This window comes from Meleagris gallopavo, chromosome 1 (assembly GCF_000146605.3).
Source record: "Meleagris gallopavo isolate NT-WF06-2002-E0010 breed Aviagen turkey brand Nicholas breeding stock chromosome 1, Turkey_5.1, whole genome shotgun sequence".
Lineage (NCBI taxonomy): Eukaryota > Metazoa > Chordata > Aves > Galliformes > Phasianidae > Meleagris > Meleagris gallopavo.
In genome coordinates this window covers 86,341,141-86,413,229 of record NC_015011.2, presented here as the reverse complement: position 1 = coordinate 86,413,229, position 72,089 = coordinate 86,341,141, and positions in this window count along the sequence as shown.

Sequence of the window (72,089 nt, the reverse complement as noted above, 5' to 3'; positions counted from 1 at the left end):
TACCAGAAATAATCCCTTTCACTTCCACGATACAGCTCCAGATACACATACAGATGTAGAGGACCTCTTCTCTCTTTCATAGTGTTACTATTGCCTCAAGGTGTTAGGAAAAAAAAAAAAAAAAAAAAAAAAAAAGTCAAAATTTCTAAGTTATACTAAAAAGTATGCCTTGGACTTAAAAATAATAAATCTTGGCTCTTTTTATTTGTCCATCCTCTTTCACATTAAGGAAAGTTCACATATTTAAGATTTTTTTCTAAAGCCACAGAGGCCAAAAATGCATTTCTTTTCCAAAAAAAATTGATATTCTCGAGTGAAGAGTAGATTGCAGTCCATATAGTGGAATTCATGGGGCTGGAGGACCCAGCAGTGGTGAGGCAGCAGACCAGTCAGATGAGAGCAAAACGTGGGTGGTCAGCCAGAGTTAGAAGGGCTGTTTCTTCCTAAAAGCCAGACAAACTGATCTGAACTAGATCCAGGGGTTTGCTGTGCAGTAAAAGGTGCCCAGGCATCCCACCACACAGGGAGAACTGCTGCTACTATCACCCAGTATGTGCCTCAGCCTGCTCCAGCATACAATATTGCTCTCTCCTGGATTAATGTGCCCTGTTTTTTGTGTCCATAGTCCTCCCAGAGCCTGCCACCTACCCCTCATGTAATGCTGCCTTCATGGAAATAGGATCAGAGTTACTATTTGGGGCCCCAATGACCCAGCAACAACTGATCCCACACCTGAAGCTTACAAACACCAAGGCCAGGCCTTGCACTTCTGTTTACCCCAGGCTTAGAAACAACTCTTCAGGGCAAAATGAGAGTCAAGGGATCCAAACTATCTCTGAGAAGGTGTCTTCAAGAAAAGACTCTTATATGTATGTGAGATATTAGGCTGCGGATCAATAAAATGAGCACATCTGTTTCTGTTTCCTCAACAAAGTGGAGCATCCTTGGGTTTATGGCACAGTCTTCAGAGATGTCCTCAATATTTCTCTTACAGTTTATAATTTTTCTCTAAATCGTGGAGTCAGTCAGACATTCTGTCTGTTTGTCTCCCTCCTGTCCTAGCTAATTTCCTTTGATCTTGTCTGGTCATGCAGTTAAATTGAAAGCAAGTTCCTCAGCAAATCCTTCCTGAGGTACTTTTTTTCCTTCAAAAAAAAAAAAAGAAAAAACAACAGAAGGCTTTACTTCTACAGACATTTGTGATTTTTCATTTCTATTACTTGAAAGGGAAGAGGGTTACACTCTCCACCTGCCCACTTCTTGAAGAAGCTATGAGAATCAGTTCTCAAAGCTTCAGCCATTTTCTTGTCTTCCACTCATTCTTTCAGCTACGTATGAGACCAGTAACACTCATTGGTCATCATTCCTATCTTCTCATTTGGGAATCAGACCAAGAATAAAGTGTTTTAGCAATAGCAGGAGTCATGCTTAAAAACCAGTCATATTTTATGAGAGTCAAAAAAAAACCCTCTATAACTGGCGAAAAATGAAGCAAGGGTTTTTCTTTGTACCATAACAGTCTCTTCCAACTACCAGCTCTCAACTCTTTTTAATAGCACCATTCAGAAAAGCTCACACACCTGTCTTAGCTTATTCATCCTTACAGTATTCCCAGAAGCAGTGAAGAATAACCTTAAATGAATGGGAAACTGAGGTACAGAGAGAAGGAGTAGCACAGCAAAGGTCACATGGGACATCTGTAGAGTGGCAGAACAGGCTCTTGAAGGCCACACATAAGTGCCTTAACCACAGACCACTCTTTCACTCAACTTTGGAGCCCAGAAATAATGTCTGAACATTCATTTAATAAAAGACAAAACAAGCTAAAGCTTTTGGATACAGACCCAAGACTCAAGCCTTAATTTTCTGCAGAAGAAGTCTGCAGTTTGCTCCAATTCCAAAGCAGTAATGACTAAGAAAACATTTTGGGCCACATCTCATACTGATTTAGCCCTGCCAAAGTCACTGAAATGAAGGCAGCTTCATGAAAATGTTGCTTGCACATCTTACTTATGTTTTATTTGCTTCTCACTTCTTAGATATAGCCCTCACCCAGATCAGACTTAAACATGTTAAGCTCTAAAAGGCTATGCTGGTTATGGAAAAGGGAGAAAGAGGGTAAAAGATTAGCTGCATTTTTCTTCCCTTTTTCCAGAAAATCTTTCCTTTGCTAGTGTATTACTATCAAATGAAGATCCAATGGGCAATTTAGGATGAAGTTTTTATTCGACCTCCACCTGTAGTCAGTAGCTCAGTTGATTCTCCAATGCAGACAGTATGTTAACACTCATACTTGTCACTATAAGGAAAAGTGCACCAAAGACAATGGGGAATTCAGAGTTGAGGCTGAATGACATGTATTTAATAGCTTTCCAATTCAATGAGGCATTTAAGATTTTCATTAGCAGTAATTACGCAAGAAGTAGAGGTCAACACCAGAAATTTTACAGAGATTAAAGAAGCAAAATGGATTTAAAGCTAGAAAATTAGATTAACACAAGAGACAGAGACATGGAAATATTGCTACTGTGCATCTACTGCCTTTGAAAACAATCGCCTCTTTGTTTAAAATATTCTGTTGATTTTTGCAAGTTTTGACTACTAGAGCACAAAAATTTTAAGTGTCAGGTGCTATGTTAGGGCTCAGTGAAATAAAAGAAACATCTTGGTATCTGGCATCTAATTTCATTTATTAATTTTCAGAAATGGAAAAACAGTAATCCTGTCTTTTGGCAAACAAGATCGATTCCTCATTGTTCCAGCCTACAACTTCAGGCCATACCAATCCAGAGAGGGCTAGAGATTTGATTTGAAAATGTAGAAATCAAAGTTTTCTACTTTGTACCAGAGGTACTTTTATATAGTCATTTTCTGAGCTGTGACAATATAGGATCACAGTCTTTGCGTAAGATGCTGCCTTTCTCTCCAGTAATATACCAGGAGAGGCAACAGAATATCTCAACACAGCTGGAGGCCCTTGGAAACCACAGTGATTTACTGAAGTGGTGGCATGCAGCACTATGAAACTGACCCTTGTGCTCCTTGAAGAATCAACCTGCACTTATAAAACTCATCTTTCATTTTCACACTGCATGAATCAGAACCCCTGAGGGACCATGGACATTCAAACTGCAATTCAGGTGCTCTTCGAAGGGTTGTGATGTACAAAGCTAGGCTCAGTGCTCAGTTGGAGTGCTCATGCCGGTGGCTTTCCACCCAGCATGCCTTCCCACTCCAAGGCAGGTATAGGCTCATTAAGAACAAATGCTGACGGTGCTCATGAGCAAACTTTGAGCAGAAGGATGAAGGTAAGCAACGACTTCTTCAGCCTCTGCCCCCTGGCCTGCATGACCGTAGAGGTTTTTGCTGCCCAAGTCAAATTCTCAAGAGGTATTTGAACTTTCACATCACCAACGTTTCACAGAGAGACATAAATTGATGCTCTATTAAGCTGTAGGTAGGACACAGATGGGAAACAGACTTCCTGAAACATGGAATCATAATTCTCCAGAAGTACACTCACAAGCTGTTTGCCTTTATAAGCATACAACTTCTCTAGAGAGCAGTCAAGTTACTCATGATGGGCTTGTTCACCTAAATGCCCCTACTGCCCATCCAGAAGAACTTCAAATATTGGCAATATGATTATTCTAGATTGGCAGTGCTGAGGTACAACCTGGCATGTTAGTTTGTTTCACTCATTTTTTATTCAGGAATTGAGAGTTTTAAATGGCCAAGCAACTCAGAAACACATATTTGAAACTGTCAAGTGAAGAGTTACAAAATCACGTAGCTGAATGCACAGTTTCTTCCTTTGCAGGAACGAGAAGAGGCCAAGTCTTCAGCAAACTCTTCTAACAAATGAAACTCATTTGGTTTTGAGAGCAATGTATTAGTAGCTGCCAAACTGTCCCAAACGGCTTTAAAATACACTGTAAGATAATGGAAGGAAATTCATAAGATAATCTTAAAGAGCTGTAGAAACAGTAATTTCATGTTCAAGCTGCAAGAGTCTGGAATTCTTTAGAAGTGGATGCAAGTTCACTTCATGATCATGGTAGTAAAAGACGTCTGTGATTATACTGCACAGAAGAACAAACACTCTGTAACCATACAAGAAATAAACTTTCCTTACCTCAATAAAAGAGGGCTTGAATGTTTCCACTTGGACTACAAGCTCTGGTGGCACAAGTTAAAGCAGAGTGTGAGTTAATTCATTCAGGGGTGCTGCTGGATAAATAATAGATAATAGAGGCAAACGACACTTCACAAAATCCATGCATTGAGTTAAATAATGTGGATTTCTCAACTACAGAGAAATTCCTGTTCATATGAAATCCTTAGTTTTGATTAATCATTTGGAATCTACTCAAATGGAAGGAAGAAATCTGCGTGCTGCCAATGACTATTTTCCTATTTTTAACTGCTGACCAGTTAATTAGCACTCTTCTGATTGAGGAACAAATTGATATTACTGAAATAACATGAAAGCATTTAAAGATTGAAACTGACTGCACATGCACATGCACTAAAAAGTGGGTTAAGTAGCAAGCAATTAGCTGTATATAAGTGATGAATCAGTCTGTTTTGATGATACAACTGTAATTTCAGCTTTTGCCTTTTCAAGTACATTTCACAAATACAATAGGCAGGCTTATACTGAAATGTGAGCAAATCATTACTCTTCTTTTAAATTAGTACACATTTTTCCCCCTCTTTATTTCTCTCTAGAAATTAGAAGGAATGTTCAGGTAGTACCATAAACCCTTTATGTAGTTATGTTTGTATCATATGCTTTCAGGAAAAACAAAAACAAAAAAAACCAAAACAAAACAAAAACACAAAAATCCTCAAAATATAAGGAAAAGATTCACATTAAAGATTGAGAGTCCCATCGGGAAATGAAAAACATCACTATAGGATCAGCAGATCAGACTTTCTGTGTGGTGCCATGCTTTAAAGCTCAACATGATCATCCAGGAAACATTGCTGAGCATTAGCCAGATGATTTCTTCTAGACTTCTTCTTTTGTTATTGTACCAAAATAAATACTTAAATCTTTCTGAATTCACAGAGTAGAATGATTATTGATGTTTGAAAAGGATACTAGAGGTAAAACAAAAGTTCAAGAAGCGCAAAAAGAGGAATGCATTGTAGAATGTGGGGAATGCAAGAAAAAAAAACAACAATCAAACACTCTTCAGACTCATCTTAGAGTTTCTAACATGCACTATTTTAATTGGAACCATTTTATGGTTCAACTCACTTGCACTCTTTGAATTGAAAGACAGTGTCAGAGGCTTTGCTATGTGTCTATGCTTTGAATAGTAATGTAAAATCTGATCAAACACACTGGGTCACACAGGGATCAGCATTAAAAGAAAGTTAAATGAGAAGAGGGCATGGCCATGGCTGTTTTAACTACTAACCACAACATTAGGTTAATTTGAACAATCATTTCACAAGGATTAATACATTTTTTTGTACATTATGACTAGTATTTTTTGGACTTTCCCCCACATTTTCTTCTCACAGAATTTTAGGTTAAAAAGTGTCTACCATTTTGCTGGAGGGATAGATGGACGAATAGAAGGAGAGGCAAGAAACAATTTTTGGAGGTAACAAAGTTTATGTTCAAAGCTGTAACCTTTACCTCTGCTTCAGCCTCTCAAACATCCTTGGCTAATTTTTGAACTCTGCCTTCCTTTTGCTCCAACTCCACTAAATAACGATGCACTTTCAAAACACTAATGATTATTTATACTCCAGTACAGTTTTGAGTCTGCCATTAGCAAGATCTAACAAACAGACCATGGCATTTCAGCACATTAGCCATGGTTAGGCTGAGCCCAAACTGAAAATGAGAACTCAAATTCTCATGCAGCATAGTTGTGGCCCTAACTCATGCTACAGACCTGAGTTGTGTTTTCAGAATGCAGTGCAAAAACTGTCTTATTTTTTTTACACAAAATCAGTGTAACTAGAATATGAATAAACCATGAAAGAGGTTAAGCTTCTCAGCAAACATATAAATTGGGACTGGTGGACAGGAATGCTTTTTCTTTTATTCATGCATTTCCTTCTGTTTATTGAACTTTGGGACAGCAATACCAACCATAAAGAACTATAAAGATGTATTAATACCTTAGTGGGTAAGGGGTAAACAGCTGGTTAAGAGAGCAAGAATGCCTGAAGCAAAAACTAAAATGAAGAACTGGCTGCAGTTGATATCAAACTGCTATATATTAGTAACATGTTTTGGCCAATTTTATCTTCTGTCTTAAGGATAGTTTTCTGTGCCTCACTCAACTAAAAGGTCAGATCACTTAGTGAGTGGATAGATACAGTGATTCCTGATCTCTTCCTAAGAGTTTTTGTCTGCATGTTTGGATCATGAGATGTGGAGCAAAATAAATGATCCATCTTGAGCCTATCTTCTCTCTAGTCATGATTATACAATACCTGAACCTATATTGCCCAGAATTTGTTTTTAAAGTTGATTTTATCATATGTGAAACTGAGTTAAGCTTGAGTGAGTGCTGGAACACACTCTGATAGTCAGAAGGAGCCAGAAGCATTTGGGAGCTGGCCTTTTTCCTTATCACATGTAACCACAGACAAATTAGCTACCAGGAAAATAAAACAGAAATTTAGTACATACATTCTGTTTTGTCATTGGAAAACTGATCTTACCTTAATACCATTTTAAAGAATAATTTACAGAAGAAACAGAAAAGATACAGCTAGTTTTGGGGTATTTTTATTGTAGAAGAGCCTTATGAAGGATAACAGGATTTAAACATAATACTACAGACATTTACTACAGTTGGCTAGAAGCAAAGGCTCAAAAAGGAGGTGTCTCGGGTGAAAACAGCCATCAGAGCACTCTTACCTCCAATGGAGATAGATCAGCTGAGAGGCTGACCGCATAATGAAGTCATTTCTCTTTTTAACCACCCTATAGACTCCTGTGCATGTGATGTAATTCTCTGTTCAATTCCATAGAGAAGTTATCATTTCCTATTAGAATCCATCGGGTGTTTCTATGTGGGTTTCCTTTCACAGTCTCCTTAGCATGGCCAGAAAATTCATTTTCTCTGTGTAAACTAAGTGGTGTAGCAATTTTTCCTCTTAAGTCATATGATGTCTGTCACCACAAAAGCAGCCTACATGCAGCTGTATCTCGTTTTGGAGCATATACTCTTGCATATGGCTTCTAGATGGAGGCAAATATCACTGCAACAGAGTTATTTAAATAATACATTGTCACAAAATGATTAATTTCTGTTTTATTTTCAGCATGAAAGTCTGTGGCATAGACCCCCATATGGTAAAATAATAGGCTGAAAGATTAGCCACCGTCACCATCTGTTACCCATCCCTGATTTCACTCCCTCTTTCAGGAGCTGATTGCAGTTTCAAAATCTTTCATTCAGAGTCTATTTTCTTTCAAGTTATTACCTAGATGACTTCAGTTATTCTGTATAGCTGGGGCCTGAAAAAGAAATGCTGAGAGCAGTAAATGCACATGAAACATTTGCATAGTGCAGTAGAATGGAGGGTGCTGTGACAGGAAATTCACAGGCTGGTGTCTCACTTCACCCATCAGTGTTACAGCAGTGTACAACCATTGCCTGCTTTGGAATCACCCTAGAGGGCTATGCTACTGCAAGAGAGAAATTAGGTGTTCAGTGGCCCATTTCTTACTGATGTCATTCACTCCATGCAGCAAGTGAACAATAATAAAACACTTCTTTTTATATGACTATTGAAAGTTATTTTCTTTAGATGATTAGTCATATCTATAGAGGTAAACTACATTTTTTATGGTGTCCCAAGTAAGTACAAGAAAGTAAAACAGAGATGGGAGGAAGGAATGATAAGGAAAACCAAACAAATATGAACAAATATATTTGAGGTAAGCATGCAGGAGAAATAAACAATAAGAGTATTTTGCAATCAAGATCCCTGCTAATTTATGTGACAGACAGATTCCAAGTCTAATCTAATATGCAAAACACCTTCACTATGTATTCCTTCAAATGCAAATCAATCAGAAGCACCTTTGAATGCCTGGCATCCATCAGAGAGGATATGGTTTACACTGAGCTGCCCAGTGCTTCATGGTAGGGAACATCTTAAGAGTCTGACTTGCATTTGCTTTGCAGACTGACTCAAATCATAAGTGACCTGAGATACTGAGTTGTGGGTGTATCACAACTATGAAATCGCACTCTTTGCCTTAGCCTGCTCTCAGGTCCCATTGCCTGCTCCATCAGCTTCACTTTCTAGATTAAATTTCAGGCACATGAAAATGACTACCCTGCTTGTTCAGTGCCTGGTGTATCATCAAGAAACAATAATAACAATAAAAAATAATCAAAGAGGTTCTTCATGCAGATGGTGTCAGCTTTATTTTCCAGATCCATCATTTCCATTGTTCACTGTGGGATATGAGGCCAGATTCTTAGTGGAAGTAAATCTGCACTGCTTTGCTGTGCATGACAGAACTGCCTCAAAATGGAGCTACCAATGTTTATGTGCAGGAACAGTCTAAATGTCACTCTTATGTCTGGCCCATGATTCAGAAGACCATAACTGTTTGACATAGCCCCTATATTTGTTATTTTAGGAGGCTGGTTGGAAGGAGATGGCAAAGGTTTAGGAGTCAATGATCTCCATCAGCTCTACAAACAAGGCAAGACTGCTGGGCTTTGTTTTCTTTTGGGAACTTTCCAAGCATCAGTACTTTACAAGTTACCCCCATAGGCAACTTAGTGTCTGTTTCAAGTTAATGTGCTTTGTTTTTCAGGCCACAAATAAAATCAGAACAAAGTAAAAGTTCAGATTTGTTTGAAAACAACCCAAATTGTGTACCGTGTGAAAAGAAAGGTAAAAAGAGGGTCAGAGAAACTGAGAGTAGAGAGGGCATGGGATAGGGAAAATCTCTCCAGAGGAGAGAAAGTGATTTTTATGGCACAGATAAAGAATAAACTGCAGAGAGAAGAAAAAGATGATAGTCAAAAAATCTGTGAAAGTCACTTCAAAATGCTGTAGCTCTCTTTCTTCTCATGAAATCTTTATCTCACTCTTAAGAGGGTCAAAAGGACTGAAACTGCTAGCTCTCATATTGCCTTTGTATTAGAGCTATAAGAAGACGATAGCAACATACTCAAGATACCAGGCCAAATTCTGCCCTTCATTATGATCATTCAACTAATCTGGGAATCTTGCTTGACACAATATTTTAATTCTTTGATTCTTTGAAAAAAAAAAACTATAGCAAAAAGAGAGGATTTGCATTCATCAAGTATCAAACACACACATCATTAGTTAAACAAACATAACCATAGAAGGATTTAGAGGGATATATATATATATTTCATACTAATTTCTGTATACTCAACTTGTGACTATTCCTCATTGCTTTCTGGAGAGTGTTAATGTGATTTTTGAACATTCAGACTTAGAACTGTTCTGACTGAGGGCTGTGGAAATGTCTGCTCATTTCAGAGATAGGGAAACAGAGAGAACATGCTGCTAAGGGAGGTATCTTCATTTCTAAATCTGTGAACATGTTGCTATGTTAGTAGATTTTTTCTGTACCTTTTATCCTTTCTTTCATCTCACATATCTATTCTCAAGGATGGCACTAGATTTAAACTGCTAACTTGGTATTTGGAAGATCCAGTTTTAAAATTCTCCATCCCTTTACAAATATGGGACGAATCTGAGGACAGCAGTGGCCATCTGTTAAATAGAAGTTACAGCATTTTCCCTACAACACAGAAAAAGGAAAATAAAGTGTGCTCTTCAGTGATTTTCTCTCTCCTTTTCTGTTCTGTGAAATCAGCCTCAAAAATTTCCATTGACTACCATGGAAACTGCATTGGGCCAGTAGAAGTCACAGGGATGACAGATGGTAAGAAGTTATGTATATGACCACCATATAAATTGCTCACTGAATGCTGAATTTGGATTAGGGCATTGGCACCTCAAGTGATTAGAGTTGTGCTCAAAGGCAGATAGGGCACCACTGGCCAGAACAATAACAAGTTAAATATATGCAAACACTTCATGAGACATTAAAGCAGGGGTGAAAAACATATTCAGAGTTACAACATCTCATCAACCATCAATGGATTACTTTCTTGTCTTGCTTCACTGTGTAGGTTCATCAGTCCATAAGGATATGCAAGCAAAAGAAAGGAAAAAATGAAAAAAGCCAATTTGACTAAGATGATTGTCAGAGAAAGGAACTGGCTGGCTCAAGGAACTGGAAATAAAAGATGAAACTTTTGAAATCTATGTCACCACCTCAAGACTGGCTCAGATCTGCACTGACCCATAGCTATTATTGTAACTGGGTGAGATTTTGGTACCCCCCATGTAATGGGATTGGGCTCTTAATCCAGTTAAGAACAGATGTTCACATCAAGCAGCTCAAAACCCAAACCCACTCTGTCACTCAGTTGGAAGAAATGTGAAAAGAAAATCTCATTTGTGACATGGAAGAAATTGTCCCCTTGTTAAAAGTTGAAAATTAAGGGAGACAATACTTCCTTCCTACCTTGCTCTGTTTAACAGTAAACTGCAGTCCCTGGATATTACAAGACATTCTAGGCAGGTGAATTTGTCATCTGCACAAGCAACTTAGGCCTCTCTGGGCAGGGGAAAATTCACAATGTCCAATTCTTATTTTGCCCAAGCATTTTATCTTCCTTTGCAAGTGATACAAAAATAAGTCAATCTTTCAAAAGGCCTCTTGCTACCAACAATGAAAAGATGCAACTGAAAATGAAAACAGCGCTTCATATAGCTTCCTTTCATTATAAACTCTCGAAATTTTCTCATGTAGCTAAGAAGCAGAGGTATGTAAGGTGAAAAGCATGCAAAACTCTCATCTGGATGATTAAATAATAATAGAAAAAGCCATTTCAGTAAAGCTGCAATGAGAAAAAAGAAAGCTTTACATTGAACAGATACAGCTAGAGGAGCAGTCAACAAGATGTGAGCAATAACAGACTGGAAATGTTTCTCCGCACACAAATTGAATAGATGAGGCAATATATTTTCACCATTGCTCTTAAAATTAGCATGAATGATCTTCCCAGATGAGTTAGGCACCCAACCAATGTCCAAATTTATTTCCACAAGAAGAGACACTGACAAAACGGTAAATGTGTGCTACACAAATTACACTCAACCACTGATTTTTTAAGTTCAGCAGCCCATCTTGTGCGACTGCTTATAGTGGCAGACAGACAGACCACACCGGCTGCAGCAGTAAACTGAACTCATATCTTGCACTGACTCGAAGATGCAGTTTGACACGTGCTGCCTAAACAAACCTGAGCACGTCAGTTACTTTCAGATGATTTACTTGTTACAGTGGCTCACAACATAAAAGCCAGCAATCAGTCATTAGCACGCAGCAGAGGAAATTTTCCCAGGGTATTATGTATCGTATTTGGACAGCCAGAACTCACTGCTATTATTTATTCACACCACTATAAATTATTCTTCTCAAAATGAACCCGAGTCACGTAAATGCTGACTTGGAAAGCACCAGAGCCCTCTCTTTTCCTGCTGCATGTATTTTTCCTTTTTAATAAACTTCCTGCCTACAAGTGAAAAAAACAAAGTCTGGCGGGGTTTATGTGTTTCAAATCAACACCACAGAAGCAAGGGAGAAACCAGTTTGGTTAACGCTTGCTATGTCCCTTTTAAGGCTGTATATTCACTGTGGGCTTAAATTGTTCCAGCTCTGCAAAGCTGCTAAACATTGTACTGATGAAACATATCAATACCTTATTGGTATGAGAATCAGATTATTAGCTACAGGCTTTTCTTTCCTCTTTTTTAAATACATATTTTTGTCCTATCAAAGGATATCCAACCAGGCACACTAAATACATGGTAATTTTGAATAGTCGTATGTGGGGTAATTTAAAGCAAGGAAATTAGCAGCAATTGATGAGATTGAGTTCACACTGTAAAAAGGCTTTTAGGACACAAATGCTGCTCATATTCCCCATATGATGAGGCCTAGTAAAAATGGTGTTGTGACACCAGTTCATTTTACAAAAGCTTCCCGATAGGTAGTGTCTTGTAGACACTGTTAACAAGCGTTAACCAGGGAAACCAGGACTGAAAAGCTCCTTGGGAGTCGTCATAACCAGCCAGACACTGGTACCAAATCATTAAATTGAAGCACTTCAGGATGACTCTGGGGTGGTTCATTCCAACCACAGATACTTCTACAAAAAAATTGATGAACAAAAGGTTTTGCCCATTAAAGTGCAAGCAAACAATGACTTCTCCTGCTCTGTTTTATGATGCTCATAATTTTGAAGGGCAGCTAACTAGAGGTGTAGAGTATGAGCACAGAAGAGGAACTGAGCTATGCTCATAGATCCAAGGGCTCTTCAAGGGCTCACCCTTTTCCCACTGAAACAAATGAGTAACAAAAAAGCCCTCTAAAGTTATCTACATTACTGCAAAGTCTAAGGCCAAGGTTTTTCAACTGGTAGCCCTTAAGCATAGTCCTTTTATCTCCTTCAGCTTCCTCAATAGCTGTTGCTGTACTCCAGTGTGCTGTGGGGAATGACTATACTACAGAGTCTGTCCCTAACCATGAACAACTTGGATATTTTCAGCAGAGAGTTATACTTCTCACTGTGTTCAGTACTTCCCTTACACTGCAAGGAAATAAGACATTAGAAAAGCATTGCTCAACTACAGCTGACCACCTCAGCTCTCAGAGATGCTTGTACTACAAGTTCTACATCTGATTTATGCAAACACATAGGTCAGAACTGCTGCATTCTGGGGCCAACTGGCTGCTCGAGTCTATGACAGCTTTATTGCCATACAATTGGAGAAGTAGATATCTCCTTCAGAAATAGCTTGAGAATGACTTTTTGTTGCTGTTATTTTAGGCGTTGCTGATGTTTCTTTGGGATTTTCTGTCTGCAGCTCTACCAGACATTGCTGAGAGAAGCAATTCTGTTGACAAGTTGCCCCAGAGCATGCTGTAAATGGGATATAGTACCTCACTTGTGGGTTCTGGAGATACCTCCTTGTGCCATTTTTTGGTCAAATGTTATCTCTCAGATGCAGAAAACATGCATGTTGAAAAAATTATTGTTATTCGACTCTCACAAACACAGCTGAAGCTGCTGTCAAACAAAAGAGTTAGCTTCCACTGTCAAATAAGAGTTAGCCTTAACTGATTTCTGCTGCAATAAAATACCTCTGGAGATACGTTTCTCTGGAGCCTTTGGTGATACGAGACAAGTAATTTTGATTTAATCTTAAGTATATATATATTTAAATTTTTTGACAATTTCTTCTACACTTAGACACATCTTTATCCTTTTTGTTTCCAGACGACTAAAACCAGCTGGCCATTTTTCAATTGTTATTTTATCTGCCATTGGAGCTTGAAGAGACTGAAGTTCTTACAGACTAAAATCAATTTACGTCAGTTTCTGCAAGCTCAAGAAGATCAAATAATTTGAACAAGCATTGAGAGACAGATCTTTGATGTACATAGGTTGTAACCAATGGTGTATGCCAATTAAGGGCATGGCCTTGGGCTTTGGTATTTCTTCTGCGGGATTTTAGCTTTGAACTTCTGAGGTCCCTTGTTACCAATTTCCTTGCAGAGCATGTTTCCCACTTAAACAAACATTCCCAGGGCTCTTTGCATAGGACAGGATGTCCAAGATTCTGATTCACTCATGATCTTGCTGAAATGAATCATATATTATTTCAATTAATTACTCAGCTAAATGTATACGTTTGGTATCATTCTACAGGATTTTTGTCTCTTTTTTTCCATTTCAAGATGTGTTCCTTGAGGGAGCAACCAGGACAGCTGCTAAGGAATGATGTCACTCATTAGCTTCACAATGGAAAAGTAAATATGTTAGCTAGCAAATGTCTTACACATCTATGTTTATTTGTGAGAAATAACTAGTTTGGAGAATGTCTACAGCTGTGACTGAAACACAATAAAATAAGACAAGACAAATGTCAACACCTTGGTTGCAAACACAAAGCAAAGCAAATGGTTTTATCCTAAACTGAAAGTCCCTTTTTGCATGCATGAGAATGCTTGTGGTTCCACTTACTGCAGAGGAAAGCCAGAAGCACAGTAACCGATGAGATCTCCAGCCACATCTCAGAGCTACAGTTTGTCCTCCCATCACCGACCTGGGTGGGATGCAGCTGCCAAGATATTTGTTTATGAAACTCCCAAGCTTTATTCATCAAGCTACGCTGCTTGAGCTAACAGCCAAACCTCCTCCCCTTTGGACCCATTCGAGTGACTCGGGGAGCCCATGGGGAGCCAGCAGAGGGAAGGCTTTTTTCCCCTATGTTAAATAACAGCTCAATTTTCAACACATCATTAAGTATTGCAGCTGCAGCAGAATCAAGTTAAGTAGAGAAAAGAATGAAAACAACAACAATCCCCCAAACTGAATTATAGGCTCTATGAGGTGGTTTAATCAGTGGCTCAACTCTATTCTCCCTGCTGAAGAGCTCTCAAGGGTACAAGGATACACGTGAGACTGCACAGAGCTCAGCTCCAGTGCTGGCTCTGGCTGTGAGGAAAGTCTCCCTGGCCATAGTGTGTTGCAGAGAAGCAAAAGGTACTTGGCAAAGTCCCTTAAAGAGACGTAGGCAGCACTCTGAGCTTTAAAGAACTGGCAGACACAGATATCATTCCGTAAGACCAAGGCCATCTGAAATGCGTTTACTTGCAGGACAGACTTGTCAATACTGCATCAGTTGCCACATTTGTCCCTAGGGACAAAGTGGTTCTTCGTGCCATTTTCAAAACTCTTAAAAACACCATTTTCATCCCCCTATTTATAGCTAGCAGACACACCAGACTCAGCAAGACATCTCTTAACCTCATCTCTTCAAGTTTCTGGACCAAATCTGTCACTGCGATCTGGATTTCTTGAAAATTCTAAATTCAGACTGTACCACAGCCTCCTGCACTCTGCTCGCCCCACTGGCACGCTTCCCATAATCAAAATCAGACTATGCTCTTGACGGACCTGCTAGCATATCTGGTTTCCTTCTCATCTGGTTTTGAATTCTCCCTAATCCCCTAGACCTTAGGCCATAAAATAACTCTGATCGTTACAGACAAAGGCAGCACAAATGTGCACACTGCTCTCATGCTCTCCTTCAAAGGCAGCTCACCTCTAACCTGTGAGAATCGTCTTCACTGGATGCAGTAAATCAGACAGCAGCCCTATCTATACCGCTGTTCTGGCCCTGGCTCCTCCATTAGTACTGCCAATGGGTTATTAATTTGGAGTTTTAATAACAGCGTTTTGCAATTTCCTGGCTACTCTGCAGCTGAGGTAAATGGGACATGTGAGTGCATAATAGCTTTAAAAAAAAAAAAGTGAAAGAGAAAGAAAAAGATCAAGTGACATCAATCAGGTAGGATGGTCTGAACATGAACCATAATTGGGTTGCTGCTTCTCAGGGTAATGCAGCTAAAGGGGCCTGCCTCAGAGCAGGCAGTTACCTGATGAGCACACAGAAACTGAGCGCAGATCTCTGAATTTTCATACTTCAACTAAATAGCGAACAAACTGAGTTTTTCTGCAAGGTTATTTTTGTATTGTTATCTTAAGAGTCATTGCTCAGATTGCTCAATTTGTATTGGTAAATTAATGATGTGCACTAGTTGAGAGTCATAATGTGAATGTATGCTTTGACTAGAATGCAGGATGTACTGGATTAGGAAAAAATTAAATCACACAGCATCTCCACTGCTTCTTTCAGCATATTTGCTGCAAAAGGACTTTTTTTGCCCTAACAATAAATCCAGCTGAGATTCTCTGAATGTGTCCTTTGAGCTGTTTTAATTATTACATAATAAGAATAAAAATCTCATACACTTTTATTGAATACTAACCTGAGGACTTCCCTCTCACTTGCAAACATACGTTTTTAAGCTGCTGTTTAAGCACTCCCCAGAATTTCAGCAACATGTGGTGCTGGGGTTGGAAATGGGCAGGGCCAGTGTTTTGCATGTTGCCATTGCCAGATACCAGCAGCACTGGTGATAACAAAAGAAAACCACTTTCAGGAAGTCTTAATTCTCTGCTCAATTCTGAGTGATGCAAGTACGTAACTGCAGTTGCATATATGAGTACGTGCCAAACTGAAGAAATGAACTCTTCTTACAGTGGGCTGTGATACTCAGTGGATCCACCATGATGAAAGATGTAGATGGTGGTGATAGGGAAATGTACAAAGCCAGATGAAACGTATACTGAAGTGGACCCAAGTGGAACAACCCATTAGCTATATTAAGTTGTGGAAGTACCCCTTTAAATGACAACTAAATGAGATTAGAAAGGATATTTATGGATATTTATTGTTATTCACTCAAAGGAAAAAAAAAAAGAAAAAAGAAAAAATACAACAAAAGCAAATCCAGCTGCGCTTCTTTCTATTAACTTCTTTTGGAAGCCCAGCTTTCTTTGTTTCAGTTTGAGTTTCACTACAAGAACCCAACTGGCAGTTGTCAGAAGGTGAGCATCCCACTACCCAGGCAGTAGCCACCTCTTCTACATTGACCTAGGGGAAATCTCATGAAGGAAGTGGGTTGAACGCAGTATCACACGAACACCATATTTGTGCAGCTGAACTGCACGTCATTCCCTGCACCCTGTGTTTTTGCAGCTGGAATATCTAATTTGTCCTATTACCCACACTGTATAGAATCTCATGCAAAATGCTATTGTGAGTCTATCAGAGCAGTAGAGATGTACATAAGCTATTACAGCAGATTTTAGCCACATTCCTTTGTTGTCATGCGGAAAAATATTGCCTCATTCTATCTGCTACAGAGCAGGAATTCCTCTATAACAGGTGTGCTCCTGCTGCAGTGCCCTGGCCAGCCTAACCACCTTACCAAATAACTGGGCCAGTTATGCAAGACTTCAGTGCACACGTTAACCTGGTGTTATGAATGCCAACAGCTCAACGATGGGCTCTAAGCATGCAACTCCTCTTGCAGCTAAGAAGCAGCAGGAATGTGGACAGCTGGCAGAGAAGAACCTGTCTCAGGGATCATTAAGTGCCAGTGCTTTAGGAGAAACACTGGACAAGACTTCTTCCCTCACTGAAATTCTAGATGCGCAGTGGAAGTGTGGCTCAGAGGAGAGGATGACTCGCTTCCACAGTACAGAATGCAAGCTTTTGCATCATTAATACTCCATCTGCAGAAGCAACCAAACGTTAATCAGGGTTTTCCTATTCTAAAGGAGTACATGTCGATGTGGGCACTGAACAAGCATGCTGTAAACTACACTATTTAAACGTAACATTACACAAAAACATTGGCTCACCTAGCAACACACAGCACTCCTTGCTCACCCCAAATCTCTGGGTTGAAGAGCATCCAAAACAGTTTCACAGCCAGATTTATCTGCACAGGTATTGCCAGGCATCTTTCAAGTGAGGATTACAGCCTGTTCCTCAAAATGTACTTTAGGAAGCGAAAAAAAAACAACAACAACAAAAAAAACCCACCCACATTACAAATATCTACCTTGCTTTCAGCTTATCTTCACTTATGTCAGCTTCTCTTCACTCAGATTCTCATCTTGTTTAAGTCACTATGGAAACCACAGAGTTTTAATTTGCAAAGGGAAGACTGTAACACTAAATGCTAATTGAATAGTGACAGCCTGGGAGCCTCCCAAATGCCTTTTTACAGACTCATATAAATGTTTACTAGGAATGGGAAGAGACTGAAACCTGTGGAAAACAGAGGGAAAAGAAATTACCTTCCTCTGGCTTCTATTAGAGGAAATGAAATAAATCTTAATCTACAAATAACTTGTTTGAGAAGCATAATCACGTTTGAGGTTTTTTTCCCTTCTACTCTTTTCCAGATTTTCCCACTAAGGTAAGACCCTCATGGACATAGTGAAAAAACACCCTCAGAATGGGGTAGGAGAGATGTTTTTCTTTGCTCCTCTTTGACAGTGAGTTTCTCTAAGGACTTCTATGCTCAGCCTCACTCTCCTATCCCTCAGCTGCTCTGATATGCCTCTGCCTGATGTGAATTCAGAAGCTGCATCTGGCTGTAGATGGAAGAGACTATCTGGCAGAAAGTGGTATAAAAAGGAACAAATCAGGCTCCTTCAGCTCATGAAGGTGTTAGGACAGATCTTACACAATCCAATGGAAGACTGAAAACACAAACAAATCAGGAGATGTAACAGGTTTTCATTTTCTATACTGCCCTTATTAATCTCTGTAATAGAAGCAAAGACCTTCTAAGGCTTATGTAGCCGTGAATTTTGCAGCATTCTCTGCTGACTGAGGATGAGGGCCACTAATTAAAGGTCTCCAGCTATGTGGCAGCCTGGGCCCCTGTGGTTATCAGCACAGCAGTCCCAACTTACGGAGGCGATGCCAAGTCATTAGATATCATGGTATCATGGGCTCAGCTCTCTAGCGTACGGTCCCATGTCCAGGAGCCAAAACCCGAGAGCGCTAGCATCAGCGAGGCCGGTTCATTAGCATGATGCCAACTGCATCGTGTCGTTATTGGTTCAGCACTTTTGCTTGCTGAGATAAGGCCCACATGCGCATCTCGCCCAGACTCTTTGCTCAGCATGCTCATCCTGCTGAGGTAGGGCAAATGCTGGCTGTTTCTTGCTGAACACGTGTAGTTTGCTATGTAATGTCAAGAGGTTAACAAACCTCAAGAAGCCGCTGGCCCTTCCTGATGTCTGATGAGCCCGTGGACACAGCTAGCATGCCTTCCTCAGCATCATGGGCAGGTGTTACTGACAACAGATATGCTTCTGAGTGAGCAAACCGCTTCAGAGGGATTTAGCTCTTTCAGCAGTCTGCTTTTAAAACACAGACTGAGTGTGAACTGCAACCTATACTGTGCTCTCTGCAAGGCAACAGCTCACCTCTCAGCAGGTCTACTCCAAAGATACAAGGCTCTGCTAAAGCAGCTTCTCAACCCTCAATGCCATATCACTCAAGTTGGAGCAGACAAAACTCTACTATCTAATAGCAACAAGTCCAATGCATCATCTGAATGGCCCCAATCCATCATGCATGTAAAGTCTCTTCACATAGGGCTCAGGTACAAGAGCACTTCCAACTCACTCTTCAAGTGGAATGTTCTCCCGTGTGTCTGTATGGCTGCATCTAACTACACAGAGCACTGCTTTTCACCCAGAACTATGCCTTTAGATATGCTGTAAGGTGTAATATTTAAGATGCAACTAGCATTTACGAAGCAGAATGTAACATTTGCTGTTTGCTAGAGTTCAGAAAAAGGAACAAGTGTCATTTCTCACGAATGCATTTTTAACAAATCAACAATTGCAGGCAATTTGCTTCCTGTGACAGCATGCAAAACAAGAACCCAGAGCACCTTTCTCTTTACTCATTTGCTTCTGATGCTTGATGCAATGACACTCATTGTATCCATATACTCAGGCCTACACTGGCAGAAAGGCTCCATGCTTGTCAACAGAGGATGGAGTATGTTCCAAAAATCCTGCAGGACTGGAGCCCACCGGGGTGTGCATACACCTGCTCCTACTGAGTGCCAGCATGAGGCCACACCATAGCATCACCTCCTCAGGCACACGTTGAGGAACTGGATGCTGGGCAGCCTGATCCAGTGAATGGCAGCCCTGCCCACAGCAGGAGGTTGAAACTGAATGGGCTTTCAGGTCCCTTCCAACCCCACACATTCTATGATTCTATGAACTGCCACCACTCCATGCTGAAGGCAGCTGTATACCTGCTGGTAATGGATAAAGACTTCACACATTGTAAGGCCAAGATGGACAGTTAGAGTTGTCTGGTATATAATCTAGTAACCTAACCATTAATAATCACAATAGAAGGATTTCTTTAAAGGCAATAATTTCTTATTAAACTATAGGAAAACTGTGTTAGGAAGCTATCTAGTCTTGATTTGAATACATCAAGAGAAAGAGAACAAAGGAAAGACGACCAGTATACGAAGCCTTTTCAGCAGGAAGGAAAGAAGACAATACTACAAACTGTAACGTTTCATAGGGAATTTGACAATGGGATGAAAGGCATTCTGGGGTTTTATTTGGGACAAAAAAAGAGGCATTAGCTCAGTTTTCATATGTAGCTCTGCAGAGAAGGATCTGAATGTCTGGTGAACAACAAGGTTGGCCTTGAGTCAGCAGTGTTCCTTTGCTGCCAAGGCCAATGGTATCCTTGGGTGTGGCCAGCAGATTGAGAGAGGTGGTTCTGCCACTCTACTCAGCCCTGGTGAGGCCACATCTGGAGTACTGTGTCCAGTTCCAGGTTCCCAAGTTCAAGAAAGAGAGGGCCACCAAAATTATGAGGGACCTGAAGCATCTCTCATATGAGGAAAGGCTGAGAGTCCTGAGACTGTTCAGCCTGGGGAAGAGAAGGCGGAGACTGGATCTTATCAACACTTGCAAATATCTAAAATGCAGGAGTCAAGAGGGTGGGGTTGGGCTCTTTTCAGTGGTGCCCAATGACAGGACAAGTGGCAATGTTCAAAAACTGGAACACAGGAAGTTGTATATGAACATGAGCAAAATCTTCACAGAGTGATGGAGCACTGGTACAGGCTGCCCAGAGCAGTTGTGGAGTTTCCTTCTCCAGAGATATTCAAGACCTGTCTAGAAGCTTTCCTGCATGACCTGCTGTAGGGAACTTCTTTCGCAAGGCGTTGGATTCGATCATTTCCAGAAGTCTCTTCCAACCTCTATGATTCAGTGATCCTGTGATTTCACCTCTAAATATTTTCTAGATCACAATGTGAGACTTTGTCTCCTCACTGCCAGCTCACTTCTCATGGCATTTTCCCAAATATCCCATACAGTATATTCCCCACTGAATACATGCACAGATCGAGCATAATGCTGGAACAGAACCGAAACTATGAGGCAGTTCCTCATCCCCTTTCCTGTTCAGCTGGAAACAGCACATTTTGAGGAAAAGGGCAAGAGAGGAGGAAGGTTTGAAAGTGGAAAGCAGAAAATAGTAATGGAAAATAGTCGATGAATTCCAGATGACACGCCAACCACTACGCTGCAAATGTGGAGGGGAACTGACAGAGAAGGCAATGCAAATGAAATAAGCAATAAAGCAGTAGAGCCGCACAAATTCTCTTCAGATTCTTCAGAAGTCAGTGTGTTTAGGCTTGACTTTGAATTGACATAATGGGCACACTTTGCTTGATGTCTTACTCGCAACTGAGCCAAATCACAGTGCACTTTAGTGCTCCAGTGTTCTAATAAGCATTTGCTTCAAAGCAGCAGTTCAGATCTCCCTGTGAATTTTGTCAAGTACACATCATATCAAAGGATAAGTATTTGCCAAAGCCTTTCTTCAGTCACAAAGCAGGGGGAAGGTTTGTTTAAATAATGTCAAGTTGCACCTGCTGGCTCACACTGGGAGGATGAAAGGAGCGACTGGAATTTCTGTCACTGTTGAACCTTACTTTTCATTTCTTAAAGTATTTTTATCAACGTGAAAGGATTTGTATTACAAAAGCAGAATGTTGCTGTAAGGCCATTCAGAGCCCTTCAAACGGGAAGATAATAGATTCGTGGCTAATAAAGTGGTACTTGTCTGTGAAGCAAAAGAGTGGGATTAGGTTGGCATGTTAACAAGATACCGACGCCATGCATGCAAAAACAGCTTAACGTATGGCACAGCATTTGCTTGTGCCTGTGCTCAGCCTTTCAGTGCCTTAGCCCACAGACTTATGTACTGTTTACAAGACAAGAACTCTAAGATGAGATCATTTTTTTTCCTGTATGGGGAGGGCAATCGAGGCCACAGCCCTCATGGAGTAAGCTTCCTCTCCCCCACCACATCTAGCGGGAAGTTTTGTTTCATCCTTTAGCTTCAGTCAGAGCGGTGTCAGCAGCAGGGAGCATCTGCAAGCTGTATCCCCTCTGAGGGCAAACAGGAGAGCAGGGCTCTGTGATACAGCAGGGCTGAGATCTACTCTCTACACAGAGCACATTCAAAGACACGTAGTGAAAGCCATTGTTCATCATCAGATGTCCATGTTCCCTAAGCCCAGTGTGCTTTCATGGTATAAATTAAGAGCATGTGCACAGAATAAAACAGCTGCTATAGTAGTATTCATGGAAAGTCAAAAAGGACGTATAGAAGGGTGTACTCACATGAGCAGGTACACCACAGCAAGCCTCATGGGCTTCCTGTGCTCGTCTGCATTTTGCTAGCCAGGGAAAACATCACCTCCTCTCTCAACGTGTGACTTTGGAAGTGCAAACTTGAAAAGGAATGAGGCGCTGAGATCCCTTCACAGCTGAGCTCAGTTCAATAATGAAGAGGCACATTAAGTGGGATAGGCAACAATGAGATGCAGACACTTAGCCTATTTAACAAACCTCGGCTATTATCACAAAAGCACATGGAAAATCAGGGAACAGAAAACAGAGCTTCACTGTCTGCAGTCCCACAACACTTTCTCCTTCACTGTACTGCAAGGGATTAACTATACAGTAACACTAGACAGCACAATCCCCATCAGTCTGAGAATCAGAGACTCAGAAAAACAGAGATTCTCTGTTTTGTGTTATTTATGCTAACAAATATCTCCAAAATTATTTTTCCAGTCTTGTCCTTTTGGCACCAGCAGGTCCACTGTCAAGATGGTGCTCCTTTTCCTCTGTGCAATGCCATGCAAATGAACAAGCTGCATGTGATTTGCAAACACCTATGTAAATGACACTGATTACTTCAAAGGTTTTCTTACATTAACTTATCAGGATATTGTACATAGAAAACATGTCCTACTCCAGCTGGTTATAAGGCGGTGAGTAAAGTACTACTAAGCCAAACAGCATCTTTTTTCATTTCAGGTGTCAAAACAGTAAGTTACAGGCAGCCCTTAGAGACCAGTTGTGCCCTGGAGACAGTTTATCTGTCCTAAAATCTCAGCACAGGAGATAGTAACACAGAGATGCTGTTGGCAGCACACAGAGCATGTCTCTGTCAAGTTACCAGCCTTAATTAGAACTTGGCTCCAGCCAAGCTCTTGGATCAAGTACAGCAAAACTCTGGTGAGCTCTGAATCCAGACACAATGTTTAGACACAATCCAATTCCCAACTCAGTCTCTCATTGTGCTTGCTTGGAAGAGGATAGGGCTCATCTCTAATTGAAGGCAGCCTGATCAGAGGACAACCAAAGTTGCCATCTGCTGCCTGGTCTGAAGCCCGATGAAAAGTTTGCTGCTCTTTCTTATTCTTCCAGCAAATTCTGCAGCAAGAATAGAAAAATGAAAACCCCACACTAAACAATTATGCTGAGATCTAGTTTATTCAGCATTAAGTTTCACTGTTTAAGATTTGAAGATGGTAAAAAATGCCTAACGCTTCCACATCATGAATACTTGAACTCAGTCCCCAACACCAATATGTTTACATTTCTAACCATATGGGAAATGATACAAAATTCCCTCGGGAATTATGTATTTCATTCATCCACATCCCCTTCATCTTCTTAAAAACAAGCATTATTGCAAATGCCTAAACTAAAAACTACTGTCATGGATTTGCTTAGCTAACAGCATTATAGGTTGTCAAGGTGAGGGGTGGGGAGGTGAGGTTTGCTGCTTCTCTTGATCCTTTGTCTTAAGCTCAGCTCAGCTTCCTGTACCATCAGCAGCTGTACAAAAGAGCACATCAGAAGTCCTGACAGAATTTGAAAATCAGCAAACTGCACCATGGGATTTGGAATCCACAAGCCATCCACAAGGCATAGCCTTTTCCCAGCCTTCCCACTGCACAAAAAAAAATCTTATTTTCACTCCATCTCCCACATCCATACCACCTTAGTCTTTGCTATGCACTGCAGTGTACTGCCTGATTTACACCACACATGATGTCTCCCTGCATTTTCCCCTTGGTGTCTCTCTGCCTGGAGGAACAGCCCCACTCCAGACATCGACCTCCTGCTGCTCTTCCCATTCTGAGTTGTGGTCACCTAGAAATCCCCAAGTCCTGTACTTTTTCCATGGCAATTTGTGACCAGAAGGATAAGGGCAGAGTGGCTGCTGCAAAACCTGTTGTTAACAGTCAGTAATAATTGCAGTAGTAAATGAAGGTAACAGAGACTGAAGGAGGAAGGAATTTGAAAAGGAGAAAATAACCAGAAACCATGCAATTGTTCTTGCCCTACTGCTCCAGGCTGTACTGAAAATCAAGATGTGGAGAAATAAGCTCCTCTGCAGCTGATGTATTTGTTCTATATATTTATATATATTTTTAAGGGCTATCTTTCTTTTTTTTTTTTTAAATCGTTAATGGACTAGTATGGTGAATTACATTTATTCATCCTTCTCATTTGTAATGTAAATTCCTGCAGTTATAAAACTTATGTGACTCAGCATCTGAGTATTTGTTGTGCTCAGGCTTTTAGCATCCACCAGGAAGTTTCACCACGTGTGCCAAGGATGAAGGAAACTGAACGTAGTGACAAAGGAGCATATAAATGAGCTTTGTGACACAGTGAGATAGACAAGAAACTTTATTAGCATCCCTAATAACAGAAAGGATGAAATATCAACCCACGGCCTAGAATGCTCAGTGCAGCAGAGGAACCTTATCATGACTTAATCATGGGATAAGATGAAACTAAAGCTCAGACCATGATAGATAACAGCTGGATCACAGGCCCCAAACAAATTTGAATGGATTTTAATTAACATTAATCTGCATTGAGGGGGCAGGGAAAGGAAAACAGGAAAATTATAATGGGAAAATTATAATATATTTCTGTTTTTTCAAGCTTGTCGTCATGATAACTGAACTTAGTTACTTGCAGTAACTTACACCAGGTTAACTGTGTCTCCTATCCCACCTCTACATTCCAAAACATGTTTGGTTTTGGAGAGTTCTAAAGAGGAATATTTTCAGCATTTTATTTTGTAGTATCACAAAAGAGCACACCAGAAGTCCTGACAGAATTTGAAAATCAGCAAACTGCACCATGGGATTTGGAATCCACAAGCCAGCTTCTTTAAAAAACCAAATTTCCATAGAAGCACCTCCTGTGGCAAGTCCATCATCCACAGGCATTCCCAGCTTGTATGAATTACTCCATTCCTCTTAAAACTAGTACATTTTGATTCTTCTACATTCCTGGACCTTTATGGCATAACTAATTTTGTGGATAAGTTAGAGAAGTAGACAAAATATTATGACAGCACTAGTATTTTCGTTTAATAATCTCCAAGCTGTGGAAATGTTTCTTCTCATGATACCCTTTTCATCCTGTTTGCTTTTCCTTACAAGTCTCTAAATAAAAAATACTTAGTTCAGTCTTGCTTTCACTCAACAAACTTTTTCTCAATTATTACTACTTCAAATTACAACTCTTTCCAAGAACCTTAAATTCAGCCATTTAATGGTGGGCACCTGGATAACCATTTTTGACTCTTGCTTCTGGCACTGTCAACCTAAATATTCAGAGACTATTCATTTACAATTTCTGTGGGTCTGGCACATGGGCCAGAGGAAATAGCAAAGTACTTTTACCTAGACAAAACTTCCATTTGGAGGCTTCAGTATAGAAGCCCAGAAAAAAAAAAGGAAGGCCATATTTGCACACATTTCAGAGCACATACTGGAATGTGCCTATGTATACAAGAATGCCCAATTTTACACGTTAATCAGATACCTACACATTCACACAGTCAGCAAGGCTCCTGTAAGCCTAATTGGTAGATACACAGAGGGTATTCGCTTATGTAAGTTAAGAATATACAAAGTAAAACAAAAATTATAGAGTCTGCCCCAGAAAACACAGCTTGTTCTGGTAACTTTATACAATTCCTATAGAAGACATTTTCTGTTTTTACACTAAAGAACCTCTCTTCTGATAGGAAGCAGTTGTTTTCTCTTGGTGTGGAATAATGGAGTCACGTGAGAAATCCCAAAAAAATCAAAGGATGCACACTTCATTATTTTACAAACGTTATTTAAAAGAGTTGCCAACTCACACTGCAGTAAAAAAGAAATTAGCCTGTGGCAAAGCAGGGGAGGCATTGCTGAACTAATTTATATGATATGAAACCATAGGCAAAGAAAAAGTTTTTAAATGCTAAGCATTGTATCTCAGAAGTACGTAGAAGCTGATGATCTTGAGAATTCATGGAATAAAAAACATTTCACTGATTCCATTATACCATAGTCTGATTTCAGTAATTTCTAGCACATGTGAAGAGCTCCCTTCAGAGATTTGTTTGTTTTCCTGACTTTCCAACAACAAAATATCATAAGTTCAATCTTTTTAACTGAAAGATAGAATTTTCTTCTGTTTTCAATTACCAAAGGTCTTCTGGGAAGTTAAGATCAGAACAGATCATGAGCATATCTTAAAGTCAAACTCAAAAGTAGGGCGGTAAAATGACAACTTGGAAATCTGATAGGACAACTGAAGGCTACAACCTCTAAATACTTTTAGCATTTGTGGAAATTTTTATGAAAGCAGATTTGAAAAAAACCCACTCAATACTAAGTGTTACCATATGAATAAGAAAACATGATAGATGCCTTATGTTTATGAATTCAAAAGTTTGTATTTTGTCTAATTTATTTTGGATGGCTTAATGAGGACAAGTACTTACTGATCTTTCATACTATTTGAGATTTACTGAAGGCGACTTTCCTACAGCGTGGTTATGCCATTAACTGGCTCTGTAATCATCAAAATCAATATTAGGATAAGCTATAAAAATTAATGTTAAACCTCTCTATGGTGAGCATTCTTTTCTCAGTTGTTCTTCAAAATCTATACTACAACCGCATGCCTTTTTTTTTTTTCATTGTATAAAATTGAATGATTTCTACATCCTTCCTAAAGGATTTTACTATCAGTTTGGCCTTTACAGGAAACTATAACTATTATACACTGATGGCATATTTCTTGCGGATCACTCATGGACCAAGATCCTTCTGAGCCACTGAAAGGGATTTCAATGTTTTCTAAATGCTATCAACAGCTATATCAGTTTTCTTTTCTTTTTTTTTCCAGATAGAAATTAAAAATTAGCAAAGTTAGTTCACATCTGTTATGGGCATATACTTATTTTAGCACTAATATGTATCTGCTTTGGTCTCATTACTTCTACTGGAAGGTATCAAACAGTTTCACTCCTCTTATAATTTTCAGCCAAAATATAATTGTAGACAGTTCATTCATTTTTGTGCACTGATCTTTCACCATTGAGAGTTTTTTAATTTTGTTTTGTTTTCTCTTCATTAATTTAAAATCAATAAGGTTATAAATAGCAAGAACAGAAAGAGTAAACAAGATTAATCCCAAATTAATCCTGAGCTCCACTTCTAATCTGCAATGTAATCCACCCTTCAACATTACCTGTCATTGTTTGTGCTTTATTTACCTTACAATTTATCTTAAAATCATCCCACCAAACATGCTTTTTAGCATTTTTTACTGGTTCTTTTGTGACTGATACATTTCTGAATTTCAGATTGATTTGTAGCTCTAGCCAGAGGATGTATAGTACCTAGATTAATTTTTCTGAGAATCTGGTCTGATTTATGTTTTAAAGCCCGTCCAACAGTAAAGACATTTGCTATGTCTTACAATGTTTTTTCTTAACTGCCAATTATCTTTATTTATTTTTTAATCTGACCATTCTACTGAGGTATGTAGATGCAGGGCTCATATTTATTTCCCCATTTTACATATAGGTATTTTATTTGCTATTTTCCAGATGTAGCTGGCTGTCTCGCTCAACCTAGTTTAACTACCAGAACCCTTCTATTTTTCTCTTGCATTTGTTTCAGACCCCTGGTTTAGAGGTTTACCTGAAATCATTACCTCTTTTAATTTTGGTGGAAAGGGGAAGACAAGGAAGATTTTCTTTCTTTATTTATTTTTAAACAGCATGTCTAAATTGAATTCTATGACTATTATGTCACCACCGTAGGAAAGTCACTGAATTTAACTCAATTTATTTTCTTATTTATGTATCTGAAAAGCCATTTCTTTCCTCTTTTAACATGTAAACTCAATCTGAGTTAGATTTTGACAACTCACACTTTATCTTTCTATTTTGTGATAACACAGGCAAAGGTTTTCAAAATGAATCGCCCCATATCCCTACAACCACATGTGGATCACCACATTGGAGTAATTACAAATGTTCTGGGTCCACTCAGTATTACAATTTCAAATGCTAAATATTCCAGGTTAGATCTTTTTAAGCCTGCTAAAAATTGCCTTTCTGAAAAGAGTGATCTGCTATTTATTAAATTTTCTGTTTAAATTAAGAAAAAGTCAATGAATCATTGAATCCAAAGCTATTTGCCACATCTGACACTTTTAATGCTCTCATCACTATTTGGCAAAGGCTTGCAAATTTTACAAAGGGGCCAGCTTTCTCTATACAACAATGAAATAGAATTTATCATCATTTTTAAATTCAAGATACCATTTGTTCCTAGAAGTATTTCATACCCTCTGCTTAATACAAGAGAAGCGATGCTCTTAGAGTCTATTTCCATTAGAAAGCAAGGTGGTGAAAGAAGTTAAGCAAGTTTTCTTCAGGGGTGGAAATTATGAAAGTTGTGGAGTGGTTCTTCAATGGAGTACCGCGTCTCTTTATACAGAGATGCTAGCAGAGATTTTGCTTGTGATAAACACCTAAGAAATAAGAGACAATTGCAAAATACCAATATATATTGCATACAGCACATTTCTCAAAGTACTAGGCTATTCATCTAATATATATTCATATAAATATAGAAATACAAGCTGGGTTTTTTAATTTAAATGAGTGTTTAGTTATGATGAACTCCACATAACCAAAGGCACACATAATTCCCCATCCACAGTGAGTCTCCGCGTAAAATGAGCAAAAGCTAAAGAGCAAGAAGAGAAAGAGAGAGCAGAGAGTAGTCTTAAAAGACATACAGCCAGCAGCATCAGGGTGGCAAAATCCAGTTCAGGGCAGCATTTTGGTGCCCTAATCCACACACATCAACAAAGCATACAAGGCACTGTCAGCACTGGGGCAAACAGAGTACACATGGGGTGCATGTGCTTTTGTGGTGGAAAATTTATGTGTCTGCTGCCAGTAAGTTAGGATTTTTTACCGATAACATTGCACAAAAATATTTGTGAAAGCAGTATGTACCATATATATTCTAACAGTATATTTCCTCCTCTATGAAGTTTGTTTATTTGGGGGAAAGTTAAATAAATTAAAAGAAACCATTTTCTTTTGCACTTGAACTAAAGATACCCTAATAAATTCCAGGAATATACACCACAGTTCAAACCATCTGAGAGAAAGCTCTGTTCCGACAGCTTATTGGTTTCATTGTGTAGCTAGTATTTCTGTTATTCCATTGCTGTCATGGTCGGGCATGGTCCTGTAGAGGGAGGCAGCTCCTCAGGTATCTGGAAACAGTTTCCAGAAGGGTTTGGAACAGGACCTAATACTTAAATTCAATTTTTCACTCAGGTTTTGTCTGCTGCTGAACAGGATGTATGTTGTGATTTTTGCATTCTAAATCTTGTATTATTTGATACACTGTTGTGATTTGACTTGTCTCCCTTTTCAGGATATACTAAGAGGCAGAACAGCTTTTTATAAAAAAGATAATTTGTGTGGATTTTTTTTCCACCTTAAAAATCTGCATACCATTCAGATTCAGTGCTCAATGTCATAAAGTAAATGCATGAGCATTAACTAACTCAACAGATGATAATACGGTGGAACAAGTAGAATACTGTTTTCCCTGTTCAGGAGGGAATACTACTTCCTTGACTCTTAAGAACTAATAGAAGAAAACAATCTCTAAATGTATGTTGGGGGAAGTAGAAGATTCACTACCAAAAGACTGTATAACTTCAGATTACATGGAAAATTCACACAGTAGAGGCCAATAGTCACTGGCAGCATAAAGATAAACAAGAAGTCATACATTAGAAAGTAAGCCAACCTCCAGCAGAGCAATTGTCTCCCAGACAAACACTAGCAAACTAAACTGGCTTCATTATATGAGTCTTACTACATTCAAGAATCCCTGTATGGGACAGCAAGGATTGATAATTATCTTCAGGACTTACACACAATTTCCATGTATGCTTCAATTCATAAAGAGCATTTTATGCAAGGAAGTAAATATATCACTAAACATATGACAAACATTTACAGAATTCCTACCGTGCATAGGCTATCCTGTCACATCAGTATTAAGAACCATATTCAATGGCCAGTCAAAAAACAAACAAACAAATTTAGCTATAGCTGACAAAATAGAGCACTTGTATCTATGAACTTCACAACACTGAGACAGAACAAGAATTTAAGTCAAAGTTACTGTATCTTTTTCATATACCAGGAGTGTTTCTGACAGCTGGGTTAAGGATAACTGAAGCTAATAAATACATAATAATAAAAGAACAAGATGAACAAGCAGTAAGATTTAATAATAAACATAGTATTAGAAACCAAAGAGGAATGACTGACCAGAGATCACCTTCAGAATGAGAACTAACAGGTTTCTAACTGAAGAATACGTACACAAAGACTCATTTCTCTTCATTTATCCTCCCTTAGACTCCCAAGGTAAATTTTCCGAGGTTCAGGAAACAAAGAAGCACAATGCTGTCTTCAAGAGCAAAAGAAACTATTTTTCCTCACATACACATGCTATCATACAACGTATTTTATGTCATTCTTTTTCTGCAACACCTTTGCTTTCCTGTTACTTAAGTAACACCATGACTCTGATGTCAAAACAAAATAAAACATTTCTGTTTATGGGGAATACAAACTCTAATTGAGGTGAAATTTTGGATATAAGACAAGCTTCGCATTTTCATCAGGAAAACAGTCTAGTTTACAAAATATTCCCAGATGTGCTTTTGATTCTCTAAATCTCTCTATCTTAAAAAACTGCAGCTTAAATTAAAAACTGAACGAAGGAAGTTTCCTTCTTGGTATTTTAGACAATATTTACCATTGGCCTGATTCCACCGACTTTGGGGAAACTTAGGATGAGATGGAGGACACCATCTTGAAAACATTAAACTTGTGAGAAATAAATTCAGACATTTTGATTTTTTTTAATTTACAATAAAGAGAAATGATCTTATTTTTGGACACTTTGAATCCACCTCTGGAAACTTCAAAGATATTTAAAACAATAAAAGAATCAACATTTATTTATGGTCAGATTTCAAAATCTGACATCAGATCTACTTCCTCTATCCAAGTTCAGAAGGACTCTTTTTTGAGTGAAATATTACTTAGCATGAATATATCAGAATATATCATTATTTTGAAAATGTAATTTTCAAAAAGTAATTGAAAAAAATGGATGTCCAAACTTTCCTTTAGATGCAAGAATAAATTCTCTCTCTCTCTCTTCTCTCTCTCTTTTTCTTTTTTTTCTCTGAAGTGTCACTGTATCGGGTCTGAAAGTATGCAGGGTTCTGTGCAAAGATCCCTTCTATGTTATTATGAATGTACCTCTGTGGGTATTCCTGAGAAAATGTCCTATATTGGAAAATACTTGCTGTAAGTATATTCTGTGTCCTATAGGAGAAATAATTATAACCAGTTACTTGCCAGAAGTAAACAGAGGCACAGCATCCTGAAAACGGGGCAACAATTATTTTGTTTATTCAGGTATGAAGTACAAATCTTGTGCCTCCTTTACTATGCTAAGACCACCACCTTAACCATAACAAAGTCCTAAGCTCAGGGCAAGTACAAAAAGGCCACCATACTACTTGCTTTTTCTTCCTCTCCCTATATATACACTGAATAAAGTTCAAAAATTTTGCTAAAACATGGGAAGTAATATCTGCATTGCAGGTGACATTTTTGTAGTGAAACATCAAGTAGCAAATACACCGTGATTTATTTATATGTTCTCCCCTTGATTTGCCCTTCAGATGGAAAAGTAAAAAACTCCATGAGGACATGATAGCGTCATCAACAAACACAGTCTGAGCTTTCTGCATATGCTACAGGACACCCAGTCAATCCAGAAATGCAATTGTCTGAGAATCCCCAGGGCAACCTAACAATTTGACTTGTGCCCTATACCCTTCTTGAAAAAATAACTCATGTAAAGCTCTGTTTTTCATCAAAGCTAACAGGAAATATTCCAAATCTTCAAAGAGATTTTGGTTTTGACGGGGATGATGAGAGCATCTTGTTGGATTTATACTCATTTCATCTTACTGGAGAAGAAAATATTCTCCTTGATACATCATATAAATCCTTTTGAGAACAAAGCTGAGAACAAGCATTTAAGAACAATGCATTTGATGTTAAGTTCTGTGTCCTAGCCAGTCTCTGTACATGCTTGCTCTTACACCTAGCATTTTATAATTGGAAGCAGAAACCTGATTTTCCCCATTGCTTACAGTGTGATATGGCAATTACATAACATTAAAAACAGATGAACCGAAGGGACCTTTTGGTCCCAACTCATACATATAGTCTTTATCGAAGATAGAAAACCAAAGAGAAAAAAAATATCGTCACATCATCCAGTGTTGTTACTGCTCCTCTTTGCCAGAGTAAAACATACATTTGCTTCAATCTTGTCTATGCTAATTGTCCATCTTGCCTTTCATGCAAATTACGGGAGATGGATTCCCAGTATGACAATAATTTTGTCCTTCCATGGGATTCTTAAGCATCTGTAAATCACATATACCATCTCCAAACAATGATAAAGAGCTCAGAGAAATTAAAATACAAATCTTCCGGGCATTTTCAATATTGAACATTTGGCTTTGTATAATTGCTAAATTGGGAAATTCTAGAAATTAATGAAGGGAATATAATTTGCAGTTAGAAATGATTTAATGTTCAGCGTCTGAGATTGCCTGAGGATACAGTTTAGTTTGGGGTCGAGTTTGTAGGTACTGTATTTGAATGCTACTGTTGCAGAGATGGTGACCTAAAATATGAAGACTCTGATGAGATCAGACCACATAGACAGAATTTGATGATTTTAAAGAGCATAAGCAAGTTGTAAACACAGCTTCCTTTACAAGATTTTGAGCGCACACATGTGAGTTTTAAGATTCTCAGGCTTAAATTCAAAAATATTATAAACAGACTCGATGCTTAGCTTCATTGTATTAAAAAAAAGAAAAAAAAAGTTTTGATTTCAGACTCTGGTTTTGATCCATCAACCAACTGATGTTAATCAAACCTAGTAAAATATATGTTTTTCCAAGAACAGTTTTTTCTGCCCTCTCTATCCCTTTAAAAAACAAAACAAAAAACAAAACACACACACTGGAGGACTGCAGGAAAAAAAGTATTTACTGATCCAAATTGACTCTTGACAGCAATATTTTATGCTAGCTATATAGAACAGAATATCAACTCTGTGCTGAATAACCTACTGTTCAAGGCTGTTCTGAATCAAACTGGGAAAATAAACCAGTAGGGAATTTTCTAACAATTGCTCTTCTACAAATTCAAAGATTAATGTCAGGCCTCAAATTATTTTTTGACTCATTCCTCTTTGAATTAATACCAAAGGCACTACAGAACATCTCCTACAGCTACTTCTATAATCTTCACGTAATTGAACTTCTCAAAGGAGAAGTGAAAACTCTGCTCTGAAACTAGAGATCATTACAAGAGTTCATTTAGAGAGACCTACCCTCTCACTCTCTCAAAGCATTGTGGATATCTCTTGCAATAGAAAGTCCTTAACAAGGGGACAACAGTAGCCCCATCAAATTTAAGTTATGTAAAGAGCCGTTTCTTCTGTCAAGTTCCTAAGTGCCTAACTCCTCATATCACTGTTACTCTTCACGCTCATCACCTGACTAATGTCTGTTTTTACTGGGAATGCTGAAGAAGCACAAAGCACAAAATAAACCAGGTCTATTCTACCACAAGACATTATAATGCAAGCCACCATTCCCATCAGAAACAAGTCAGACCTTGACCTACAAAATATATACTGCAGTATAAAAGAAACTATTCTGTAAGATAGAACTGCTCAGAAGCAAAAATTCATTGGCTTCAGTAGGCATGCCTAGTTACCTTTAGTTTGAAGCTATAAATGGCTGGCCAAATGAAGGCATGCTATTATTTTTAATACAACCATTATGTATTTTAGTACATTTTCAAATTTAGCATCTTAAATTTTAAATACTTTCTAAAATTATAGCTACGTCAGCTGCTATTTTATTCACTGAATTAGAATTTGAAAATGAAATCTTGTAACACTACAGGGCAATTTCAGTTGGACACTGGTGTGGATTCATTTTACACTCAATCATAATTTTATTGAAAGTTATCTCTTTTTGGTCTGTTGCCTGTTTCCTAGAATCACCAGTATCTTGCTGCAGACCTAAGTTATAACTGGTCCTGTCACAATGTGATCTCAGAAAAATCTTTAAATCTGTAGGGATTATCAATGAATTTGGAGTGTACAGATCCACTTTGTGTGCCTGCAGGAATGAAAAAAGACACAAAGGAAAAAAAAAAACACAGTCAAAATTCCGTTTTAATTTGCTCACTGTCTGGAAGAGAGATGAAATAATAACGAGATCACAAATTTGGTTACTGCCCCTTACCTGAACTGTGACAGTTTACAGGCAAAATCAAAGTTCTACAAGTTCAAAAACAGAATAGACCCTAAGATAAAATGGGTATTCATTTCTAGGACATGCAGATTAAATTTTAATAAAAGTTATATTCATTATTGAATCTTAGTAGACAAAGCTCATTCTTTTATAGAATTCTGATCTCTCAGCTATGGATTAACTTTAGATTAAAACAACAACATAATCTCTAATTACAGAGAATGGGTTTTCATTAGGACTTTACCAAAATGACAAAATAATTAATGAGAGATAATTTGTAGGAAGACAATAATCTTCCAAAGTACCTAATTGGCAATAAATAAATAAATAAATAAATAATTGTTGAGGGCTTGCAAATAATTTTTCAGGTTTTCTAGATCTGGACAAAAGCATAACATTCACTGGCAAATCTTGTTTCTCTTCTATTTCAGATATAACAACAAGCTAACACAGCATGGAAAATAATTGCCAGAGAAATTACTGACTAGTGATTGTAATTGCTGCCTGTGTAGGGGTCAGTCAAAACATGTAACTCAAATCAATTTACAGAGTTCCTTGACCCATATTGTGCACGAAAAATTGTAAGCTTTCCGACATTTTAACTACTGTGAATAGATTTAAAGAAAGTAATTTTACAATGGCAAAATAAGTTTAATGTATCACATGAATATCATTGGGCTGATTGCAGAGACAAAATCAGCCCAGGTAGAATAAATGATTTCATTGTTCAGTTATGACTCTAGTAGATGGTCCACATGTATTTTCCTTTTAGTTAGAAGGAAAAACAATGTAAGTTACTTTCTTGATACAAAATTCAGTCATTTCTAATGGTTCTTACAACTTGATTGTGGACTAACTTGCCTCTGAGATTATACACAGAATTGACCTTTGCTACAAAGGAGAAACATGTAAACAAAACTTTCATTTTTTCCTAGATTTTTTTTTAATTGTTTGGAAAATTACCAATTAAAATAGGAATTATGTAAGAATTGTAAATAAATCCAGGATAGTTTCCTTCAGAGGAACAAGTATGTTGGTACACGTCATCTCATTATCCCTTTCAGATATCCTCTCTTGATGCATAATTCTATCAGAGCAGCGGTTCTCTTTGGGCAACTGACGCTACTTGAGAATGTCAAGATGTTGCAAAAATTTCAGTAGAATGTCCTGGACAAGACGACTGGTAGGGAGAAAATAATATATCCTGAACCACAGCTCTGTGCAGTGGGACATCTCTAACCTTTTCTATTCTTGCCTCAAGCAGAGTATTTTTCAACAGTTGCGTGTGTGGTGGATGATAATAAGCTGCCTTTCCTTTGGTTAGCTCCACCAGGTTTGACTGCGAAGATATCACAGTGTATCAGCTATAGCAAGTCAGGACAAGACATCCAAAATTAAGCACAACATTGTGTCTCTCAGGGTGACCACCAGTGAATGTTCAAGGGGAGTTAGTTACTTAAGAATCAATGCAAAAGTATGATAGCCTTTATCAAATGGCAGCTTAGGCACTCCTTGCAGGGAACCTGTGTTTAATAATTCGTGACTCCTTCATAAATTTACCTAACTCATTTTTGATCCCTTAGATACTTTTGGTCTCTCAAATATCTTATTGCAATGAAGTTAATTATTGCATTCAGCAAACTTATTTCTGTTTAATGACAATAAAACTTGGACATGCTCAGTGCTATCATAAATTCCCATCAAGCAGATGTCTACATTCAACACAATATCCTCACAAGAAAAACTAAGACAATATGCCATAAACATTCATACTTGAAAAAAAAATAAATGTAAGAACTCAGGAAAGTGGCAAAGCTAAAAGAATGTGCTTCATTTCATCCATGGCTTGAGCATTCTCCAAATAGGAATACACGTGGCTGTACTAAAAAGATAACTAGAAGTCATATAGTTCATCTCATGTCACACTGAACATGGGTGTTTTATTGAGTTCAACTGGTGCCTGAAATATTCTTCGCTGCATCAATTCAAATGTCACCCAAGATGAAGACTTCATCAATTCTGCTGCTTTTCCCCATTCCTCTGTGATTCATTGTGAACATTTACTTCCATAGTTTTGGGCAAAGGTTGCAACTAATTACATTTAATACAGAAACAAATCCATCTCCTGATGTCAAGGATAGTAAATTTATGCATATGAATGAACTGGGTCAAATGAGACTAAGTTTATTCGGTAAAAGCCTGTAACAGATTTAGTAGAGTGTAGGTGACACCAAGAATGTGCTATATTACTCTGCATATTCTTGATCATTTTACTGGATCAAGCAAGAATACTCAGCAGCTTGTCAAATTCAGTTGTAAGTAATACTCAAGTTGATGCCTCAGTGCTAATCCAGATTACACAAGATAGTGTGTGTCTAAGCAGTTTGTTGTATAAAACATGAAAATATTTTTTTTCTTACTGTACTTTCTTTATGCTCTTTCAGAGATTAGATATCAGTGGTTGTCTGCTTCTACTTACACAAATTACTAATCTTATTGAAGTATTTGTAAATATTCAGAAATAATGTTTCCCACTAACTGCACCACCTCATTTTGACTCATCAGCTATATACTTACATAAGGCAAAATCTATTTTTTTCACTTTGTTTGGACAGTTTCACTCACATATTACGTTATAGAAACTTCATTGTGTTGGGTACAAAATAATCTGGAAGATGAGACAAAAGTAGTTACCAACTTTTGCCATTTATTGCACGTCTTGTTTACTAACATGACAGATATGTATAATGATATTTCTATAATTAAAAATGTAAAATTTATCACTTTGTACATAGATTTTTAGTTGGTCCTGGGCCTAGAAATGACATGAACTGAGAGAAAATTCTGTTTTGAGACTGCTTGTTGGTTCAGTTATACTTTTTGGATTCTCTGCTTGCGAAAGTTAAATTGGGTGAGAGTAAGGTTTGTGCTTGCATTTAAATAAGCTTTGAAGCACGGAGACTAAAAGCAAAGAATTCCCTCTCCACCACCAATCTAATTGTTAATTCCTGAGGAAAAAACAGATTTTGGAATAGATAGCATCAAATTTTCAGCAAATAACAGTTACACAAACAGTTAATTTGCTTGAAGATAGATACACAAAATATCGCCTGTAAAATGATGGAAGAAACAGTGTTTGAGCTCAAAGTTTCTTTGTTCTACTCATCACTCTCCTGAAAAATCCTGTATTCTGAAATGTAGCTAGCAGTTTGGGATAAATTAGGTTTGAGCATGTTGAGATTTTAAGATTAAGGTTGATATCAGCACTGCCAATAAAGAACTAAGCGGAAGACAGAATGGTTGTATAAGATCAGGAAACCCTTTCCATTTTCCACTGCAGTATAATGAAACTGTTGTTTTGCTCTCACTAGCCTTTTCCTCTCAAAATCCTTGAGTGTTCTCAAGAAGCAAGTGAGGTTAAGTGTTGACTGAGGTTGACTTTCTACATATCTGATCTTTATTTCTCAATCCTGTTTTGCTGGCTGTAAAACACAGATTGTTTAATAGGAAAAAAAAATCTCTTTCCCATTCTTGTATTTAAGTAGAGGTTTCTCAGTGTACCACTGTATTTTTTGAGCTTGCGTCTAGGCTTTCTCTTTTTCTGTAAAGTAGTTAAGATTTAAATTTATTCAAGACTGTTCTCTTCATTATTGCAGCTTTCTTGCCTACTTTGTCTATCAGGACGCAAAAGCGGATCTCTCAGATACTATTTGTCAAGCAAAAGATGGGAAAAAAGATTTCTCCTGCTTTCCACCTCACAGTCTCTCATATTTAATGTACAGTGAGAAAATACAGCAGTCAGCTCCCATCATTAAATAGTGTACAAGGATTCATTTCCCTGAAAAAGACTGCAGGAATGGGTGCCAGAATCTGTGACTACTCTGGATCAAGAACAGCTGTATATGTTTGCTCTTAAATAAAGAGCATTAAAAACTAAAAACAAATACATAAACAGAAACAAACAAACAGAAAACCCCTAAGAAACCAAGTATAGAACATTCAACTTTTTAAAGGGAAGCAGTTTCTGAATCCAGTGCCCCGGCTATGCAGGGAATTTGAATATCCTTGTTAACATGTATGCTCTTTGGCAGTACTGCTGCCCATGAATATGACAATTGTCAGAGCCTGGAAAGTCATTCACTCACTACTGTCACAAATCTGCATAAAACACAAAGCCACCATATGTTTATGTAAAGAGATGAGTTACTCTCTTGGCTCAAGTGCATAAAGATGAAATATAGAGTATTCATCAAAAAACTATAACATAATGCTTGGCTCCCTCCCTTCTTCCTCTATTAAATTAACTTTTTCAAGATTAATATTTTCATCCATTTTGCAGCATGTCATAAAATATAGAGTAGTACTTACTTCCAGGGAAACAAAGATCATGGGTCATGACATAGAGCAATTACTTAAAAGACAACAAGAAAATCCAGATAGTGCACGATTCAGAGTGTTGTATAGCAGCTGGAATTTACTTCTGCGATCACAGTGCTGAGCTCTCTTTTACATGGAATTTAGAAGCCCTGTTGCTTTTTTTATTTAAATAAACATGTGATCCTTTTCAACTCAGCAACTAGCAGCTTAGCAAAAAGAAGCATAAAAATAATGCAGTGGTAGAAAAACCTTATCTGACTGTTTTTAGTATTTATGGAAAATGACTTTCTGTTGCTTTTTTTTGCTTTAATGATTACAAGTCCACATATATGTTCAGGACAGACTTGCGTGGCTTTGTTGTAGCTACTTGTTTCCATCAATCTGCAGGAACTAACACAGTAATATGCTGTCCAAAATGATTTATGATCTCACTCTGCGTATGCAAATCCTAACTTTGAGATGTGAATCAAACTACTGTGGTAACATGTCAACTTGCAAAGTATTTAAACAGCTGAATACACCTGTTTCCACTTTACGGATGCTTTCAAGTTTTGGCTACTTTGATTCAAAGCAATATGTTTAGCTTAGAACATTACTATTTAATATGAAAATTAAAATTGCCTTCTCCTGGGTATAACAATGTGATGAGGTCTAACAACACATGTATTTATTAAAATGCTGAGGCCCAACCATCTAATTGGGTGGTTCTTAGAGCAAACGAAACCGTGCAGCTCACACTTACAGAAGCACTCTCCTGGAAATAAGCACCAGGCTAAGATGTATCTGCAGGCCTGATCATGCAGGCAGTTGGCAGTTAACTTGAAATCTTACAATCTTAAAATGGGAGTGAAGGCTAAGTCACAGTCTACATTCTCTCTAATTGGATTAGTTTGATAATAGGGGCATAATGCTCAGCACACATATTTATTATCCCTACACATGAGAGAGGAAGGATGGTAAAGCTGATGGGAGTCTACACAAATTGCCATGGTTTAGCTAGTAGAACACCTCTTCCCTTGGTAAAAGTACTTTGGTCTCCAAGAACACCCAACTTAGTGGCTTAGGGCAACCACTGACATGACAACCACTGGAGCAGTGATCATTTGTGTTGGGCACAACCTGCATGCAAAGGAGAGCTTGGACAAGTGCCTGCTGCCTTAGAAAAGCACAGGAAGGCACCCATATAAGTGCTAGAGCTTGAAAGATGAGCATGCAAATGCCCACAGCTCTAGAGACTTGGAAAAACAAACTCAAGGTAAATTGGATTGCACAGGTAAACATGGGTTCAGACATAATGGCATAAGTAAGAGGGATTTAGCACTGACTCCTCACTCATGCTGCTGCTGTATTTATTCCTAATAGGACTTGTACACCATTCCACTTCGCATCTATGTAGGGGCAAATTTTCCAGAGCTGGCTACTAAGTCCAGCTACCACCTGAAAATGTAAGCAGAACACTGGAGATACAAAGAAGATGAGGAAGTGAAACACCACCTAATTACAAAAATGATGGCAATTCCTATGCCACCCATTGACTTGGGTAACAACATTCCTATGTCTGACATCAATTATTACTTCGGAGCTACAATTCCTGGAGTGCAAATGAAAATATAAGGCTTTTTCTAAAAGTGCATTTTAGCTTCTGTGCACAGGAACACGACCCAAATACAAGTCCAAAATACTCAGATACTAGAAGACATGAAAATAAGTATCAACATTTTCAGGGACAGCAAATAATCCAATGCTTAAATTTCCTTCATGATTTGGAAAAGCTTCATGATGGTCCCACTTGGATTATTCATGGAAGCTACATCAGATAAAGTTTTTTGCAAAACCATCTGAAATTTGTAATCCTAAATTCTATGATTCACATAAACCTTTTTAATAAGAAAATACCTTCCACAAGGAAGGTTACAGACAGCAAGAGCTATTAAGAAATTGGAAAGAAATGCAAGAAGATCAGATGTGAGGAAAAATAAGAATACAAAGTATAACACAGAAAAAGGATAAAGATTCCATTTTGATTTGTATATCATTTTCTAATTTGAAGTTTTCCTGGATTTCTACATTGTTACTTGTTTAGTAACAATTGGGTAATTTGGGGGTTGAAACTGGTACAGTGCCTAAACTTTTGAATCACTACTTTTCGTTACAGTTTAAAATTTTTATTTATTATTATTTTTTCTGGGCTGAGCTTTACCCACAAAGTTAATGAATATTTAATATTAAATCTCAATGTCCTCTCCCTTACAGGAATTTGGAGACATTATCCACTTATCTTTCCGCTGCTGCATGGGGTCAAACTCAGTTGGCTGCAGGACACTTCAAGTCTCCTGTAGTCAGCCCAAGCAATTTATAACATTGAACAACAGCTACAACACAGGTCAAAGCATCAGATCTAGAGCAGAACAGACAAGGCAGGAAACGTAGCTCTCAATAACCAGTCCCATCAGTCTGACTAGCAAGCCCTCCTGAGCAGCTGAGCCCAGACTTTATATAAGAAAGGGGAGTGACAAATCCAAACATCTGACTCAACTAGGTTTAGCAGGCCAAATGTGTATCTCCCTTCCAAATTTATTTCTTGATGACTGCCTCTGGGGGTCGAATGGTTCCAAGAGAAACATTCAAACCAAGGCAAAGGATTTCCACATAAACACAGTCATAGCAAACATGCACTTACTTTCCATAATAACTTGGAATTTCATCTGGTGGCCTATTTGGAGCCCCATGATTCTGAATGACCTCATTCCTTTCTCACTCACTCTAGGGTAAAATTCTCCCTTGTCAAAGAGAGTCTCCAACTGCCATTGACTTTTAAGAGCCTACAGAACTGAAAACAATCCTTCTATAATCCCACCTGTTCTAGACATAGCATTTCATACAGCTATTTCTGCTTCCAATCCATAAAATTATGATTGAATTAGAAGTTGTTCTCCTTCTTTAGCTCTCCCCTGCTACACCCAGACTTGGGCTAGATATTCCAAACAGTATACATTTTACCACTTTCTGTGCTCATTCATTACAAGGATGAGCTTTTTTAGTGCTATAAGGAGACTCCTTTTAAGCATGACTTTTGTTTCCAGCCCTGCTTCAGGCAACTGAGGTAAGTACAAGTAAAGTTACACTGTAATAAGACAGCCATAGTTCAGAAGTGGGCTTTCTAGGTGTTACAGTCATACATGTAGACAAGACTGCTTACTGATTTTGTACATGAAGAAAATCTTCACTTTATTTCTGCTGTAGTAAGGCAAATTTAACAAAATTGATCTTTATTTAATTAATGTAACAGAAAATTATAATGTACAATTTAGCCTTTTCCATATCTGATTTAATAACTGACAACCATATGTACAATGTACATAAAAACTTACTGAAATAAGTAGAGGGAAATATTATGAGAGCTGCTCTGATGTTAATACTTCCTATTTTATTATGTTGGCCCATGAAGTCAGAGGCAGATGCTGATGGTGTGGCAGTAGACATTGAACCTTCCCACCAATATTCTATTACATTTTGTCACCATAGAATCACAGAATCCTTAGAGTTGGAATGGACTCTTAAAGGCCATCTGGTCCAACTCCCCAGTTTGAAGACCATGGAGCATTTTGCCAATCTTGGCTGGACTGTCCTATCACACCTACTGTATAGTCTGGATTTGGTTCCTTCTGACTTCCATCTGTTCAAGCCGATGAAGAATTAGGTTGACAAACACACCTAGAGCCAGTCCAAATCCTCTGTTAAGACAGATTTTTCTGTGCAAGAAAAGTTATTTTTTCTAAAGCTAGAATTTAAATTGCCTTAGGTTTTAAACACAGACAGAATTCTTTAAATTATTGATAGGAGGATTTTTTAAAAAAATTTTCCTGCAAATATCTGCATATCATCCTTTCTTTTTCAGTCACGGTGAGACTCAACAGCTGTGATCAGTGGAAGGAATAGTGTACTTCAACATAAAATTAATTGCTTCTATCAATATTGTTCTCCTCAAGTTCATAGCCCATTTGCTGCTGGGTCCCACACCACAGGCTTACTCATGTACCTAATTTTCCCTCATACGTGCCCCAGAATGCAGAACACAAAAGGGAATCAGAGCCTGGAACTTCAGATGAGAATCATTAAGCAGCGTTTTAATAGACCTAGGGGGTGTGTGGAAACAAGTTATTGCAGAAGGCTTCACAAAGAACATAGGAATGATCTGTCATACAGTGAATGTACTTCAGTACCTAGCTTTGCTCTAAATCAAACTCTTAACAATTCTTTTTCATAAATTACTATATTTCAGACAGCTGGCAGAAATGCAGAGCAGTACATTAAATTATTTAAAAATTACCAATTGTGCTTTTAAGATTCTCTGCATTTTATGAACACTTATATGCATGGGTTTATTTTTTAGGTAGAAATCATACATTCATGCACAACATACATTTTTACTTGATTTTCCTTTTCAGAATTCAAAAGGCTAGTTGTCTGTTCTTGAAAATCCTCTCAGAGTAAGAGAACTGAGAGTTTTAGTTCTCTTTTCATATTTCTGGGAAAAGAATGGGTTCACCAAACATCTGTCAAAACTGATCAGAACAAATAAGAAGCATTTTAATAATTTGAGTAAGGTAGGAACATCCTTCTGCATAAGAGTCACTGTTGCATTCGGAGAACTCTATCCACCCACCCTCAATCAATGCTTCATTTATTCTGTTGTATCCTTTAATATGAAGAGCTGACTGAACACGTAAGTGAATTATTCACCAGTCACTCACAATTAATTTAATAATTTTACAGATAGTGAGATTAGTTCAAAACCCCGTATGTAAATATCAATTTAGTATCACACTGAAAACCATTAATCTTCAAATGCAAAACATATCCTGATAACATTTTCAAGTAATGATATCCTATTTCTTTAGTATTTTATTAGGACTTTCCCACTTGCATTATATAGTTCTTCTAAAATGTGAAGAGTGCACAACTCAGTGACACCTAATTTATTTTCAATATGTGCAGTATAAAAATATTGTATTAGACTCAAGCAGCTGTCAAAATATTCTACCTGACAGCATGCAGGACTTCTTGCATGTGATGTAGCTAGACTAACTATTCTAAGAACAAAGAAAAAGCAACTCTTAAGATGAAAGAAAATGTGTGAAGATACATTTAACTAAAATATGAGATTACATGCAAGTTCACTGCATTTCCCCTTCAGTTTGATATTTTCCTGTTATTTTTGCTTAAGAGTGTTTGATATATCAACACAAAAGTTGTTTGGAATAAAGGATTCCATGTCCATCTAAGACCTGATAAAATGTCTGTTAACTGCTTGGCAGTGGTCAAATCCATTTCCACTTGTTTCTATCAAAGCCACAAGCACAGTTGTTATCACTCAATATTCTTAGATGTTACTTAGAGGAATTCCAACATCTTACGTGTGAAACCCTACCTGGAATGCCTTAAGAGAGAAATCATAATCTGAGTAGGGCTGGCAGGCATGTTAGCCTTGCAGAAGACTGATTCTTGTTGTAATGTCAAGGTATTGGTGTGCTGTATGGCACTAGCTAGCTACCATGGGGGCAGAGGGGATTGATAATAGGAACACTACCAGGCCTGATAATGGCAGCATTACATGCAGATTCAGATCCCAATTTTCAATTGCAGAGGAAGATTGCTAGGAATAGTAGAAAGCTGAAATAAAACTAAAATAAAACTCATCCACACATTGCTCTTCGTTACTAGAAGAGTCAACCACTGCAACACTTCCTGAATTTTTCTTCCTGCTTCACACAGCTGAACTATGAACATGTTTATTTTCTCCTATTCCCAAAATTGTCAAAAATAAAATTTTAAGTCTTAATCTAGTAGCAATACATAAGCACATGACAAGTCCCATCGATTCACTGTGATTCCAAGTGCTTAAAATCAAGCATCTACTAAAGCATACACTGCCTTTGTTGGACTTCAATACCAATTTAAGCTTTGTATGATCATAAAGCTCTGTGCTCAGGATTTCCTATCTGTTGTATTCTCTGCAATCACAGATGCTAAGGCACTAAACAGCATTAGACCCACAAATTTATGTAGGTCTTACTTTATAGAGATGTGAGTCTTAAGAGCCATGTACCAAATCCTGAGGTTTTAAATAATCCATCCCATTAGAAGGTATAGATTCCACCCACCAAAGTGGCTTCTATTAGTTCTTACCTAAAGGGACACCCCCCCTAAAAACTCACGTACTAAAAGCACGCTTTGACAAAGATGTCCTTATTCTTTGACCTACTTATTCCTACTTGCTTATACCTTCTCTTCTTTTCTACTATGGTTTCCTGCTGCTTAAGCCTTTCTCCCTTGTTCTTAACAAATGTGGGAAGGAATCTCCTCCCTGGAGCAAGGCAGGCCACCAGAAGAAGCAGATGGCAGTTGTGAGCAGAGGATGAGAGAAACCCAAAAGAGAAAGCTGTTTGGGAAGTAACGAATACAAGCACTAATTTATATTTTAATGATTAAAGAGAGATTAAAGCCAACCGCATCATGATTTTAACTCTGCAGCTGGTGGATTTCTTTGTCTTCTGGTCAATGAAGCTGAATTAGGGGACTGAGGGAACTTTAAAAGTGTTAAAAGATGCTATAATAATAATAATAAGGGGAGTTCTATAATTATAGAGAGATTATTGCATATAATATGTAAGTGGCTTGCTCTTAAAGAGCCTCATCAAACCGATTTCCACTGCAACTCATTGATGCCACAGATGAGGACTTCAGGTGGGAGGATAAGCTATGGGAATGGATGCACACTTAAGAAACAAAGTCCTCGTTTTCATGCAAATGATCTTGTGCAGTTTAGAAGAAGGGGAGAAAAACTGTCTTTTTAGAGCATTGTGACAGCAATACAGTGTGGCGAGGAGGAGGAAAACTCCTCTGGTACAGTGATGAACTGTTTCAAATGAACATTTAATAAAGTTGTTCCGAAGACAGCAGCTGTAACCCTTATGCAATCCTAGCATATTTTACTATGATTGCACAAAATAAAAAAGTCAATGTCTGCATGGTATAACTAGAATGACAGAACCAGCCACTGGAAGATTTTGATGTTATTGTCTTTTCATTCTTCTCCTTTTAGACTGTGAGAACAAAGTATATTCTCATGGTATGGTTCACAAAGACTTGTTTCTACTCAAGGGGAATCACTAGTTGAACTCACTGTAATAGTAGGTGTTGTTGTTTAAGTTTTATGTAAGAACATGAAAGAAGTTCTCTCCTGAATAATCCTCTTGCTCAGCTCTCCACCACTGAAACTCATCTTGGCTTGTCATCCTCATCCATACTACCTTGGTGAAACCACTCTGTCTGGCAAAGATAAAGGCAGGTACAGTCTTCACTCCTTTTTCAAATGGCTGGGTGGACTTTATAGCCAATGTATAAAAGCTTACATAGTTGCAGGAAAAAGTCCTTCGGTATTCTGAACAAGGGGAAGAACAAGGGATTAAATATCTTGACTTCCCTCCCCACTTTTCAGAGCATGCTAGCATTGTGCTTTGCTTGGAGCAAATGCTTCAGTTTTCCTACTAAAAGGACAAAGGTATTGTTCACAGCATTCCTGTTTGTTTTTGCTGCTGTTTGCTGCAGGTACACAAGTCCTTCAGGTAAACTCAAAGCAGAAGTAGTGTTGACCCACCCTATCACATAACCCTCAGTCACTTTGAACCTGAATCCAAAAAATGACACTTCTGCTTAAGATCCAGATTCAAGCTGTAAGAAAACTTTTTCTGACTGCAGAACATTTCCAGTCAAATATATTGTTATCTGAATTTCAAGATCTCATGAAATGCAGAGAGAGAAGTAAGCACCAGAAACAATCCAAAGCAATCACACTAAAGAGTTATCTTACTTTACCAGTACTTGAGGATATCATTTACTGTCTTCATGACTCCAGAGCAGGAGTCCAGAAAAATCAAGATCGCATTCTTCAGAGAAAATACAGCATTTATTGTCTCATTGAAGCTAAATTCTTCTTTCACATTCTTTAGTTATAGTAGGAGTGAGGTGAGTCTTTAAATACAATCATGCTACAACAAATTATGCTCCATATCACATTTGGATCTGTGCAACTTTACTTATGTTCTCAGAAATCACTTATTTCTAAAACCAAAGGTCTTAACCCCATTCAGCAATTAAGATAGACAATGTCCACCACCACTACTCCTGGTCAAACATCACCCAAGTTAGTGAGACTCTATGTTACTTGCATTCCTGTAAAATAAATAAATTACGTATTGGGATAAATTTTATTACTAGCTTTAGACAAAAGATGGGATAAATAAGCAACTTTTGCTTTGTATATTGAGCATCACATGCTTCTGTCCATCATAGCATACTAGTTTACCTTTATATTTTAAATACCAGGGATTCAGTTCACACCACAAAATGCCCTATTGAGATTTAGGTTTTTTCTTCAGCCTCTTACAGAGTAACATTGCTTGTTCTCATGAGAAAAATTATACAACCTCAGTTTCAGTAAAGGGACAAATTCTCAGCTGCCATAAACTGATATTACACCAAGGTCATTACAACTGCACAGATTTACAGCATTTTAATCATTCAGATACAGGACTCAATCCCATCCATCAGTGTTTTGTATCTTGCATCATCGCTTAACACTCACTTCTGAAGACAAAATACAAAGATGAATTAAGCCCTCTGGGTTTTATAGCTACTAGAAGTTGCTCTACTTAATGATGTAATTAATCTTTTCTATTGTTTGTCCCACACCCTCCCTCCTGCCCCCACCTTGAGATAAAAGAGTTGTTAAAGCATTAATTTCTGTAGCTATTTTTTTTTCCTTTTGCTTGCTTGTCCTTTGTGTATATTTTCTAGTTTACACTTAACGTTCATTTCAATTTATTTCATGTTCTTGCTAACCTGTTGTTTAAAGTCAAGCTTCAAATGGCAGTAGCCATACTGAGATAGTCAGTTTAGTGGGGTGAAAGATGAATTTCAGCTTTTTCACAAAAACCAATAACCATATGGTGTCTAGCACAATGTAACAGACTTTTGCTGAGCAGTTCTTAAAGACCACAATGATAGGCTGAACACTGAAAAACTGAAATATAATCACATTCATTCAAATACTCGCAGACCTTACTTTCACTGAAAGATTTTAAGAAATCACTAGTCATAACAAGCATTTCAGCTATTTCACTTTATATGGGGCGGACTGCAATGCATACCACAGTACTAGTCTCAAACAGTTCTGTCTTTCAACTGTTCTGTCCAACAATAATTCAGACAACAGTAAAGTAAGAAAAGAACACAACTGATCAGCTCAGGGTGGGTTTATTTTTGGCATATTTTGGTCTTAAACTGATTTTGAAACATTAGCTTTCCCTTTCCCTTCTATTGTTTAATATTCAAAGAGATTACAGATTCCACTAGAAAGGAACAAAAAAAGCAAAAACATCCCAAAAACCTGCAACAAAATCAAACCTATTTTCATTCTTTAGCGATTTCTGAGGGTCATATTCTTTTATATATTACCAGGCCTATCTGATTTATACTGATGTTCAGAGATAGACCTCTATCTCAGCAACATTTATACATTTCCTTATATCAGTGCCCATCCATTAAACTCACAGTGATGCTGATCACACATATAGAATTAAGCCCATGCTTAAGTATTCACAGCAGCTGGGCCTTAGAGCCAATATCTTTCCCAAGGTATTTAAGCATCTCTCTTCCTTAATCATTTTTGGCAGCATACAAATAGATGCAGATTTGCATATATTTACCAAAAACATACGGCAGCCCACAGCTACAGTAACTTTACTTGCAGAAAAGGTATACAATTTTTCAGAATTGCAAAGCAACTCAGCTACCAGCTGCCTCTGTGTATTTAACAAAAGCTAAGCCTGAATGAGGTATATACAGAGAGATCTGCAGCATCTCACTTGATACATGCTGATGTATCACCAATCAAAGCTATCTGTAACACCAGCTTAATCAGTTAGTCCCCAACCTTGGAGAATAACTCATTAAGGAGAGGCACAAAAGAGAAGGCAGCTCAGTAGTGTTTCAACGATACATAAATAAAGCTGCCCTGTCATGGTAAATTCTGTGTAACAGGGAAAATGGTATAAAACCTGACATTGATCTAGAAGCTTGGTACCTCAGGGCACAGAAGGGGGAAAAGATATTTAATCACTGATGCTGACTGTCTCCATGATCTGGTAAGAAGCTTGTGCCACTAGCTATGACCCATCAGGTGACCCTAAGTCAAAGTGGATGAGCTCTAAACCTGAGGGAGCATGGCTGAGCAATAAGAAAACTGGTTTGATGGAAAATGAGAAAGGAAGCCCAAAGAGATTTAGCCACCATTCAAATGCAGAAATATTAATTCTCTACACATTCCATTCAACCCTGTGGTTATAAACATTTCTGAGGAGGGGAAAAACAAGAACTTAATTGAGATTCTGTTTGCAATAATAAACTACTAAGGCAAGTTCTTTGCAGACTATCTATGCTGCAAGATCACTTAATGCTGAAAGTACATTCATTATCATATTTATCAAATAATCTAACTATTTTGACTTTTCAAATGCTATTTATTTCCCAAAAACCTTCCAAACTTGGAAGAGAGGTTTTGAAATATTACATATCCTGATTGATTTCTCTCCTATTCCAAAACATTCCTGACTAGCTTTTAAGAACTTAATTTCTACTGTTGAAGACAATAGATAATTAAAACTAATTTTTGCTACAAAAACTTAGTTATTCTTGGTTAATGACATTTAGTTAGTTTTAGATTTTTATTCGTTTGATTTTAAAGTTACCTATTTCTAACTATTATCATATTGTTAATGTGTTTGATTTCCCTCATCTCAGGTGTTTTATAAAGCATATAGCAATAGTATTATAGTGACCATGACAGGTAGGATAGTAACAAGGGAACTAGAAGTTTGAGGAAAAAGAATCAATGAAAAACCTTCCATTCATTGTGCAGAGATATCGGTCCTAAAGCAATTATACTGAGCATTTATTTCCCCCATATGTTAAAGAAAATAGACCAAACCATCATGCTGACCAACCAGAACAGCTGAGAGCCTCCTCTAAGGGACTGATCTGGTCATACAAACAATGTTTACTACAACCTCCACATCTAAAATAAGCACAAAGGAAGAATGCCATCTTCCCTCTGCAGAAACAGTCTTTACAAAATATGACATCCAGAATTGACAACTGCAGGCCCAGAACAAGAAGGGAAAACAAGACCAAAATGAGTGTCAAAAACAAACAAAGCCTTGTAATGTGAAGCCTCGTAATGTGAAGCCTCAAGGAATGTCACCCATACAGTTCATCCAGTGTGCATTAGATTGACTAATCTAACCTCAACATGAAAAGCGAAGGTTATTTTTGCAGGGAATACAAACTGTCTTCCCCTTATTTGTCAAACCTTGATATATATTTCAGTTGATCTTCCCAGAAAAGCATGGAATGTGGGATGAATGAAGACAAGCACAGCTATCTGCTGTGACGTCAGAGCATAAGTTGAGCCAGTGTGGATTCTTAGTGTCTCAACTCTAATTTTAGCCATCAAATAGTTCTCCTCAAATTCTGAATCAAATTCAAGTAAAAAAATAAAAAATAAAAAAAATACATCACATACTGATTTCCATGCAAGAAACAAGTTAATTTTCTTATCACTGAGCAACAAAAAGTCTTAATTACAGTAAAACTACTGTACCCCATTTGAGTGAAGATCAGACCAGAAGCCACACAACAAATTAAGAAAGTCAAGGTACTCAGTACAACAGTGGGAACTTTCAGCTTTGAGCCTTAGAAAATTACTTCATAGCAGAACATTCCTCAGTACAAAAGCGTTAGAAATACTGGTGACTTCTTCAGAAAAAGAAGAGAAGGTTCTTTCCTCCAGTCCCTTTAGACTCCTTAGTAAAAAATCTCTTGGTTCAAATGCAAAAGTGGGATTTACACCTCAAATGCTAACATAGTATAAAAAAGTCACAGGATGCAGTCCACCAGGGTACAGCCTAGAAGACAGACCCTAACTTAGTGTTTAAAATAGAATTCCAAATGTTTTCCATCATTAGGCCATACGTGACTGGATACCAAGCCATATAGCAGACCGGGCACAATTTTAGGTGAGCCCAGGTATTGTAGAAGTTCTTTTTTGTTTGTTTGTTTTTTAAACAATCACAGAAAATATTCCCTTTTATTTTTACTTTCAACAGAGCTAGTTAACTAGATTTAGTCTTGTAAACAGCTAACTTAACAGGCTGCACCTGTCTGCCTTACTATTTTAGCTGACTTAGGAATACACTTTCAAACCAAGTCTCCTAGTCATCTGCACTGCCTGAATTTTGATTCACATTTTGCAGCTAAGTTAATGCCCGTAAATAGGATCAATTTCAGATTAAATTAAACCAGAAAGTATACTTCAATGACTTATCTGATGCAGTCTAATTTAAATGGTGTGGGTGCCAGGGTGTAGCTAGTATGAAGTAGCTTCCTGAAATTGGGAGAGAACAGACTTCAAGTTGACAGCATCAAGTGTTCTGCTCTTCAGTAGTGCAGTAGTTCAGTAAGAGCAGCACTTATTAATGTACTTGTACATAAACTGATGTGCATTTCTGAAAAGGGAGTACAACAGACATCAACATTTAAGCAGTCTATAGTGCACTATACTTGTGCTTCAGGCAAAAGCTCTGGTCACTCTTGTGACCTCTCATCCATTCTCTACAAAATATTCTATAGAGCCAAACCACTGAATACCTTGAAAATGAGAGCACACACCCTGAAAAATACAGGATTCAGGGTATAAGGTTTGTTTCGTGTTGTGAGTAAGCATGGTTAAGGAAGAAGTTTACCGTATTAAAGAAATAAAATAAAAAATTGTGACAAACAAGAGAGGGTTGATAACTGCAGGACAAGGGAAAATGGTTTTAAGTTGAGGGAGGGGAGATTTAGGTTGAATGTCAGGGGGAAGTTCTTTACTATGAGAGTGGTGAGGTGCTGGAACAGGCTGCCCAGAGAGGTTGTGGATGCCCCATCCCTGGAGGTGTTCAAGGCCAGGTTGGTTGGGGCCGTGGGCAGCCTGGTCTGTATTAAATGGGGATGTTGGTGGCCCTGCATGTGGCAGGGGAGTTGGAGATTCATGACCCTTGAGGTCCCTTCCAACCCCGGCCATTCTGTGATTCTGCAATTCTGTGAGCTTTAACGGTGAAACTTAGAATGCCCTTTCCAATTTTCATCTTGACTCAAGGAGAGGAAGGGAAAGAGAAAAGCTTTTTTTTCACTATTTTTTTTTTTTAATGCTATGGTCATTAAATAGAAGTTGCCAGTACCTGCCCTGTCAGAGGATGCATAAAAACAAACACATTACTCAATCACCATTTTCTAAATTTCTCATTACCTAGTTTGAAAGCAGCTCAGCTTTCTTTACAAATATATCTTCAAGTTGGCTTTTCACTTCAAAAAGAGCACAATAGAATGCCAGATCTTTCTGAAAAGTCATTTCACCGGATTATTTTCATTATATATCATGTTGGATTGCTTAAACGTCTACTCTGATATCAATCTCACCTGAGCCCTGCACGGCACTGATTTGCTCTCTGACATTACATATATCCCCAAGGTTTCTAGCAACAAAAAAAAACCATGCTGCTGCATATATGGAAGAAAGTGACAGCCTAAGGATTAACCTGCTTGTTGATATTCATGTTCTAGCACATCCTCTGACAAACAGAATACTCCAGGGGTCAGGCTTCATCCTAATCAGAAAAGAGAGAATACAGATTGTTTTGATCAGAACTACATGTGTCTGAAAGGCTAATCCAAAATTAATTAGATCTGGGCTGCATAATATTCATTTGGATTTGTAAACATGGTGACAGGGGTATGAGGATTATGCTGATAGAGAACAGATAAGGTAACTAATTTGTAGGTTGATGATGCTTTAATAATGTCACGAATAACACTCCTTTGTCTTATTAATTGCGAAAAATAAGGGATGTTTTTTTCTGTAAATTAGCATGTAGACAGTGATTCAGTCAAAAAATGAAGACATTTCAGCAGTCATAACATGTGGAAATTATTTTAGCAACAATACTCAAATATTTCCACTCTGACACAGTAGTCAATTTAGAGCAGAGCAGCCTTTTTAAAGGCAGACACCTTGGGCAAAAGGAAACAGATACTGAACCGTTCTGAATTTTTTAGTTACTGGCTTTTAAAAACCATGAGGCTGACTTTCACATGCTGAAAGCTGACACAGTACTACTGATTTCAGGCATCACACAATGGTTTAATTCTTAAGTGGCTTTTCCCTACCCCATAATCAATCTTCATGTACCAATAAAGAAAAAAAAACACAACACTGTACAGTGTTTAATGATTTAAAAAATAAAAAATGCACTAAGTTACAAGAACACCAAGGTTGCTGATAATACTGTCCAGAGCAACAGACATTGCCTAATTTCACATAGACAGGGAGGAGTGGTGGGGAAAGGTCTTCTGCAGGACTCACCTGAGGATATGAGATAAACTGCAGACAAGTTCACTGTCTACCTAACACAAAGTGTTGATCAATTTGGAAGGAAGGAATGGGAATGAGAATGCATGAAAATGGAAAGTGGGAGCACTTACAAATTCATTAACTAAAGTGTCTTTCTACAGACCAAGGTCATCCTTACTCAGCTCCTAGATTACACATCCTCCCCCATTGCTATCAATGTGAGCTGAACAGGATAACAATCTTCCCCTGTGTTATGAGAATGTCACAAACAGACCATTTCTCATTTTCCTTTTACAAATGGATTAGCACTGTGCCAATTCACGATTCTATTTCAATCTGTGCTGCAGGTGAAGACTTATCTTATTAAAACTATACTGAGATTTTGTTATGTTTATACAGATATATTAAACTTCAGTTGTTCTGCACATGGATTTTTCAGATGAAACTATGAGTGTTAATATTTCAGAGAGGAAAGACTGGAAACCACTTCAGAGAAGTGCATGTTTGACAAAATGTCAGACAATGGCCTTGAAAGCTAAGAGAGAAGATGATAAAGATAAAAATGCTTGCTTAACGAATAAACCCTCTGGGAAGGAATTTTTGCTGTATCTGTTACAATTCTAGTGGTGCCGCAGTTTCCCAGCTCGTGACAGTCTTCATCAGTACAAATGCAACAAACCACTATTTTAGAAGAAATGCAAGTGCTGAAGTTTCACATTAGGGACATTGTATCAGAATAACAAGGAAGCGATAATATTAAGATAGGAGGTGCTCCCTCCTCGCTCCCTGAAGGACAGTAGAACTGTAATTCAGAAACCATTTTTGGTATGTGATCATGGTTCCCCCACAGAATTTGCCTTTGGGAAAATGCATTCCTCAGTGTTGCTATTGTCAAGAGGCCAATTCCTTCCTTGCCTGCTTACTGGAATTTCCTTCAGCACTACCTTTGAAACCAAGCAGTTTGCAGCTGACCTCTGAAATACATGCTTTGGTTCATGGCAGGCTCCAGGCAGAAACTGTATAATGTATGCTTAAAGCAGAACGCTCTCAGAAATAAATAGAAAAAAGCTAGAACAAATATTTGCTATTTTAACATCAGCAAAGTCAAGGAAGTACGCTGCTGTGATATTTAATACCGCTCAACATAATCCAAAGGGGATTGTGCAGCATCTGAACAGACTGCTAACAATAAAAGGGATATTTGCAAAGGAGAAGAAAAAGACTGGAGGTGGAGGAGCACTTACTGTGTTGTATAATATACAAGATAAAAAAAAACTACTTGAAAAGTGTTATTCTAAAATTGTTCTTTTTGACAGAACTTGACTATATTTATACCCATTAATTTTATCCTCTGAAAGAGTGGATATCAACTCTTAATTTACTTGAAGCTTGTCATCCATTTACATACAATGTTTTCTGCCAAAGATGCTTAGAATCACAGAATTATTAATGCTGGAAAATACCTCCAGGATCATCTAATCTAATTGTTCACCTACAACCAATATTTCCTCACTAAACCGTGTACTCAGTACCACATCTTAACATTTCTTGAACACCTCCAGGGATGGTGACTCAACCATCTCCCTGAGCAGCTGTTCTAGCACCTGACCCTCTTTCAGAGAGTAAATTTTTCCTGATATCCAACCTGAACCTCCCCTGCTGCAACTTGAGGCCATTCTCTCTTGTTGTATCATTGGTTATGTGGGAGAAGAGGTCGACACCCACCTCACCACAACCTTCTTTCAGGGAGTTAAGAGAGTGATAAAGTCTCTCCTGAGCCTCTTCTTCTCCAGACGGAACAATCCCAGTTGTTCCAGACCTCTCACAACTTCATTGCCCTTCTCCAGACACACTCTAGGGCCTCAGTGTCCTTGTACTGAAGGGCCCAAAACTGAACACAGCACTCAAGGTACAGCCTCACCAGAGCTGAGTATAGGGGGACACTATTTCTGATACAAGCCAGGATGCCATTAGCCTTCTTTGCCACCTGGGCACACTGCTGGCTCACATTTAACCAAGCACTGACCAACAACCCCAGGTCTGTTTCTTCCACACAGTCCTCCAGCCACTCTGCCCCAAGTCTGTAGCATTGCCAGGGGTTATTGTGGCTAGTGTGCAGGACCAGGCATTTGGTCTTGTTGAACTTCATCCCACCCACCTCAGTCTAGATAACCAGCCTATCCTGACTCCTCTGTAGGGCCCTCAGGCAGACTGATGCTTCCTCCCAACTTGGTGTCATGTGCAAACCTGCTGAGGGTGCACTCAATTCTCTCACCCAGGTCATCAGTAAAGATGGGCCCCAAATAGGATGGGCCCCAACACTGACTGCTGGAGAACATCACTCATGACAGGTCACCAGCTGGATTTAATTCTATTTCACCACCTCTGTTTGGGCCTGATCCTCTAGCCACTTCTTTACTCAGAAAAGAGTGTACCTGTCCAAATTGTGAGCTGGCAGTGCCTCCAGGTGAATACTGTGGCAGATAGAGTCAAAGGCTTTGCTGAAGTCTAAGATGACTTCAGGTCAACAGCCTTTCCCTCATCTACCAAGCAGGTCACTCGAACATATGAGATCAGGTTGGTCAAGCAATGAACCCATGCTGTTGAGCCTGATCCCCTGGTTGTCCCACACATGCCATGCGATCTCATTCAGGATGGTGTGTTCCATAACCTTCCCTGGCATCTAGGTCAGGCTGACTGTCCTGTAGTTGCCCAGATCAACTCTTCCTGAAGATGGGAGTCACACTGGCATGCCTTCAATTCTCTGAGACCTCTCTGGTTGACCAGGAACAATGATAGACAGCAGAAAGAAGCTTGGCAGTCATCTCTGCCAGCTCCCTCTGCATCCTTCAGTTGATGCCATCTGAACCTATAAGCTTGTGACAATCTCTGTTTCCTCCTAAATGATGGGTGGTTTCTTCCACAAGATGTAGACTCTCTTTATCTCCTGGAGCCTCAGAAAAAGTTCCCTGTTCACGCATGCTGATCTTCTTCCCTGTTCATCTAATAGCACAAGGGGACAGCCTGCTCCTGTGCCTCTAAAACTTCCTTCTTGGGAAGCATCCAGCCTTCCTGAACACCTTTACTCTTCAGGACTGAATCCCAAGGGACCCTCTCTACCAGAGTTCTGAATAGTTCAGTCATCTCTCTGGAAGTCCAAGATACGCTTACCTCATTGTGAAACTGCAAACAGAAAAGCGCAAAGCTGCTCTGACAAGGACATCAGCTGCTAAGTGCAGAAGCCTTGATTTGTGCTAGAGTTATTCTATATAGTTATGCCAGAGTAAAATTAATCCCAGCAGATATCCCCAAACATCCATAGAGTTTGGAATAAAACTTAAAGAACCAGACAAGAACCTCAAAGCTCATCAGAAATATCAAAACCTTGGGGATCAAAATATGCTCAAAGTAATTAAAAATATTTTGCCTCTTTGGCCTAGAAAAACTGCCAATTTAGTGTCAACCAAGTCAAAAGCAGGAAGAAATATGATGGGGATTCAGTGTCACATTTCTTCACTTAAACACAATAGCCCCAGATGGAGAGACAGAGTTCTGCTCTGAAACTGTCAACTTGTTTTGGGAAATAAAAGATTTCTCATCACAAAGACTTTTAAGCCAGTGTAATGTGAAAGCTATAACCTCACTGTGAAAAGGGAAACTAGTAGAGAAATAGTTCTTTAAAAGGGCAAGCCTTGATCACAGGTAGAACAAGCAGCTTAGGAAGATAAAACAGACAACAGCATTCCCTTAATATTTGGTGTAGGGGGAGATGGATCTTATGAAGGCCTTTACTTTGCCTCTGGAGCAATAACATTAAAAAAAAAAAAAAAATCCAGATCCCACCACTGCAACTTTGGAGTCCACTTTGGATGCCGGCAAGTACTTGCTAAAAGGAGAAAAGAGGTTGGTGCAAACTACTGGTCTCCTTTGAGAAAACTGCCACTGAGCAAGTGGCTGTTGATTTCCCCATCAAGTGGGCCACCCAAATCCAGCCAAAGCATCACTAGTAAAGGCCAGGAAGTGCTCAGGCTCAAACCAAGTACTTGTTTTTATACTTCTTCCCTTCAAAAACAACGGGTGCTTCAAGGTTGACAGCATTTACAGGTTTACAAAGGTTATGCTTATGCACTCTAGAGCATTTGCCCAGAATACTCACAGAGATACTACTTTCCAGTCTGCTCACACTTCCCAAGCAAATTCTTTCTTCTTAATCTAATAATACATAACGTAAGTGATCTAAAAGCAGCTACAAGCTTAAGTCTGATTCATAGCAGCCCCATGGACAGTTGTGCCTATACTCTCTAAAATAGGGGAAGAACAAGAGCAGATGGGGCTGAACTAATTTTATCCTCAAATCATTGCATTACTCTAATAGAGGAACATCCACACTTTCCTTCAGACTTTCCTAGCTGCAGTGATTTTTCCTTTGTGGCTATACCTCTCAGCCAGCATGCAAATAGAGCCAACTACCTAGCTGTTACAACACAAACATTAGGAGCTAGCTCTAACATTAAGAGTTTGGGAAAAAATACTATATGAAGTTACTGCAGGGAAAGTAGCTGAAAAAAAACCCTTGCTTTTCAGATTCATCAAAACTTCTTTTTCCATAATATCAATGCTCTAAATACACGACACTTATACTAATCAATGGAAGCACAGACATACTTTGGAGAATCGCTTCCAGCCACCACTATCACCAATGGGCAAATATCAACTGTTACCTTGACTTGTGTGAGTGATATCAACAATCGTTTCCCATGTCATGGTGTATATCAGTTTAAATAGAAGAAAAAGAAAGAAAAAGAGCACAAACAGACCTGACCAAGAAAAGTTCACAATTTTACTTGTAAAGTCACAGACATAATAAGGAACAAAGTCATCTAGGATAGAATTTTGGTTTATGGCAAAACACAAGGATTAGATAGAGAAAAGCGTAAGGATTAGAAAGTCATCAAATAACAAAATGATCCTCCTGAAAATCATGGAAATCCAGCAAATCCAAACTTTAAAAAAGATAAAGAAAATCTAGCCCCTAGGGAAGCCAGGTCAGTAGTCAAAGGTGAAGATTTAACATAGGAAATCACATTACAAACAATGTGCTAACATAAAATTGCATTAAATATACAGTAGCAGTAAGGAGGATATAGACTTTAGCATGGTTTTCTTAAAGAAGCATAGTTTTTTTTGGTTGGGAACACATGGGATCAACCATTCCAGTGAACCTTGTTAACACATAACTAGATCTGTCCAAAAAGGATGCATTACTCCTACAGATCTTTTTCTAATGCAGCAACATTATAGCAGCTAAAAATAGTAATAAATTACTTTACATATGTAAACTAGCCCAGAAAATGTTATCCAGCAAAACAGTTTATCCTCAGATTTTGATTTTTTATCCATTATATCACTTGTTTTTTCTATATATGTAGGGAAATAGAATTGTATGAAAACAAATTCATTAGTGTTTGAGAAGTATTGTGACCTAGATCAACAAATCCCACTGAAAATACAACAGATAAAGAAAACTCATCTTATGAAATGAAAAGAATGAATAATAAAGGAAACCAAACAAACACAAAATGAATGCTTAAGTACCAAAGATAGTGAAATACAAAAACACTTCTGACTGAGTACTATGAACAGCAAAGAAAGTATTCCACATGAAAACATACAAGAAAACACCCTCATTATATATGCATTATACACAACAGAACATAGTATTCATCTTGACCTTTCTTTTGGGAAAGTGCAAAGTTTTGCATACTAGAGGCATAGCTCCAGCATGACAGCTGTGAGCACACATTGTTTTTGCACTCTTTAAAAAGAGAAATAAAGTACAGTAGAATTTTCGAAATTGCCTGAAATACAAAATGCTTTTTTTTTTTTCTGTTTCAAAGAATAAGCCTGATTGTCTTAAGTGGTAAGATGAAAAAGAGGCTTATTAAAAGATAATATCAAATTTTAGCAGGATAAAACAATTACATTTTACTCCTGAAATACATTATAGGGTCCTCTAAAAACTATTTATAAACAAAATAAACCAAAACAGCAACAGAACAACAAGGAAAAACACACAATCCAACAAGCGGAAAAAAAATACACCAAAGACTCAACTATATCAAAGAAAAATGAAATTCACAGGGGAGATTGTCCTCGTATTGTTTTACAGACAAATCCTAATGGCCATATCTATTTCTGTTGAATACTTTCCTAATCTCAATTGTTGAATGCTACAAGAGGAAAAAAACATTTTACAAGTAATCCTCACTCCATCATCCTTCTATTATCAAAGTCAGTAGGCATAAAACGTGATGGAGGAAAAGACATAAAAGAGCATCACTGCATTAAAATTTTGTGAGGAAAATTACATAAATTTTTTTTCTTGTCCTCAGAATATTTCTGAAGTTTCAAAAGTTATATATTTTACACCCTTGCACTGAGAGAATTGAGATATTTTTGCAATATCTAGATGAACTAGGACAGCCAGTTATCTGTACTACCAAAAATCCCCAAAGGGGAAACATAAGAACATTTCCAAACTTCAAACAATTTTTCTTCTACATGATTTTTAGCAAGATTCCCAACAGCGAGGCTGAACACAGCTGGACACAGCAGGCTGAACTACAATGAGGAAGGAAAATGTGTGAAAGATCACTTACAGCCCTTGTAGAAACAAGAATCCCATTTGAGAAACTGCTGCTTGCGTAACACAGAGCTCAGGAGCACCTGGCAAATCTGTCCATGTTAAAAAGGTTCTCCTCAAAGCATTTTGGGCAGCATCCTCAGAACCAATGCACTCAGGAGTATAGGAAATAGCTGGTGAGTTCTCCAAAGGGCACAGAAGTGGATTGGGCACTCAGGTGAGATGCAGAAAACCTGAGTTCAGCAAGGTTATGGGTAGCTTGTTCTCAGCTAGTGTCCTGCATGGGTAGTCCCAGTCACCTGGTATGTCATCAATGAGCAGCTTTTCCTCTTTTGATCAGAAATACCCCTGAAAAATCATTCTCGATTTCTATGTGAAATTGAAATTATTTGCTCAGAGATTCCTCTTGAACTAAGCAACTTGTAAGTTATAAAAAGAACTAGATACACCTCTAAAACTTAGAGTGAGCAGCCTAGAACTGCTGGATGGGGACATCCAAAGTATGGGGGGGGTGCAGGGGCTTGACTTGAAGGCCACTATGAGAAATCTGTCCTGAAATTATTGTCAGTCACACTGCAGCAGTAAATGAAACATCTTCAGCTATAATGGTTACTATGAAATGGCTAATTGGCTCTCAGCAAAGCTGACTCCAGTTTTCTAATTTCAGCAGAGATGAATACATTATTAATGGATCAGGCTGTCTCCTCTAGCTTAAGAAACAGCTGCTAAAGGACCTGCTGCTCTTCTGCTTGTAATTAATCAATTTTTAAATTTTATAGACGACATGATACCAATAAACCAGAGAAGTAATGCTTATTATTATTTTTTCTTAATATACTAACATAAAGTTTCCACTGCCACATAAACCAACTTATTTCACTTCTGCTGGTGAGCTTTCACTTCTGCTGCAAATATAAAAGACACTGTAAAGAAAACTCACTTTGATTAATTTCTATCTTTACCATTACATATAGCCTTGATAACTACTTTCAGTGGCAAATGAAAAGGCATTCTGCATCAGTGAAAAGTAAGGTCCGTCTTACAAGAGCTTACTTATACTCACTCTCCTTCTGTCACCACCCTGGCCTATTCCCAGGCCTCAGCAGGTATAAATCATATTCCTTAGACATCAGCCTCCTCTTTCACCAGTAACGATATGAGAGTCATTTGCCATGTGGTACCTCTGTGAGAGGACTGCTTGGAAGAGAGAGGTTTTGCACATAGGCTCATATCCAAGCAAATCACTACGGCTGGCTTTCACAGCAAGTTTCATGAAGGGTAGGTTTTGTGGCTGCCTCCTTCTACATATAAAAATGATGCCTGGAATTAGTCTTTTAAGTAGAAACTGGCCGTGCCTTTATATTTACCAAACATCTGACTGTGTCTCTGAGAGCTTTGCTCAGTGAGGATGCTCTGGCACACAGACAGGCAGGAGAGACTCACACTGAGCTTGAAGGTGATGGAGATCTATGTAGGTCACTCCAAAAATAATGCCTCCTATTTATTTCAATTGAAATAGAAAAGGCAGAGTAACGCTATTTGATAGAGTAACTTCTCAGATATTAAGTAGTCTTTTTTAACATAATCACCATCATTAGCTATGTTTTTTTCACGTGCAATGAGCCTGCATGCTGCATTTGTAAAAATCTGCACCAGTGAAGGTGATCTGCTGTCACCACTGCTGAAATGCACTGCCTCACCGTGTTCACATCCACTATTTGTTCTCCATTAATATTCATCAATCATCAATAAATGTCAATGTCCTTTTTTTTTACGTAGAGGAATTCAATTCCACACCTTTTCTTCATACACACTTCCATGTCAGATGCTGCCTCTCTACTGTCATCTGTCACATGGTAACAAAATACATTTTGTAATATTGGTAGGAAGATTTCACCTCTACTGCCATACAACCAACATCCACCTCCAATATTGTGGGCAAACACAGTAAAATAGGAGACATTACTTTCAGACCAGTCCTTGTACTTCCACTAGAGACAACTGCTGTTTCTGTCATATACATTTCTCAAATCATGTGTCAGTGGATCGCAGGAAGAACAGTACATTGACTTGGCTTTGAAATGAAATGGGTACAACAGCTTTAGACTTAATTCACAGAATCACAGAATGTCCAGGGTTGGAAGGAACCTCAAGGGTCATGAATCTCCAACCCCCATGCCACATGCAGGGCCACTAACCTCCCCTTTTAATACTAGACCAGGCTGCCCAAGGCCCCAACCAACCTGGTCTTGAGCACCTCCAGAGACGCGGCATCTACAACATCTCTGGGCAGCCTGTTCCAGCACCTCACCACTCTCATAGTAAAGAACTTCCCCCTGACATTCAACCTAATCTTCCTCCTTCAACTTAAAACCATTTCCCCTTGTCCTGCCGTTATCTACCCTTTCAAAGAGTTGATTCCCTTCCTTTCTGTAGGCTTCCTTTGGGTACTGAAAAGCTGCAATGAGGTCCCCCTGCAGCCTTCTTTTCTTCAGGCTGAACAAGCCCAGCGCCCTCAGCCTGTCTTCATAGGAGAGGTGCACCAGCCCCCTGACCATCTTTGTGGTTCTCCTCTGGACCCTCTCCAACAGCTCTCTGTCTTTCTTGTACTGGGGGCTCCAGACCTGAACACAGTACTCCAGATGGGGCCTCACAAGAGTTGAGTAGAGGGTGACAATCACCTCCCTGTCCCTGCTGGCCATTCCTCTTCTGATGGAACCCAGGATATAATTTGCTATTCGAGCCACAAGAGCACACTGCTGGCTCATGTTAAGCTTTTCATCCATCAAGACCTCCACGTCCTTCTCAGCAGGGCTGCTTTCAAGGACTTCTCCTTCCAGACTGCATAGATGCCTGGGATTCCTCCGGCCCAAGTGTAAAACCTTTCACTTTGCTGTGCTGAACCTCATTATGTTCTCCCAGGCCCACCTTTCAAACCTGTTTAGGTCCCTCTGAATGGCATCCCTTCCTTCCACCGTGTCAACTGCACCACTCAGCTTGATGTCATCACCAAACTCGCTGAGGGTGCGCTTGATTCCATTGTTGATGTCACTGATAAAAATGGTAAAGAGTACCAGTCCCAAAACAGACCCTCTGGGGGATTCTGCTCATTACCAGTCTCCACCTGGACACAAAACCATTGATGACCACCCCCTATCTGCGGCCTTTTAACCAATTTCTTATAAACTATTCCTACGATTAAATTAAGTACCGATCAAAGAACAGCATGTAAGTCAGTCTTTTCTAATAAATATTTTATTTATTTATATTTATTTTATAGTGCCTGTAAACTTCTAAAATCACATGGTTTCATATAAAATAGGAAAGGAGTGGAAGGAAAGCACAAGACAGAAAATACGCCTAGCAATTTTAATCATTTTATACAGACTGCAATTCGATTTGTTTTCATAACTACTACTTTACTACACAGTACCTGAATTACTGGAGTAAAATCAAAACATGTTTCTGTCCTTGTCCAACAATTCATCAAAATGGTTTTATTCTACTTAAAAGCAACTGAAACAGTCAAATATTTCTAGGGTATGTTTCTGTGAAAATGCTAATTTAGTTAAAATCACAGCTTCTTGTGGCAGTTGTTATTTTCAGATGAAATATTTTTTGTTTATAGATAAACTGTTTTTCATCTTTATTGAACAGTGTGGTCTATACTATACTTCATAATTAAAAACCAAAAGGTAAAATGTTTTATTTATCTGAGTACAGTAATTCAGTTTATCCAAAAGTGATTATGATTTTTTGAAACATTTTGTGAAAAACACTTTTAGTTTAAATTCAGAATAAGAACCCAAGCAGTAATAGTGCATTTCTCGTGAACTGAAAATCTTTGTTTCATCTATTGGTAAAGTCCAAATTGGATCTTCTAACAATAAGATGAAAAAGCATATGAGATCCTATTAGAACAAACAAAGAAATCTTCTAAGCTACATGAACAGTGATGCTGGAAATATCTGGTCTTCACTTATAGAAAAAGAGAACTGTTTTGAGGGTGACTGTTTACTTCATCTTTCTACCCAAGATAAATGCACCATGAAATCCAGAATGATATCTTTTCTCAATCTTACATCTGTACCCACTGACCATCCATGGTGACCATCAAGCATCATCATGGTGTGCATCAAGCATTCAGCTTTTCTCCAAGATTTTTCCAGATTACACAATACTATGAAATGAACAATTTAAGAAGTCACAAAACACAGTCTCTTTCCTATTGTTTCACATAGAAAACACAAAAAAAAATTCATGTGATTGACCAGAAATTCATAGACAAAGTTGTAGGAGTGGTTGAGAAATGCATGTCAAATCTAAAATGTCTGAGTCTTGCCTAGCTAGATGATGTTGAGAAAACCATCTTGACTTCATTAATTAGAACAAGCATTCAGCAATGGATTATTCAGTGCCAGGTTAATGATCTTCCACTGTGAGTAGATATATTCTACGCATCTCAGTAGAGTTACCAAGGGCATTCAGTTTACAAAGTAGACCTATTTTTTTCCAAATGTGTAAAAAAGTCCATGCATCTCCATTCTTCAAAGGTTCTGCCTTTTAAATATTAGTTACACAGACACAAAGCTGGAAGTTGTTTCCTTGCTCACTACAACTAGATCCTGATTATTCGGAGCCATGTTATAGAATTCCTTTCATAAACAAGCAAGATCTTAAAACAATAAAGGTTTTTGCTTTTACTAATAATATGCAGAATTTTAATTTAGCACTCAGACTGGTGTAAATAAAATAAAGACAGGTAAATTAAGTTGCTTCTACTTTTCCTAGTATTTTGATTCATATTTTTAAGCCTCTCTCAGCTACTTAAAACACACAACCTTTTCCCAATTGTACATATTCTGCTGTTATTGTCATGAATTTAAAATATTTCTAAAATTCTTCTAAGCTCAATAATACATATTAACAAATTCCATTAACTATGCTAAGGTAGGTTTTCCCTCTATTTATTATTGAAAGTGAAAGGAAAAATAAAGAAAACCTGCCAATGTGTGTGGATCTGTCACATAATCATTCACGGACAATAATCATTTATAAATTTCAAAATGAACTTCTTTTCAATCTATTTGTAGTTCTTCTACATGCCAGGGACTTCACAACAGATTATGGTTTATAGAATTGACGTAGGAATTCACAGTGGGAACTCAGGCAGATGTATTAATTTACAGACCCTGTAATTGACAGAATCACCAAGGTTGGAAAAGACCAAGACAAGATCATCCAGTCCAACCATCCACCTGTCACCAATAGTTCTCACTAAATCATGTTTCTCAACACAGTGTCCAAACGTTCCTTGAGCAACTCCAGGGTCGGTGACTCCACCACCTCCCTGGGCAGCCCATTCCACTGCCTGACCACTCTTTCAGAGAAGGAGTATTTCCTAATGTCCAGCCTGAATCTCCCCCAGTGCAGCTTGAAGCCATATTCAATTCTTTACCCCAAAGCCACCTAAAGCCAACCCTGCAATTCTTTACCCCAAAGCCACCTAAAGCCAACCCTGCAATTCTTTACCCTAAAGCCACTGCAGGCCTACAAGTCTTATTCTAGCCTTGTAACTAGAATGGGCACCAACTTTGAGTATTATAGCAGCAAACAAACACCATTTGTCAGTTTATTTTCATTCCTCTCTAGTAGAGAACATGGAAAAAAAACAGAAAGGGAAAAAAAAGAAAAAAAACATTTGAGAATCATATTCTTTCCAATTAATCTAGTAAAAAGGCAAAACAGTCTTGGAAGTTTTACTGGATTAAAGGTCAGAAAATGATAAAGCCCATGACATTTTAATAGTTTTAGACACAGCAAATTCTCATTCCAAGATACTAAGAATCTTTAAGTCAAGTCCTAAATATCACTCAGAAGAATAATATTACTTATGCCAGAAAGGCAAGGAAAGCCCTCCACATCATTTTGGGGCATTTTCCTTTCTACTCCCAGACGATCCAATGTTTGAACTTGGGAATGAAGCACGAAGCAGTGTTTACAGAATGAGAGCACATACTCTTCAGACTGTCACGCACATATGCACCACATTTCACGAGGGCAGAGCAGAACACACACTGAGAGTGTACATTTACACACACAAAAAAAGAAGAGCTAGACAAATAATTCACACCATTGCAAGTATTGAATTGATTACATTCTTTTCTTTACGTATAAGTTATATTACTATTATCTGGACTTTTTTTTTCACTTCATAACTAAAGAGTTTCAGAAAGTCCTCCCTCAGCTTACCCAAACTTCCAGGGATTTCTTTTCCATGCCTAGGAAGTACCACACTCTCTACATCCAGCCAGACCTCCAATTCATACACTACAAGTGTAGTTTTTATATCCTAGTAGAAATAACAATTCCTTAAATTCTCAAATGTGTTCAGTCTGAGTTACTCCTGAACTCAATCTTTTGCTAATCAGTTCAACATCTTAACACCAAAAATACCATATTCATAGCTAGACAAGACTTCTAGTTCTCCCGAATATTGTGTACAAGAAACAAATCAGAATGGAGATTGCTAGTTGCATAAGTTATTTGTTGAAAACAGAAATTTAAGCAAATCATACATATCCTAGAAAGATACTCTCTTAGATTAAATGCACTTTTTGGGGGATGCCAGAAATTTGCTCTGTACAAACCCCAAAATTCTGAACATTTTCTTGATGTGGAACTTTGCCAAAATGGCTTTCATCAGATTAAAAATCCCATGCTTTCAATCACTTCATATCTATTTATTTTGCTTATGCCTTTTGTATAAAAACTAGATTGAATCCTTCACTTCAAAAAACACAGAGCTGACCTCAGCTTTGATCAAATGACCTAGGAAATATTTGAGTATGATTAAACATTACAATATAACTGAAGTTTATCTTTTTGATAGTGTTCTGGGTAGCTTCCAAATCTGCTTAAAATTTTCCAGATTCAGTAGCTGATGATAATTAATCTGCTTTTAGACTCTCACCTGCAATGTTTTTGGCTTTTTTTTATTAAGAAAAGGAGACGGCTATTCTTTTTAATATGCAATTGTATCATCGTTTGATAAACAACACGCAAGCAATACTCCAAAATCTGATTAAACACCAACTCTGACTTACAGAAGGTACTCAGGAGGGGAGTATCTTCATATATATGTATATATATGTGTGTGTGTGTGTGTATATGTATATACACTAAGAAGAGGAGTTCTTTGATGCTTCAGGAGCACCTGGAAGAAACTCAGTGAACAGCAAAATGAAAGTTATCATTTCTTCTTACTTCTAAATTCCATTTCTTTTTTTATTTTAATCCTTATTATTTACATATTGAGTATTAAAATAGTATCACTGGAAAAGACAAAAATGTTCCCAGAGTCATGAATTACTATTTAATAGTTTCTGCAGAGTCCTCCAGTCACAGTTGTATCCGAGGGTGATTTCAAAGCCTGCCTCTGCTATATCTCTGGTCCTTCAATTAAATTCCTCTGCAGAGAGTTGAATGCTGAGTTTTCTGTCTCTCATTCCTCACAGTTCTCCACAATTTGGTTTGCTAAAGGAGGTTATTAGAGATGTCAGCATCTAATGTTCAACTTATTTCCAGTCCCTACTTTTGAATGTCTTATTGAAAATAGTCACATTTTCTACTTTTTACTTCTTACTGCTTTATGCGGTTCCTTTTAGAAATGTAACTAATCTTCTAAGCAAAGTGGAATAGACCAGTTGTATTCAATGTTAATAGATAAAGGCTTCTTATGGCCTCCACCTGAAGTTAGCAAGAGGTAAAAAGATTTATTTCTTTGGTATTCACATGCTAAAAGAACTTGCCTTATCTTGTTCTTGTTTAGCCTTATATCTGGGTTTATAACATCACAAAAGAATGGGAATGGAAAAATGAAACCAGAATTACATCCAGCTTATAGAACTATGGCAATACCATGTTGGGAAAAAAAATAAATTTCCATTCTCTCCTTTGTCCTGGTGAATCAAAGGCTCTCTGATTGCTGGTGTCATGTAATACTGATCAGAAAGGAATAAGTGGCTAGTGAGAATGTGCTTTCTATCAGAGGGCTGGCAAATTGCAAGATGTAAAAGCCCAAAGGTCAGTGTTAATCTCCATATCTGAAACAGCAGAATAAAAAGGAGAAAAAGAGGGTTGGAAGAATTTATTACAGTCAGTCCAATCAATCACATTTGGATTTCTGTGAAAACAGATATTCATGATCCCCTCTCACTTTCCAGTTATGTTGTGTTCTCCATTTACTGTTTTGTTGTTGTTGTTCTTGTTTTTATTTTGTTATTTTGTTTCTCCAAAGACTTCACCTATTTTTGTCTTTCCCTAATTGACGGTTTTGTTTTTATTTTGCAGTCCAGCTTGAAGATGAACTAAATCCAGTAGGATAGTTACCTGGGTAGCTGTCATATATCTTAAAAAGATGATTCATAAAGCCCTTTTAATGCAAGATGTCTGTCACCATCAGAGTTCACCAGCAATTCACTCTCCTTGAGGTAAAAGACATGCTGGGTTCAGTGGGGAAAATGTGGGTGAGGGTACGACTATGGGAAGGCTGGATATATGAGACTGCTAAATCCAGCTCACTGAATACTGAGTCAGAAGAGTCATTTTGTGCAGGTCATTTGGAACTACCAAAGGCATGTATCTACGTGACTACCTCCACCATTTTTCCATCTGTAAGTACACAGAAAATTTAGCATTTGATCACGTTTATCAACCAAGTAGTTTCATGCACCATCAAGACACCCCAATTATTTCATGTACTCGCAATTCAGGGGAAGAACCAGCTAAGTGTAACTCAGGTCCTGATGAATGTCATGCCCTAAAGTTTTCTCCAGCAGAAAAAGCTGCTAAGACCAGATGAAAAATAACACTCCCTCACTAAGTCCCTTCTCAGTTACAGACTGTTTAAAGCTCTTTGAGGAAACAGCAAAGTAATTCCGCATAGTGCAGAGCATAGAAGAATCCCCTTATGACTTTAACATTCAGATGTTGGTTTGTGTCCCAGGTAAACAGTTTGGTTTAGTGGACCTTCATTTTCCAAAGAAGAATTAATTTTCTTATTCTTCTTTAAATTGAGTCCACAAGATCCCTTACGCTAAAATCTGCATAGCAGCATGTTGTTTCAATGGCAAAAGCATTGGGCTTTGAATATAAGCATCTAAAATTACATACTGTCTGTCTAAATTGCTTTGGGGAAGAAGAAGAAATCTTCTGCCAAAAAAAGAAAAAAGAAAAAAAAAGCGAGAGAGACAGAGAACTTGCATTTGTTAAGACTGGGTAACCAATATGCTGAATTTGGCAAACATGTATCAAAACTCCTTTCAGTAGGAGGCAACAATTATGTCCTGGAATGATTGCTGCCCCCATTTTTGGGTTTGGACAGCGAAGATGGAAGGGGCACCACAAACATTTCCAGTTCCTCCCACAAAGCCTGCCAAAGTATCTTTAGATTCTGCATATTGGTATCTATTTTGCACGTGTTGCTAACAATACAGGCAGCCAAGCTAGATCACATCCATACATATGGAGCTTTGTTAAATGCAGATGGTGTAGTTTAAGTTGTTCATAATTAGGAGCTATGTCACTGTAACTTGTATGCCTTTCATAACAGGATATAAAGCTCTCCATCTGCTTTGAAGCTTGCTAATGTAAATAACTTACTGGAACATCCATTTTGTTTGTTCCACTTCAATAATCGTAAGAAATTAGTATGGTTGCTTTGAAAGGATGTCTTCATAAAACACACAACACAACACTTCCCCAATGACATGGTCATTGTTAGTGAGCTACAGCTTTGCGCTTATCTCTCACCCATCCTGGTCCCAGCCTTTGTTTCAATTCAGTTGCTCATTGAGGACAGAGTTCATCCTCAGGAGGGAAACCCCATCTACAATAGGGAGCACATAGTCATAACAGCCCCTGGGAGAAGAGCTGAGGGCTACAGACATTTTTTAAAACTGCAGCAATCACTAAAAGAACAAGCTTCCTACTGTAAATTGGAAAAGGATCTGCTATCCTTTTTGGAGATGACATAATTCCCTCTGAGAGCATGACTGCTTGACTGGAGTGCGTCCCTGTGTTGTATCTACTCTCACATTTGTTCCATTAACTTCAGTGGAGGCAATTATTATACTAATTTAATCGCATATAGCATCCTGCTGTAGATCCACTTGTAAAATGACTAAAATGCTCAGACTATTTTTTTTTTTTTTTTACATTGTTTAAGTGTTTTTCACTTTCTTTCCCTGTGACTTCCTAAAAGTTTCACACTTTTTGTCAAACTGCTACAGCCACAATGTGGAAATTGAAATTTCAGACATTTTACTGTTATTCTTGTAAATACTGCAATTGGGAAGAGCAGGACTAGGTGTGGTAGAGGGGAAACAGAGGACAGTTAGTGCAAAACACCTTAGGAATCAATGTAATCTGTTCTTCACATTGCCAGGATCAGCTATTGGTGAAGGTATTTACCTTCTTTGTAATTTCAATTTCAACAAGAACAAGTAAACTGCTACAATACTTCAATGCAGCCTCCATAATCTCCCTACCCAGTTTTTTCTTTTAAATAAAGGTGAGCTTTCCAACAGTGAAAGGTCCTGGAAAAAATCCACATTCCCATATTCTTTTTTTTGTCGTTGTTGATAAAATCTTGTGGACCAGCCCATAAATTGTGCAGTTTTTATTCCCTAAGTCAGCACCACTGAATATGCTAAAATTCAGAGCCTAACCTGAATATCAGATATCCTGAGTGGGGATCTTTCTGGGGGTATCTTTTTCATTCTTCACTTAAATACCATCACCAGATTCAGTAGAAAAGAAGTCTGCTTTTGTTTGCCAGGGAGACAAAATTCTGGCATTCCATCAGCAATTGGTAGTAACCTGAACAATCAAACCAACTTCTGCCTCATCAAGATAATCATAGTGCCAATGTTCTTCTCAAACTCTAAGGCCTTCAGAGCCAAGGCACTATTTTAAACACTGAATATCAAATACACACTGCATTTTTACATACACAAGGCAAAGGTATTTTGGACAATTTCCTCATTTCCCTGCATGATTAGCTTAATGACCAATAGTTCCAGGTATCTCACCAGAAACCAGATCATAACTTGCTAGCAGATTCTGGTATGGGATCAGAACCACAGAGCATCATTTGAAATTAAAGTAGACTCAGTGTATGCCTAGGTATCCTTAATAAAATATCTGTAGAATGCTCAATTTGGACATCTGCAACCTATAAAATATTTTTCAACAGTCACATCACTACAGAGACGTGTAAGTGTGATGCTCTACGAGAAATAATAATCCTACAGTTTTGCTTATTTGATCCTTCTTCCTGTTCACAGATGATCATTTTCTTCCTCCACTTTGAAATCTGAGTATGCAAATATACTTCTGTATTTGAAAGGAAAATTAAGCACACAGTTCTATATCAGATTCTGCATGGAGCAATAAGTAGAGGTGGACTATGCACATTCCTGTGGGGAACTCCTAAGGGAAAAAGTCTCCTAACTCTGATTGTTGTAATTTTCATCTTACACTAAATGAATATGTAATTTACAATAGATCTCCATAAAGACAGCTACTCCTGTATGTTTATACGCAAAACACACAATAGAATATTGCATATATTTTTTTCAAAACTAAGGACTTTAAATTTATTGTAATGCCAATTTCTTATCCCTGATTTTTTAGTTGTTTCATAAATGTTTTGTTTCGCAGTGTAAGAAAAAAACCTGACACACCATCACAAATGAAGTGGTAAAGTTCTCATCCTATATGAGAGCATATTTAACATTATTTCCTCCAAATTTAGTCCCTATTAATTGATTCAAAGCAAAGATTGTTCATTATGGAACAGAGTGTTAAGGTCTTCTCC